Below are 72089 nucleotides of genomic sequence, written 5' to 3' on the forward strand. Positions count from 1 at the left end.
GCCTCAGGCTCCAGAATGCTGGGATAATAGGTATACACCATCATGTTTAATTAATATTTATACACTATTAAAAATAAAGGGTAAATATTTCATGACATGTGGAAAGTATGTGAAAATAAGATTTGTATGCATGAATAGAGTTTTCTTGAAATACAGCGACCAATGGAGTCACAATAAGATGATATTTGGAGGAGATGGGGGGAATTACAGGGTGTCGATTGGGTATATGGAAGAAGTAGGTCACCGGTGACTTACCCTGGAAAGGCATACCTTGTTCTTAGCCTTCCTGGTTCTCTGCTTCTTAGATGCAATGAGGCCGTTTCCTTCAATCTATCGCATGCTCTGGTACCAGGGTCTTCTGCCCTATTTCATACACAGAACAATCTTATTACATCTTATTACAGTCTGAATTCTCTGAAATCATGGTGCTAAGTAACATTTTCTCCTGTATGTTGCTTTGCTCTTTCTTTTGGTAACCTAAAACTGACCAACACTCCCATAAGCTGCCTCTCCTCACTGATGGGCCCTGCAGCATATGTGATTCACAGTACCTGTGGGTCTTTGGGCTGATGTACAGTTATCAATCTTGTACTCTTGAACTATCTTGATTAGGTTTATACACCATGAAACTAATATGTTGCTTAAATTAAAATTTTCTTGTTGAGTACATATACAAGTATGATTTTTATATGACAAAGTAAACTGCTTTCATCCAATGTAAATTTCAAAAATGCTCTAATTTACTGATACAACCATCCAATTACAAAAGGTTTTATTTTTCTCTCTCAAAATGGTAATGGTTTTGTTCCTTAATCTGCTGGTTAATAGAATATTAGCGGACCACTTGCATTAGCATCTGATGTTTCTGGTAACAGTTATGTGACCGATTAGACTTTATTCATTTGAAAAATGTTAATGTTTCATTTCCAGTGAGGCTGTTAAGTTCTTATTTTTATTTTCTATTTTATTTTCTATTTATCCTTGTTATTATGAAATATACTGGGGAATAGTTTACTTGTGTATTTGTCTCTTCATGAGCTAAAATAAACAACTTTCCTTTTGCTTTCGGTTGACATTTTTATCTGCATTTCTTAGCATACTAGCTACAGTTTTAAAAATGTTTTTTTTTTTAAAGTATTCGTGTGGGTCATGTGATTTCCTCATTGCTGTGACAAAATGCCTGACAAGAAACAACTTGAGACCGAAGGACATAGTTTTAGAAGATCCAAACTCTTATGGTGGGAAAGGTATGCCAATGAGAACACTAGGTGGCTGGCCACACTGTGCAGTGGAGAAGAAGAGAGATGGATGCTGGTGCTCAGCCCACTTTCTCCTCTTTTGTTCAGTCCATGGTCATGGACTGGTGCTGCCCACATTCAGTATGGGTCTTTTCTTCCCAGTTGCACATTTCTGAAAGCAGACACATTCAGAGGTGGCTATCATTAGGGTGGTGCCCTAGGGGTTCTTAATCTATTCAAAATGAATATTGCAATTAACTAACTAACCATAGAATAAACGCTGCCCAAAGAAAAGCTGCCAGAAATTCATATTGTTTCTTTTCAGATAATACGGAGATGATGTTGGTATGGAGGAAGGGATAATTAGCGTCATTACAATTTAGGGGATGTGTTCTGGGGCAGAACCTGCTTTGAAAAGTATATCTTTATGTACAAATGGGAAGGTGCTCCTGAAAGCCCTCTTCAGGAATTTAAATTTTTTTACACTGTGTGTGTATGAGGTAGATACCAGCTCTATTATGGACAGCTTAGAAATATGGAATGCATTTTGGATTCTGAGATAACTCAGTCACTTTGGGCATTTGAATGCCGGGTCAGAGGTAATAAAGATTTCGTGGTAAATGGAAAAGCCTTGAGAAAGAAAGAATTGTGCAGAAAAAGTCTGAAGTGTCACAATGAGAGACACCATGAGTAGTGGGCCACTGGGTATTCTGCCTTTGGGATTCTTCTGCTGTATAGCCTCTTGATGGGGTAGGTACATGGTGTCCTTGCCTCAGATGGCTAACTGAGCATCTAACCTTGGCTGAAGGTAAATCTTTCTGTGTCTTTGCTTCACAAATAGCTGGAATTGCCTCTTTCCATCTTTCTGACTTACAAGGTTGGCCTACTATTCTTTCTTTAATGATCAGTAGCTGTGCCGCTGTCTAAGCTGGCATGCATTTTTGTCCTTTTCCTTATTCACCTCAGCAAGTTCATCCATTAGATCCATTTGCTGCCAATCAAAGCTATGGACCATGGGCATCATTCTCTGTCACAGATTGGTCATGGCATATATAAAATAGGTGACTTCTTATGCCTTAGAGCCCAGGGACCTTGACAGCAGGTAGATTAAAGAAGCCTTTTAGCAGGACAAGGTCTTTAGCATAATAGTTTAACATTTGCTCAGTGTACCTGGGGGGGAAGGAGCTTCAGTCATGGTAAGGCAAAGAGCTGAAGATTAACGCCAACTAATCTGAGCTCATCTCTGTTGCACTTTCATTAGCTTCAGAGGCTGTATTGACTCAAATCCAATTTGAAAACTCTCCATTTCATCTCAAAATATGTGCTTTATATGTTAAATTCTGCTACTGGCTTGTTTCAAATGCTCTTTAGAGACAGATTTTAACTGAAAGATGCTGTTTCAGGGGATATTAATTATTTAAGCATAAATGCATATAATTCTCTATGTAGTGTTGGCCTTAATTTTTCTTCTTTTTTGTTTATTTTATTGGGTTTTTATATCTCTACCTCCCTTCCAACATTTATTACACCCTGATCCCTCCCCCACCCCAATACTAGGCAGGAGAGAAAGATGATTAAAGGCAAAGGGGACATAGATCACTTCTGACTTCTTCCTGCTTATTAGGGTGTCCAGTTTCTTGGGGGTAAGTCCAGCCTTTGTTGTCAAGGTACCTCCAACTTCTTCTTGTCACTTTGCTCACAAACACTTGACAAACCACAACAATAGCGACTGATAGCAGCCTCCTCTTCTGGGCTCTGGCATCTATTCCTTCTCCAGAGTCCCCAGAATTAAACTATCTGCAGCTGGCAAAAATTATGCCCCTCCTAGAGTAGGAGACAATCATAGTTAATGGCTGTGGACAAACTGAAGCAGCCTCATCCCCCACACCTGGGATTAAAACAAAAGCACATTCATGTAACATAATTGGGTTTAAAAAAAGAAACCAAAAGTCTCATTACATAACCTGGGGATCAGAGGGGAACAAAGAGTGCAAGCTGCCCTTGTGTGGCTTCACCCTTAGACAGAAGCTACCAGTTCTCTCTGCCTTTCTGTTTGTTTCAGATCTGGGACTCTAGGCATTGAGGGCCTTCTCTACCTCTAATCATTAGTGCCCTTAAATCTTTCTCATCCACTAAATTTTCTCAAAAATTTAGCGGACTTTCTTTCTCCATCTAAATGGCTCACTCAGGACTTGCATATCACCTTGCATAATGGATTGGCAAGTAACAACACTTGCTGATCACTTTATCCCTGAAGACCTGAGTGTGCTCTTCAGAGCCCATTGTGAGAGAAGAGAACTGAGAACCAAGCACTTCTGAGCTCCACATGCCCACCACAGTACATGTGAACATGCACTCAATGACATCACACACACACACACACACACACACACACGGGACAGCTACTTTGGATTGGATGAGTTACCCATCCGATGGAGAAAACCATATCCTTAAGCAGCCTTTGAACGTTTGCTTTCCATTTAGGGATGAGTCCTCGTGAGATGTATGTCCCATTCACATTAACACATCGACTGACGTTGTCATTACATGTAGGAATGTTTCAAAGCATGTTACTGTTAAAATAATAGTTTAACTATACTGGTGGTAACATCCTATCACTTGGAATTGAGTCCTGGGTCTACGCTTTGGTAGGTATATATTTGAATAATTACTGAATCCCCCTACCTCCTGATTTTTTAATCCATAAAACAGGAATGCCTACCAGTACTTTGGAGTGAAAATGAAGCATGGATCATTCCTATGAATGCAAAAATATTTAGATGAATATTTTAAAAATTACACCTCCTTAGATAAACTGTTTTCTTGTACTCTTCTAGGCTCTTTGGCTATTTTATGAATTAAGTTGACAAAAGACTTTTTTCAAACATATTCCAATCATTTTTTTAATCAATAAATTATTTAAATTTAAGTTATTCTTTGAGACTGTCATTACATCTTTTATTTTCATCTGAATGGGTGTTTGGATGGATTATATATCTATGCACCAAGTATTTTGGATGCCCTCAGAGGCCAGAAAAGGGCATTGGATATCTCTGGAACCGGAGTGACAAGAAGTTATGGGCAGCCATGTAGGTGCTGGGAGTCAAGCCTGTGTTCTCTGAAAGAACAGCCTTTTAACAACTGAGCTATCTATCAAAACCTATATAATGCTTCTTAATTAAAATTCAAAAGCCCCTCCTTCTGCAATGGATTCATTTTCTGGTTTTTGTTTGATATTAATAACCTCCTGGTCTAATTAGTGTTTGGGTGTGGGGTCATTTATTGGGCATCCAAAAGTCTGCCAGTGGCCATCCACCAACAACTTCAGCTGCGGACAGCTCAGCTAGGGGTGACAGAAGCTTCTCTTTACTCCATTCTGATTTTTTAAAAATTAAATAAGGCATAATCTTGTGCAGATATTACGCAGGTGCCCGCAGTTGTTATGAATTCATGTATATAACAGCTATGACAAAGGCTTAAGGAGAGGAAAATCATTAATTGCACACATAGAGAAATCTTACAAAAATGTGCAACTCAAAGAACAGAGCAGCTGCTCAAGTCTTATATAATCCTAGATAGCATTTAGCTGTTAGCTTGATACAGCCTAGAGTCGCCTGCAAAAATAGTCTCAACTGAGTAATTGTCTTTATCAAGTTGGTCTCTGGGCATGTCTGTGAGGGATTTCTTGATTGCCTTAATTGATATGGAAGGACCCTGAAGATCCAGAGGTAACATTTCCTGGGCAGAGTGTTCTGAGTTGTGCAAGAAAACTAGCTAAGCACCAGTCTGCGAATGAGCCAGTAAACTGCTTTCCTACATGGTTTCTGCTTCAAGTTTCTGCTTGAGTTGTGTCTTAGTCAGGGTTTCTATTCCTGTATAAACATCATGACCAATAAACAAGTTGGGAAGGAAAGGATTTATTCAGCTTACATTTCCACATTGCTGTTCATCACTAAAGCAAGTCAGGACTGGAACTCAAATAGGTCAGGAAACAGGAGCTCATGCAGAGGCCACGGAGGGATGTTCTTTACTGGCTTGCTTCCCCTGTTTGCTCAGCCTGCTCTCTTATAGAACCCAAGACTACCAGCCCAGGGATGGCATTGGCCACAATGGGCCCTCCCTCCTTGATCACCAATTAAGGAAACGCCCCACAGCTGAATCTCATGGAGGCACTTCCCCAAATGAAGCTCCTTTCTCTGTGATAACTACAGTCTTTGTCAAGTTGACACACAAAACCAGCCAGTACAAATTCCTTCCTTGATTTCCCTCAACCTGGAAGTGTAAGCCAAATAAACCATCTCCTCCTACATGTTTCTTTTGATAAGAATGTTTCCTGGCAGTAACAGAAAGGAAACTCAGACTCATATCATTATGAGCTCTAGGAATAGCTAAGGGAATACAGGCTTGGTAGACTGAGTGGGAGGTGGGGGTGATGGATTATGGAAAGTGAAAGTGCAGGAAATGTCCACTATGTCAAGGTCTGTAGGTAAAATTGTTGTTCTGTAGATAACATCTGCCAGGTAATAAAAGATGTCTCAGAGAATCTTTTCCTGGTATGGATATTGGGTAACCAAAGAAATTTACCTTTATAAATGTGATTTCTTTTACAAAAGGGAAATTTATGCCTTATTTTTATGTAGTTAAGAGACAGATGTAAGGAATAATTCATGTGTTGTAAGTGTTGAAAGTGTCTTTCTTTTAGTTTTAAAAAAAATCAGTATCCATAAGCAGAATATGGTTTGCAACTCTTCAGAGCATGGTGAGAATGCCTAGAATGAAGGGAGTTTTACTGATCAATTAAATATTAGACAGGGAATCAGGAAGACTAACTATATAACTTTACCATTCCCTCAGCTCCTCAGAATCCCCCAGTTTCATCCCTAGAGCTATAGCAGTCCACCTGCTGAGGCTACTGCCTCTCCACCCTCCAGTGAGCTCCCATCTCCAATGCATCGCACAGATCTCCCCCTCCTAACTTTCCTCTTTCCACTCATTGTTTTATCTCATACCCTAACTCCAGCAGCAGGCACTCCCTGGGATCCCACAGGTCACTCTAACCAGGGAAACAGCACTTAGAGTCTTAGCTAGCAATAAAACAACTCAAGGGGATCAAGGGCGTACAGATTGGGAAGGAAGAAGTCAAAGTATCTTTATTTGCAAATGGTATATGCTAGTAAACACAGGCCACCCTAAAAGTTCCACTGGGACATTCCTACAGGTGATAATGGAAACAGGTGGGCATATCAGAGTCTTGGCAGGTCATCTCAAGAGAGCAGGCATGGTATCACGAAGACACCAGGACACATTACTAGAGGGTTAATGGCTAGAAACCACAGTTGGAAGTCAGTATTTGACAAATGAAAGGAAAGTTTGCTAAAATCTTGTATAAAGGTAAAGATACTTTGGCTTCTTTTCTAATTTTTTAAAAAAATATTTATTTGCTATATATGAGTACACTGTAGTACACACCAGAAGAGGGCATCAGATCCCATTACAGATGGTTGTGAGCCACTGTGTGGTTACTAGGAATTGAACTCAGGACCTCTAGAAGAGCAGTCAGTGCTCTTAACTGCTGAGCTGTCTCACCAGCCCCCTCCCCCACTTTTCTGATTTCCTTTATTTGTCTTAGTGCCCCAGGTAAGACTTTTGGCTTGTTTGGTGGATTACATTTATCAACTTATGTATGTTGAAGAGTATAGATAAGTGAACCTAAAAATTCTGTCAAAAAAAAAAATCTTCCTCTTATACCTGATAAACACTTTCAGAATACTAGCTGAATACAAAATTAACTCACAAAAATCAGTAGCCCTCCTATATACAAATGACAAATGGACTGAGAAAGAAATCAGGGAAGCAACATATTTTATAATAGCCTTAAATAGTGTAAAATATCTTGGAGTAACTCTAACCAAGCAAGTGAAAGAGTTGTGATAAAAAACTTCAAGTCATTGAAGAAAGAAATTGAAGAAGATATCAGAAGATGGGAAAATCATTCATGCTCATGAATCAGTAGGATTAATATAGTAAAATGGCCACCCTACCAAAAGCAATGTACAGATTAAATGCAATCCTCATAAAAATTCCAACACAATTCTCCATAGATCTTGAGAGGACAATTTTAAGCTTCATTTGGAAATAAAAAAAAAGTCCAGGATAGCTAAAACAATCTTAAAGAATAAAAGAACTGCAGGAGGTTTCATTATCCCAGATTTCAAGTTACAAGGCTATGGTAAAAAACACAGAGTGGTTTCTAATAAATTATAATCAAGAAGTCTGTTCTTTGCTAATAGATAGTAAGGTAGTAGATATGAGTGGGAAGGGATGTGGGATGGGCTGAAAGAAGTACAGGATGGAAGAACAATAATCAGGATATATTATGTGATAATATAATCCATTTTCAATTAAAGGGAGAAAACCCAGCATGGTATTGGCAAACAAAAGAAAACAACAAAAAACAAACAAACAAACACATTGATCAATGGAAATATATATATATATATATATATATATATGTATATATATATAAATGGTGCTGGTCCACTGGATGGCTGCATGTAGAAGAATTCAAATAAATCCATACTTATCACCTCATACAAAACTCAGCTCCAAATTGATAAAAAAAGAAACAAACAAACAAATAACTGAATAACAACAACAAAACAACAGATATTCTGAACCTGATAGAAGCTAAAATGGGGAATATTTTTGAACTCATGAGTACAGGGAATGACTTTGTAAATAGAACACCATTAGCACAGGCACTAAGATCAACAATTAATCAATGAGATCTTATGACACTGAGAGGCTTCTGAACGGCAAAGGACACTGTGATTCAAACAAAGCTGCAGTCTACAGAATGGGAAAATATTTTGGCCAACTTTACATCTGATAGAGGGCTAATGTCCAAAACATATAAAGAAATAAAAACTAGATACCAAGAAAACAAATTACTCACTTTAAAAAGTGGGGTAAAGATCTAAACAGAGAATTCTCAAAAGAGGAAACGCAAAAGGCTGAGAAATGCTTTTTAAAAAATGTTTAACATCCTTAGTCATTGGGGAAATGCAAATCAAAACTACTTTGAGATTTCATCTTACACTCATCAGAATGCTAAGATCAATAAAGCAAGTGACAGCTTACGCTGGTGAGGATGTGGAGTAAGGTAATTCTAATCCATTGCTGGTAGGAGCACAAACTTATAAAACCACTATGGAAATCAATGTGGTGGTTCCTCAGGAAGATGGGAATCGATCTATCTCAAGATCCAGTCATGCCACTCTTGGGCATACTCAGAAGATGCTTCATCTTATGACAAAGACACTTGCTCAACCTTGTCTATGGCTGCTCTATTCATCACAGCCATAAATTAGAAACAACTAAATGTTCCTTAACAGAAGGATGGATAAAGAAAGTGTGGCACCTACACAGTGGAGTATTACTCAGCTTAAAAAATGAAATTTGCAGGTAAATGGATTGAACTAGAGAGATCATCTCAAGTTATCCCAACTACAGAAAAAAATACAGTATGTATTTGATATTATATATACAAGTGGATATTAGCTGTTAAGTCAATAACATAGAAACACAGTGGTTATATATAAAGAACCAGGGAGGAACAAATAGATTTCATTAGGAAGCAGTAATAGAATAGATACTATAAATGGATGGGGGTTTCTGTAACAGGAGGACAATTGGTGAGGGGGTTAGAGAGGAGATAGGAGAGGAATATTGGGAGAGACAGTCTTTTGAGTGGTAGAATAGAAACCGAATACAGTAGAAGCTTATACATATATGAACACAATCTAAATAAAATTGCCAAATAATGAGGAAAGACAGAGTCCTAACAATCTATCTCTTATCACCAAATGAAGTAAACACCTAGTTCCAGGATTGTGTCACATGTAACTGAACTTTTGGCCAAAGAGATGACATGGGAATCCACAAATCACACAGGTTATTTCCAAGACTATAGATTGTTGACAAACTGACAGCAAGGCCCATTGCTGAAGACAACACCTACACAATTCATTGAACATGAGGAGTTGAGATGGTGCCTACATAGAGCCTTCATCCCTATGTCGTAACATCTTTTGTACAGGAAGGTACTCTGCATGCTAACAAAAGAGAAATGTAAACACCAACTCAGCCACAAAACCATTCATCTACAGGTGATGCCTGCAAGAACTGCTAGTGCAATGGTAGCACAAAGGTTGTGGGAGTGACCTCCCACTATCTGATTTGGTTTAGGGTCCACTCCATGAGATGGAGCCCATATACAACACTGCTCTTGTGACCAAGAACCTGAGATATATGGCTCAGGAATCTAGGGGAAAATCAAATACTACTGTCACCCTGCCAAAAAAAAAGTAGGAATAGAATGACTCCTAATGACATTCTGATATACTCATAGATTAGTGCCTTGCTCAGCTGACATCAAAGAAGCTTCCTCCTACAACAGATGGGAACAAACATAGAGACACACAGCCAGACATTCTGCAGAGAGTGATAAATAAACCTTGAAACACTCAGTCCTAAGAGGAATGTCTCCATCAAATCCCTCCTCTCAGTGCCCAGGGAACCCCCTAGAAGAAGACACAGAAAGAATGTAAGAGGAAGATGGAACAGAGGAAACTATGAAAATGAGGCCATCTAAATTAACATGAGCAAACTCAGATGAACTCACTCACAGAGACTCAAACAGCAAGCACAGCGTCTGCACCAGTTGGAACCATGTCCTCAGCCTATATAATATGGCTTCCAGTTTAGTGTTTTTATGGAGTCCCTGAGTGTGTGAACAAGCTGATCTCTGTTTCTTTTACTTTCTCTTGGGTTTATTTCCTTCTGTTTGTTTCGACCACTTCTGATGTGTTAGGTTTTGTTTTATCTTATTATAATTTATTCTATTTTTTATCATATCATTATCCCTAAGAAACCTGTTTGAGTGGATTGGAATGAAGGGAAGGTAGCAAGGAACTGGGAGGAGTAGAGGGAGGGGAAACCATAATCAGGATATAAAATCTATTTTGAACAAAAGGGAAAAAATGCCCATGTGCACTGAAAAAGTGAGGAAAGAGAACCCAGAACGGTAAGAACTGAGCAGCAGGGCTGCCCAATCCTCTTGAATGATTCTGCTGTGCTGATGCTTTCATGCAAATTGTTTGGCTCAACATTCCTGCTCTTCCCACTCTGTCCAGACAGAGGAATGATGGCGAGGAGATTGAAAAAGAGAGAGTTATGTTCATATCATGAGCTGTTTGCCTGCAAGTACCAACTGTTTTATTTCAACCATTCCTCCATCTATCTATCTAATCAACAGTGACTGCGCATCTACAAGTGTTAAGTATCATTAGCAGTAATAACTACCATTTTTTAGACATTGACTATGTGCCAGCCACTGTACCAGGAGCTCGTGTGTGCTCTCTGTCAACTCTTTCTGCAAACCTTGGAAACTATTGATGTTTTTTCCCCATTCAATGAAACAGGATTATGTGCATTCCCTTGTATAAGACTTCACTAAAAGGCATGGTAGAACCAGCATTTAACCTGGTGTCTTTCTTCAGAGCTCACTATGGTAAGTACATCAATCATTCCATTTCCATTGACTTCACAGATCTTACATCATGTGTATCCAGGGGTACTACATGAAAAAACACAACAGTTAACAAACGGGATAACAAAAAAAGTCCTTTCTTGATTAGAAGGATCAAAGTTACTTGTTAGTTCAATTTGTGCTACTAACTTTCTAATGAGTTGAAAGACTTGGTTCAGGAGGGATTTGCACTATACAGCAGAGACATGAGCAGTGCAGAATTCAGAGTAGAACTTGACATTGAGAAGGTTGTACAATAAAGAGCCCCTGTGGAAGCCCCAAGCTGATCTGATCTTAGCATGTTTCAAAAAGAGCATGTTGTGTTGATTTAAAGCAAATCACATCTATGTTTAAAGTGGAACCTGGTTTATATTTTGACTTTGAGTGTGTCTGACATTGGCTATGTACAACGGTAGAGTACATTCTATGACACTTTAATGTTAAGGTTGTTGATGTAAGCACAATTAACTGGGATGGTTCTTAAATATCATGTTATTTCCAACTTCTCAACAAGTGGGGTCATTTTTCCTCTGTTATGGTTAAGATGCTTTCCCAGTGTCTCATGGAAAGGTTCTGTTTAATCTCAGGGTCCTATGCAGTGTAAGGGCCTGGCTCCGTTTTCTAAGTAGAAACAAGAGGTAACTGATTGGAGATTTCTTAAATGTCTAGTGATGACTAGATTTGCTTTCAGAATTCTGCAGTATCAAACTAAGCTCTCTCTGTGGGAAGCTACTTATATGGATAAAGTTGTCTTTCCATAATAGTTCATTCAAAACTTTTACCAGTCATGATAAAATGGAGGAGGATGCAGTTATTATGAAAACCTTTAGTGTAGATGTAGGCCATACATCAAAATCCTACAGGGAGCAGATTCTAGACTGCTTTAAACACACAATTAACTGATTGGAGGCTGCAGCATGAATGGCTTAAGTCAATATGTAGGTTCCATAATCACAAAGGCTTTAAGTTTTAAACCCTTGTTTTTTTTTTTTTTATGAGCCAGAAGACTTGCCACTAAAGTTGTTTTGATGCCTCAAAAGAACAAGGAGCAGAATACTCCATTGATAATCCGTTTTTAAAAATAAATACTAAGGGGTGGATAAAAAATGGGTTAATATGTAGTAAATAAAAACTCTATTATTAATTACTATTCATGGACTACAATAGCCCAGTTACTAAAAACAAACTAATTATACAGCTCACTTGGAAACCAATTACATTAAAGATTAATTTGTAAATTAGAGTAGAAATGCAAATCTTAAAGCTTCTATACGGTAACTATTCATGGCTAATGATTTATAAGGTAACATTTTGTTTTCTATTTAAATGTCACTTTCATGGGAGAGAAGATAATATTGAAATATTTGATCTGGGCATGTAGTGTAGTTGTAGAACTCTTAAAAAAATGCTGTCTATAATCCTCAGCACACAGAAAATGCACACGTATGATATTTATGAAGACACAGTCACTACTGTTGGATGGTCTGTTAATGTCAGATATAATACAATTAATGAGACTTTGGAATATGCTAACTATTGTGCAGAAAAGTAACCCTATAGCATTGACTATTAGATGTCTTCCTCATATTTGTTGTAACTTTATTCGCATGGAAGCAAATTCTTTGTTAAAATAAGTAAAACTGCAGTTATCTTCACTATGAGATCAAGCCCAGCAGCAGCAACCTGAGTCCTGACTTGGGTGTGTTTAAAGGATCAATCATTCAAGCTGAAGAGGTATGATACTGGATAGAATGCCACTGAGCAGGGTGGGTATTTGATTCAAGCAGAGTGTTACAGCAGGCAGGAGGTGGGATAAGTAAATAGAGACTTCTTAAAGAATTTCTTGTAAATGTGCACTTTCTAGAGTTAGATTGACTTTTTTTGCATATATAAATGAGTTTTTTCATCAAGTCTAGATAGTCTTTCTTGTTGGCCATTCTATGCATTATTACAGTGTGCCCTGAGTGGGTGTGATATTTATACTTAGATAAAGATCTGATAACTAAGGGTTTAGATGACTTTATGTTATACAATTAGTTCTGTTGGCAGGTAATCTCAATAGCAGTTTTAATGTGTAATTCACTTGAACCTATTAAAAAAAAAAGGCCTTGGTAGGTGTTTGAAACAGTCTGAATTAGCCTCAGAAGGTGCTAGGTGTTGTTATTTTTAATGAAGCTTTGATTTGGGGATCCGGTTTGGTGAGACCCAAGTGCTTTGTCACTTTGGGAAATACAATCTTTTTAATAAAGTTGAGAGGAATTTCATATACACTCATCACTTCTGGCTCCCTAACCGTGCCCACTGCTGCCTAACCTGTGTCTGTTCCAGAAGCTATTATTTCTAGTTGAAGATAATGCTGTCCTGACTCCTGTGTAGGGGATCCCTCTGTTTAAATCTCTGTTTTCTTCACCCAGTAAAACTGCCAACACTGAAGCCAAGCTCTTTTTCACAGGACACATTCCCTTCCTCACTCTTGCTGCTTTGGGGGCCAGGACAACACCCTACGCACATTTCCCACCTCTGTGACTAAGCCTTTGTTTTGATACTTGATTTGGACTGTTTTACAATTTTGGTTTGGAAATTATCAATATTATTGGTCTCCTCTGTGTTACTGCTTTGAGAACTCAGGTATGTTTTTCCATACCCTTGGGTTCAGCTTTCAAAATCCCAGTGGAGTGAACTTTGAAAAATCCAGGGAAATTCCTCTGATGGGGGCCAGAGGAAGGTTTCTAGGTAACTCCTGGGCTTGGGTGGCTTGTTTCTACAACTGCCCCTTTCATTTTGATTTATATAAAAGGTACTTTTAAACAAGACATGGATTTTTACTGTAGTAGGGTCTTCTTAGGATTATTACATTTTTTTTCTTCTCAGCAGTGGTATGAATTTCAAACTATCTGTTCATTGATGGTTGTGTATCATTCTGTTTACTAGTGGAACCCTCATTATATATGAGGGCTATAGGGAACTACTATATATAGACCATATGATATATATATATATATATATATATATATATGTACACACACACACATACATACACACATACATAATACATATATATTAAACAATATATATAGTCAATAATATATATATATATATATATATATACATATATATATATTTTTTTCTTTTTAATATCTGCTTAATTGTGGCCCTGAATTTTCTTGTATAAAATGAAAACAGAAAACAGAACTATGGCCCAGGCCATTAAAAAGACAGTCATTTCCCAGGAGAACATATCCATTATGTCTTATCTGAAAAAAGTTCATATTTGAGTGTTTTAAAACTTTGTTTGATTTTGGTTTTCAATCTTTTTGGGGGGAGAGAATATTTATATATACTTATTCGTGTGTCTTTAATTTAAAAAAATCTAAAATCCCAGATATTCTAAAATCTAAAACAGTTTGAGTTTTGACCAACATGGCTTTTATAAAAGCATTTACATTTCTGATTTTGGATTAGGGATGTTCAAACGACCATTCTTTTTTAAGAATAGTCATAATAAGTGATAATTTAGATTGCTTTTATTGAATCATATGTCATAGAAGTTTATGTTAATGCCACTCCAATAAAAGGATTTTTTTTAAACCCTTGTGGATTGGGCCAATGATTTTTCCATCTGGAATTGGGGAATGCTTTAATATGTTGATGTGAAGAAGTCAGAGCAGAACTCTAGGATGTAGAGATAAAAGTCCTATAATCATATTTGCTTTTTGAAAGCGAGTTAAGGCTTTTATTTCTAAGTGTCCTACTGGTATCTAAATCTCTTAGCTTACTGCTGTTCCACGTAGCAAAGCATTAATACCTTAGTAAGGACTTACCAAACTGTTTCCCAACTTAAGGTCTAACTGAGATGGAAGAGAACCATAACAGGCAAATTCTGAGAAAAGTATGAGAGAAAAGGTTGACTGGTAGTTCCATTCTTTAATCTTTTTTTTTCCTGGTTTATTGATGTGGTAAAAATGTATTTTTAAATATTTAGAATTTACTTTAGAAAGCTGAAAATACTTTCATGACAGCAGCCAGAAGACACTCCATGATTATGTTCTTGTGTAGAAAGATTCAGAAATCATCAGTTTGGCTAGGGTCAATTTTAATTTTAGTAATTAATAACTTGTTGTAATTATTTATTCATGTATATTTCTCTTTTATATAATGTAGGCCTCTCTAAGGCCCTGGCTGACAGAAGTTACGATGCCTCCAGCTAAGTATTTAGCCATAGTTGCTCTCTAATATCTTTTTCCATACAAATTTATAAAGGATTTTGCTGTCTTGTGTTGTGTTGTGGACTGGGTCTAATGCTACTTATGTTAATATGGCTCCAAAACTTACACAGGAACCTGCACATCTGCCTGTAAGATGCTTAGGTCCCTACCCCCAGTTGGTGTTGATTGGTAAATAAATTTGTCAGTGGCCAATGGCTGGGCAGGGAGACAGAGGCAGGACTTTTAGCATTTCTGGGGAAGGTACACAGAGGAAGAAGAACTGCCATGCCTGAGAAGGAGAAGGTCCAGGCCTGAGAAATATAGGATAGAGGGACAGAGAGGCAAAGAGACTGCCAACATGCAAGAGTAGGGGATCGAGACCCAGGGGGCTGCAGGCCTGGGTCCAGGGTAGCCAGTTTAGGAAGTAATAGTTCAGGTATATCAGATGGGGAGAATGTGCTAGTAATGTGGAGGATTGAAGTGGCCCAACCATTGAGCTAACTAAGGCATATTTAAATATAAGGAAGTGTGTGTGTGTGTGTGTGTGTGTGTGTGTGTGTGTGTGTGTGTGAATGTGTGTGTCTGTGTGTTTCTTTTGAGAACTCAGAACATTGGGGCTGGTAGCGAGGAATTTGTGCCACTGCTGTTGAGTGATTTGAGAGGACTTAATCACCTAATGCTACAGTCTTGGGTCAAAATAATTATGGTATTGAGTTTCTTTTCCACAGAAAAGGTCCTTAGGTCCTCTGTGCAAGTAGATTCCCTGCTTCTAAAACATTCTCATTCAAAATGTCTTTCCAGAGAAAGTTATCCCCATCTCTCAGTTGGTTGCTTGGTCATTCTTCAAGCAAACAGCTTTATGATATCATATAAATATAGTCAGAGCTTGATTGTTCAGCTTTTCAAGATGTGATGGATTGTCTCCTTCCTTGAGAGGTGACTATATCACTGCCACATAAATCTTAGTAATCTGCTTTGCTCTTTGTCTTAAGATTTCAATGAATAGCTCATAGGGAGGTACATTCAGTCAGGGTGTCAGGAGAGAAGTGCAGAAAAATGAATAATTACACTAAGAAAATACCTTCCTTCCCATGAGTGTCTGCCAGCATTTGATGAGCTAAGCCTGTGTTGGTCTGTGCTAAACTTTGTATCATATGTGTATGTGTACCTGTTGTAAGAATTTTCCATAAATTTTATGGATTAGAAATATTGGCATCTCAACCCTGGTTTTCTATTTTATAAGGCTTTTGGGCAGGAATTTAGCTGAGCTGGAGGCTAGTCTATGACAAAAATGATTTTTTATTAATCTTTCAAAAAGTTCTTTTTGACTTATATCTTGAAGTTATGTGGGAAACTTCTGTTGACAAGACAATTTTAACTACTAACTTCATACATAAACTGAGATGTAACATAGCATTGTTCCCTTAACAGCTTTAGAAAAGTGTAATTGACAAATGAAAAATTTTTGTATTTAGGATCTACAATGTATTGACATAGAACTATATAGTAGAGTCATTAAAGCAAATCAATTAATATATCCAATACCTTACATACTTATTTTTTTAACATATAAGTATACTATAAAGTACTACCTGACATTAAAAATATCTGTTTTACTATAAGGTGAAAATGTATCTTTAAAAGAAAATCTACTATTCTGGTTTTCTGGGAATACTGACTCAGGAAATGTATCATCTGCTAGAGTAATCACATTAGCTATAACCTTTAAGCATTACTTTTAATGAAAGGTTGCTATTTTTAATCAAGAAATAACTATTTCAAAGAAGGAGACCTCATTCCTAAGCTTTAAATCACCTTTCAAATATAATTTACACATTTGAATTTATTACAAATCTACTTTCTAAATTATAACTTAATATTAGTATTTTAAAGAATATGAGTATTTAGTAGAAATTAGACTTTTAAAACTTAAACTTTGGCATTTCTGCTTCTTCAACTTAAGATCTTGAAAGAATGTAGATAAGAGAGGTTGGCTAGTTGTTTGGTGAGTTAGTTGTTTACTCTCTCCATCTCTGCCAATCCTACAGTCTCAGATCATTATGTGCACTGTTAGAAGCATCTTTGTATTATTATTAATTATTATTATTGTTAAATATATTGCATCCCATATACAGTTTCCCCTTTTTCCACTCCTCCCAGTCCCTCCCCCCACCTTCCCTCTCACCTAGATCAATTCCTCTTCTGTTTCCCTTCAAAACAAACAAAAGAAAGAAAGAAGAGAAAGAAAGGGGGGGACAGAGGAAGAAGGAAGGAAGGAAGGAAGGAAGGAAGGAAGGAAGGAAGGAAGGAAGGAAGGAAGGAAGGAAGAGTTTTCCAGCAATATTAATGGAATATGGCCTAACAAGATACAAGAAGACTAGGTATAAACCCTCATATCACAGCTGGATGAGACTTCCCAGAAGGAGAAAAAGGGTCCCAAGGACAGGCAAGAGGCAGAGACATAACCCTACTCCCATTGTTGGGAGTTCCACAACAACACCAAGCTACACAAATAGAAGGTATATACAGGGAACCTAGCTCAGACCCATACAGGGTCCAAATTTGTTGCTTCAGTTTCTGTGAGCTCCTATGAGTCCTGCTTAGTTGACTCAGTAGCCCATGTTCTTGTGTTGTCTTCAACCTCTCTGACTCCTGCAATATTTCCTTGTCCTCTTCTGCAGAATCCTGCTGGTTCTGTCTAGTTCTTGGCTGTGCGTCTCTGCATCTGCTCCTATCAGTTGCTGAATGACACCCCTGAGATGACAATTGGGCTAGACAGTGATATGTAAGTACAGTTGAATATCATTGGGAATCATTTCACTGGCTAGCTCTTTCTTTTTCTTCCTTCCTTCCTCCCTTCCCTTTCCTTCCTTCCTTCCTTCCTTCCTTCCTTCCTTCCTTCCTTCCTTCCTTCTTTCTTTCTTTCTTTCTTTCTTTCTTTCTTTCTTTCTTTCTTTCTTTCCTTCCTTCCTTTCTTTCTTTCTCTCTCTCTCTCTCTCTCTTTCTTTCTTTCTTTCTTTCTTTCTTTCTTTCTTTCTCTCTCTCTCTCCCTTCCTTCCTTCCTTCCTTCCTTCCTTCCTTCCTTCCTTCCTTCCTTCCTTCCTTTCTTTCTTTTCTCTTTTTCTCTTTCTTTCTTTCTTTCTTTCTTTCTTTCTTTCTTTCTTTCTTTCTTTCCTTTCTTTCTCTCTCTTTTTCTTTCTTTCTCTTTCTTTCTTTCTTTCTTTCTTTCTTTCTTTCTTTCTCAGTAGTGCTAGGTTTTTATCTTGGGTCTTTGGGGTATCCAACCTCTGGTTCCAGGCCATCTAAAGAGTGCCAGGCATGGGATCTTTTTGTGGTATGGACCACAAGTTGGACAAGTCATGGGTTGGCCACTCTCACAAGTTCCTTACCACTACTGTCCCAGCACTTCTTGCAGGCAAGACAGAGTATAGGTTGAAGGTTTTGTGGCTGATTTGCTGACCCAGGCCCACATCTTGTCTGGCTATAGAAGATGGCCAATTTGGGTTCTGTATCACAGTTACTAGGAGATATCTTCACTAGATTCACTCACATAGATTCTAGCAAGTTTCAACTGCCCTAGATTTCCATATCACCCCACTCCCAAATACCCTACGCCCCCCCCCCAGTTCTACTCATCTCCCCCAGTACCCTCTCCCATATCCATCCCACCTGGCCCCATTCAGTCTCCCAGATTTATCCTGATTACCTTTCCCAGGAAGATACATACATCTTCCCTCCAGCTCTTCTTGTTACTTAGCCTCTCTGGGTCTGTGGATTGTAATGTGATTGTTCATTACTTAACAGCTAACATCCACTTATAAGTGCATACATACTATTTTTGTCTTTCTGGGTCTGGGTTACCTCACTTTGGATGATCTTTTCTAATTCCATCTATTTGCCTGTAAATTTCATAATGTCACTGCTTTTAACAGCCAACTAACAACTCTATTATGTAAATGTACCAGTTTTTCTTTATTCATTCTTCAGTAGAGGGACAACTAAGTTCTTTCCAATTTCTGACTAGTATAAATAAAATCAGCAATGAACATAGTTGAATAAGTGTCCTTGTGGGGTGATAGAACATTCTTTGGATATATGCCCAAGAGTAGTATAGCAGGGTCTAGAGGTAGATTGATTCCCAATTTTCTGAGGAATCACCATATTGATTTCCATAATGGCCATACTAGTTTGTCACTAGCAATGAACGAATGTTTCCCTTACTCTGCATCCTCACCAGCATGAGCTGTCACTTGTGTTTTTGACCTTAGGCATTCTGACATCTGTAAAATAGAATCTCAAAGTAGTTTTGTTTTGTATTTCCCTGATGGCTAAGGATGTTGGTGCTCAGATATAAATCGGAGGTCTATATCCTGCTCCTTTCCTGAAAGGCTCGGGGATCCCTGAAATGAGGGCAGAAAGATTCTAAGAACCAGAGGTAGTAGCTGTCCACAGCAAAACGGTAGTTGCGGACCTGACAGGACCATTACATGCATTATACACATTGCACACAAACTCACAGCAGCTGCAACTGCAAGTACAAGGCCAACACACAACCAAAATTAAGCCAGAGTAAATCCCACCATGGACAGAGGAGAGGTTCATGAAGTCCCACCTTTGGATGAGGAGCTATTGGCAAATAATGACTGATGGGGGAGAGGAAGCTGGTTTTCTTTAGGAATGTGGCCCCCCTGGGAGGTCAGCCATGCTCTAGTAGATGATCCAGCACTCAGTGGACTCAGTGAGTGAGCACAGGGGGGAAAAAGCTATGCATGAAATTGGAATGGAAAGGAAAAGGAATTGGGGGACAGGAGAGAGGAGATCGGAGTTGGATTTAATCAAAATGCATTGAATACATGCATGAAGTTCTGAAATAATAAAAACAGTTTTTATTAGCAAAAAAAAAAAAGAGAGAGAGAGAACATTTCTTTCATTGTTTCTCATCCATTTGAGACTTCTCTGTTGAGAATTCTGTTCAGATCTACATCCCATTTTTTCCAATTTTTATTAGGTATTTACTTCATTTACATTTCAAATGCTACCCCCAAAGTCCCCTATACCCCCCCCACGGTTCCTTTACCCACCCACTCCCACTTCTTGGCCCTGGTGTTCTCCAGTACTGGGGCATATAAAGTTTGCAAAACCAAGGGGGTCTCTCTTCCCAATGATGGACGACTAGGCCATCTTCTATATATGCAGCTAGAGACATGAGCTCTGGGGGTACTGGTAGTTCATATTGCTGTTCCATCTATAGGGTTGTAGACCCCTTCATATCCTTCAGTACTTTCTCTAGCTCCTTCATTGGGGGCCCTGTGTTCCATCCAATAGCTGACTGTGAATATCCACTTCTGTATTTGCCAGGCACTGGCATAGCCTCATATGAGACAGCTATACCAGCAAAATCTTCAGCAAAATCTTGCTGGCATATGAAATAGTGTCTGCATTTGGTGGCTGATTATGGGATGGATCCCCAGGTAAGGCAGTCTCTAGATGGTTCACTCTTTCATCTCAGCTCCAAACTTTGTCTCTGTAACTTCTTCTGTGGGTGTTTTGTTCCCAATTCTAAGAAGTGTCCACACTTTGGTCTTTGTTTTTCTTGAGTTTCATGTGTTTTGCAAATTGTATCTTGAGTATTCTAAGTTTCTGGGCTAATATCCACTTATCAGTGAGTGCATATCATGTGAGTTCTTTTGTGATTGGGTTACCTCACTCAGGATGATACCCTCCAGATCCATCCATTTGCCTAGGAATTTCATAAATTCATTGTTTTTAATAGCTGAGTAGTACTCCATTGTGTTTGTCTTTTTCCCTGAAATGGGTTTCCTGTAAGCAGCAAAATGTTGGGTCCTGTTTGTGTAGCCAGTCTGTTAGTCTATGTCTTTTTATTGGAGAATTGAGCCCATTGATATTAAGAGATATTAAGGAAAAGTAATTGTTGCTTCCTGTTATTTTTGTTGTTAGTGTTGGTATTCTGTTCTTGTGGCTGTCTTCTTTTAGGTTTGTTGAAGTATTACTTTCTTGCTTTTTGTAGGGTGCAATTTCCATCCTTGTATTGGTGGTTTCCCATTATTATCCTTTGAAGGGCTGGATTCGTGGAAAGATATTGTGTGAATTTGGTTTTGTCATGTAATACTTTGGTTTCTCCATCTACAGTAATTGAGAGTTTGACTGGGTGTAGTAGCCTGGGCTGGCATTTGTGTTCTCTTAGTGTCTGTATAACATCTGTCCAGGATCTTCTGGCTTTCATAGTCTCTGGTGAGAAGTCTGGAGTAATTCTAATAGGCCTGCCTTTATATGTTACTTGACCTTTTTCCCTTACTGCTTTTAATATTCTATCTTTATTTAGTGCATTTGTTGTTCTGATTATTATGTGTCGGGAGGAATTTCTTTTCTGGTCCAGTCTATTTGGAGTTCTGTAGGCTTCTTGTATGTTCATGGGCATCTCTTTCTTTAGGTATGGGAAGTTTTCTTCTATAATTTTGTTGAAGATATTTGCTGGTCCTTTAAGTTGAAAATCTTCATTCTCATCTACTCCTATTATCCGTAGGTTTGGTCTTCTCATTGTGTCTTGGATTTCCTGGATGTTTTGAGTCAGGATCTTTTTCCATTTTGCATTTTCTTTGATTGTTGCGTCCATGTCCCTATGGAATCTTCTGCATCTGAGATTCTCTCTTCCATCTCTTGTATTCTGTTGCTGATGCTCGCATCTATGGTTTCTGATTTCTTTCCTAGGGTTTCTATCTCCAGAGTTGTCTCCCTTTGGGTTTTCTGTATTGTTTCTACTTCCATTTTTATATTCTGGATGGTTTTGTTCAATTCCATCACCTGTTTGGTAGTGTTTTCCTATAACTCTCTAAGGGATTTTTGTGTTTCCTCTTTAAAGGCTTCTAGCTGTTTACCTGTGTTTTCCTGTATTTCCTTCTTAAAGTCCTCCATCATCATCATGATAAGTGACTTTAGATCCACGTCTTGCTTTCCTGGTGTGATGGTGTATCCAGAACTTGCAATGGTGGGAGAGTTTGTTTCTGATGATGCAAGTAACCTTGGTTTCTGTTGCTCTGTTCTTACGCTTGCCTCCTGCCATCTGATTATCTCAAGTGCTTGCTGCCCTCAATATGTCTGATTGGAGCCTGTCCTTCCTATAATCCCAGTTGATTCAGTACTCCTCAGAGTCCAGCTTTCTCTGTGATCCTTTGATTGTGGGCTCCTGAGAACCTGAGATTCTGGGTGTGTCAGAGTTCTTGGCAGTCAAACTCCTCTGAGACCCTGAAATATTGGTGTGACCCAGTTCCTGTTATCCTGGGATCCTGTTTTCCTAAGATTCTGGGTGTGTTATAATGCCTGGAAATGGTGTCTCCTTTGAGGACCGTGGAGCTGTCTGGTCTGTTCGAAACCAAGGTAAACCGGAATTGACCAAAAGGAACATGAGCCTCTGGTCAGGAAGGGCTCTGGTGTCCTTGTTCTTGCTGTCACAGGCCTGTCACAATTGCATTGGAACCAATGTTGTGTTCCACTCACCAGTGATCCTAAGATCATGTGGAGAGTCCTCTAGGGACCGTAGGGGTGTCGAACGACTTCGTGCCCTAGATGAACCGGTGGTGGTGCCGACTGGAAAGGACTTGTGCCCTTGGTCAGGCCTGTTTTCTGCTTTCTTACTGCTATCTCAGGTCCCGCACGATTGGATTTGAACTGATGTTGTGTTCCATTCATCAGTGATCCTAAGACTGCTTGGAGAGTCCTCTGGGGACCGTTGGGGTGTCCACTGATTCCATGCCCAAGGCGACCCGGTAGTGGTGCTGACTGGAAGCCTCGTTTTTTTTTTTAATTGGACTATTTGTTTTGTTAGTGTCTAGTTTCCTGAGTTCTTTATATATTTTGAATATTAGCCCTTTGTGGGATGTGTGATTTGTGAAGATCTTTCTCCATTCTAAAGGCTGTCCTTTTGCCCTATTGATGGTGTCATTTGACTCACAGAAGCTTTTCAGTTTCATGAGGCCCCATTTATTAATTGTTGTTCTTATTGCCTCTGGTATAAGTGTTATGTTTAGGAAGTTGTCGCCTGAGTTCAAGGTTATCACCCACTCTCTCTTCTATTAGTTCAGTGTATTTGGTGTTATGTTGAGGTCTTTCGTCCAGGTGAACTTGAGTTTTATTTAGGGTGATGGGTATGGGTCAATTTGCATTCTTCTACATGCAGACAACCAGTTAGACCAGAACAATTTGTTGAGGATGCTTTCTATTTTTCCATTGTGTATTTCTGGCTTATTTATAAAAAAAGTCAGGTGATAATAGGTGTTTGGATTTATGTCTGAGCCTTCCATTCAATTCCATGGGTCAATCTGCTTTTATGCCAATACCATGTAGTTTTTATTATTATAGCTTTATTGTACAGCTTGAAATTAGGGTTGGTGATACTTCCAGAAGTTCTTTTATTGTGCAGGATTGTTTTAGCTATCCTGCATCTCTTGTTTTTCCATATGAAGTTGAGTATTGTTCTTTCAAAGTCTGTAAAATATTGTGCTGGAATTTTGATTGGGATTTCATTGAATCTGTATATTACTTTTGGTAGGATGGACATTTTTACTGTGTTTAATCAAAATACTTTATTTGAGTATATTTATAAATATAAGCATATATTCATTAAAATGTATGTATAAATTCATTTTGGGGACTGATAAATATATTCAATATGTATAGTAATTATACAGTTCATATAGAGGCCTGAATTCTTTTTTTGTTTGTTTTTGTTTTGTTTTGTTTTGTTTTTTCGAGACAGGGTTTTTCTGTGTAGCCCTGGCTGTCCTGGAACTCACTCTGTATACTAGGCTGTCCTTGAACTGAGAAATTCGCCTGCCTCTGCCTTCCAAGTGCTGGGATTAAAGGTGTGCGCCTCCACACTTGACCTGAGGCCTGAATTCTTGTAGTGTGTTTGTTCTTGGAATGACTCAAAGTTCAATTTGATTAAAATACCCTCAAAGCAGATGCCATGGAGATGATCATGTTCCATTCTATGAGAAAGTAACATTTTCAACTCATGTAAGTGCATTTTCACTATGTTAATCCTACCAATCCATGAACATGGGAGATCTTTCCATCTTCTATTCTTTTTTTAAAATTTTGTTCTTCAAAGACTTGAAGTTTTTGTCATATAAGTATTTTATTTGCTTGTTTAGAGTTATCCCAAACTATTTTTATATTATTTGTAGTTATTGTGAAGGGTGTTGTTTCCCTGATTTCCTGTCAGAAGCATCTTAAAGTTGACAAATTTATTGCCTGAAGATAGTCATTCAGTTCTTAATGTTATTGTGATGAACTTTCATCTATTGAAAAACAGAGACCACTTTGAATGAAAGTTAGATATGATCTCCCATGGATGACAGGAGTATCACATCGGGCAAGACACAGGTAAGTGCTTGTTGCTCACTAATTGCTGTGTGCTTTCCTACATTTCCCAGACCCCTTTGATGTGGCACAATGGACTTTGAGAAACAAGAAAGTGACTCACTTCCTCAACACAGCATAAGAACATGGATCTCTTTCACATCTCTATTCTCCTGTTGTAGAACTTTAGAAGATGAGACTTAGATGAACTCACTAAAGCAAAGCAAACCAAACCAAACCTCCCAATATTACAAATATTTATCTCCATAAATAAGACCTGATGTTGATGAGAAATATTTATATAGTCATTAAAAAAAACTGTCCCCTGAAAATGAACTTTGTTGAAGCCATGCAGTGTTCATGTAAGGAGAGAGAGAGAGAGAGAGAGAGAGAGAGAGAGAGAGAGAGAGAGAGAGAGAAGAAGAAGAAGAAGAAGAAGAAGAAGAAGAAGAAGAAGAAGAAGACAGTGTCCATACTTTCTGCCATAGAATTGCATGTAAACAGTAGTCCAACAATCAAAATTCTTTCCAAAGGAATTTCTATGTTTTGTTTGGGTCTTAAGGAGACTCTAGGAGGATATGAAGTGTGTGTGGCAGAATATCTAGGAGGAGCTGGGGAAAAGGTATGAATTGATAAGAATATATCCTATGAAATTCTCAGGGAATGAAATAATAATAAAAAAGATTTCCAGGAAACTTAAATTATATCTAATTGTTATCAAAGACTCCTTTTTCATCTTCTAATTTTTTTTGCACCTTACATCAGGGGGCTAAGGTGGTATCATCCACAATGCCTTTTTAATATTATAGGTGGGAACAGTTTAAATGGTCAGTTCTCCCCATTGAAAATTACTGAGTTATTGATCCTCATGGACATGCATAATCTGATATATATGTATCACAATGAGATCATAATAATACCAATGCTTAGAACATGGAAATAACTAACCGCCAAAACATGCACGGCTCTTCACAGGTAGTAAAATATATTAAAGATTAAACATGCTTGGAATCCTTTATCCAATTTTAGTCAATGCAGGAAAAACGCATAAGACCAGGGTAGCTTCATAGCACATATTTGTTTGGAGGGAGAATTTGTGGTCTTGAAAGTCAAGTCTTCCAGAAGCACGCAAGAAGACTGCAGGCAGCGTGGATGAGGAGGTACAGTTCTTACTCCTTCCTGCCTTACATCATAGAATACAGATGTGGATCCCATGGGGACAAGCTTGCCTAAATCCTCAGAGGCAATGCCAGCAGCATATATCTTTCCATTTTTTTCTTCAGAGATTAAAGTATATTGCTCTTATCCATCTTTACATGTATCATATTGTGGGAAATGCAACTATACATTTTCTTTAAGATCTAAACAAATTCCACTTACTTAGGCAATGATCTGGCTTTCTTTATGAACAAACTAATTTAGGGCAGTGATGGGCCATGAATGACCCTTAAAGGCATTGTGATATGTGAAATAAGGCAGGCCAGGCACAGGTATGGTGTGATTCCATGTATAGTCAGTACATTGATTAGTCAAATCCATAGAAAAAGAATGTGGATGGTGATTATTATTGGGGTGAGATAGAGAGATGAGAGCTTAATGTTTAACAGGTTGAGAGTTCAGCTTGGGAAGATAAAAGGTTCTTGAGTTATATGGTAGTGAAGGTTGCCAACATTGTGAAGGTGTTTATTTTACCCCATACACAAAAGACAGTGAAGTTCAGACATAGCCAAATTTGACCTAGCAAGAGTACTTCGTAGTATTTTTGCCACTCAGTACTCAGATCTATTGATGGGATTGCAGGTAAATAGTACTGCATGACTGATAAATGTGGGTCCCTACATCCTATTAGAGAGGGAACAAACAAAAAAATTCAACATGGAAGGATCATTTTATTTTGTTTATTTCAAATCTAAATAATTTAGGAGACTAAATGAGATGAGAATTATCTCATTGATAAGACTACTAATTATTACCTAATAGACACCATAAAAGGAGTTCACCAAAACTCCTTCATGTTTTATTAATCCTATCTTTTGTGATGACTTCTTTAATATGAAAAATAATATGATAATAATATTTATCATCTGGTGGCTGTTTGCTGTGCTGCACAAAGCACGGCTGCAGTGAGTTAGTACCTCCAGGATAGTTTCCTGGCTTGTGTTACGAGTGATCTTGATGTGACTGTCCTTATCTTGGGGTTGATATCTGCACATTATCTGTGGAGCAATTTTTCTTTTTTTTTTTCCCATTTTTTATTAGGTATTTAGCTCATTTACATTTCCAATGCTATACCAAAAGTCCCCCTTACCCACCCACCCCCACTCCCCTACCCACCCACTCCCCCCCTTTGGCCCTGGCGTTCCCCTGTACCGGGGCACACAAAGTCTGCGTGTCCAATGGGCCTCTCTTTCCAGTGATGGCCGACTAGGCCATCTTTTGATACATATGCAGCTAGAGTCAAGAGCTCAGGGGTACTGGTTAGTTCATAATGTTGTTCCACCTATAGGGTTGAAGATCCCTTTAGCTCCTTGGGTACTTTCTCTAGCTCCTCCATTGGGAGCCCTGTGATCCATCCATTAGCTGACTGTGAGCATCCACTTCTGTGTTTGCTAGGCCCCGGCATAGTCTCACAAGAGACAGCTACATCTGGGTCCTTTCGATAAAATCTTGCTAGTATATGCAATGGTGTCAGCGTTTGGATGCTGATTATGGGGTGGATCCCTGGATATGGCAGTCTCTACATGGTCCATCCTTTCATCTCAGCTCCAAACTTTGTTTCTGTAACTCCTTCCATGGGTGTTTTGTTCCCACTTCTAAGGAGGGGCATAGTGTCCACACTTCAGTCTTCATTTTTCTTGAGTTTCATGTGTTTAGGAAATTGTATCTTATATCGTGGGTATCCTAGGTTTTGGGCTAGTATCCACTTATCAGTGAGTACATATTGTGTGAGTTCCTTTGTGATTGTGTTACCTCACTCAGGATGATGCTCTCCAGGTCCATCCATTTGGCTAGGAATTTCATAAATTCATTCTTTTTAATAGCTGAGTAGTACTCCATTGTGTAGATGTACCACATTTTCTGTATCCATTCCTCTGTTGAGGGGCATCTGGGTTCTTTCCAGTTTCTGGCTATTATAAATAAGGCTGCTATGAACATAGTGGAGCATGTGTCCTTCTTACCTGTTGGGGCTTCTTCTGGATATATGCCCAGGAGAGGTATTGCTGGATCCTCCGGTAGTACTATGTCCAATTTTCTGAGGAACCGCCAGACTGATTTCCAGAGTGGTTGTACAAGCCTGCAATTCCACCAACAAGTGTCAGAGAGTTACAAATCAGAAGTTGAGGCAGTAAAACTCAATGTTATCTTCTCTTGAGACATTTATTGGTTCTAGGAAGCAGAAGTTTGTCACAATAAAATATAACTGGAACTAGTTTCTTCAGCTCATTGACAATCATCTCCTCCTTGGTCCTTTGACCCCCCTGCATCTGAAATGGTTCCCATCTTCTGCTCACCTGTTAGGATCTCCCATCTTCCATCATTCAAAGACTGTTGGAAATTCGGCCAGCTTCCTGGTCATCCTCATTAGCCCTAACTGTCTATGCTATGCTTTCTGAGTCACTCATAATTAACAGTGGAGCTGTATGCTTGTTTTCTGTAAGGGAAAACCCCCACCTCCTGGTTGTCACAAACCTTTCACCCCTGAAGGTTGATCTGTGGAACAGAGCAGTGTGACAAAGGAATGGTTTAAATAGAATGTTCTAATATTTGTTTATAAAAAGACTATATCTCCCAGTCTCTCTCTCTCTCTCTCTCTCTCTCTCTCTCTCTCTCCATTTCTCCTTTCCTTCCTCTCTCTTCCCCCTTTTCTCCTCCCCTGTTCTCTTATTATTTTCCTTGAAGGAAGTAAACTGTCATGTCATAACATGACTCAACTTGTCTATGGATAGAGCTAAGTGGTATGGAACAGCTGTCCCCTAAATAGCCAGGATTAACTGAGGCCTGGTGGTGGTTGTGTAATTGAGGCTGGAAGCAGCTTTTCCTGTAGTTGAGCCTTTTAAAGGGACCACAGCCCCAGCTAGCCCCAGCACTGTAAGCTTCTTAGATATCTTGAGTTAATTCCCAGCCGGTTAAGCAGTTCTCAGAATTGGGGCCTGCAGAAAACAATAAAAGTTGGTTATCTTGAACATCTCAGTTTGAGTTGTTATGTGACCTTACACATATAGTATGCGGTAGGGTGGTAGACTCTGAAAGGAGGCCTGGTAAGATCAAGCTAAGCCAGAAGCCCCGGGAACCCTGACGGGATGGGAGGTAGGAGCTTAACCTGCTCCCAGCACCAGGCCCCTGTCACATGGCCACACCCACCCAGAGAGAGAATTGTGGCCATCAGTCACATAGGGACAGGGCCCCGAAGACCTTCCACATGTAGATGAGGCATTCGTAACATCTCAGACCAAGCCAATAGGAAGCATCTGCTGTCAGACCCCAACCCAGCCCAAAACTGTGTATGAGATCCTACCTAGAAGGAAAAAAGGGGTGTGAGAATTACTCCATCATCTGAGAGCATCTGTCACAAGAGCTGTAACACTTCCTGGGAAGAGAATGCTCTCCTGAAGTTTTCACCACTCCACTGCACTCTGCTCACTTGCTAGCCAACCCCCAACCCCCACCCTGTCCTGTGGCTCAGCCTGGATCTTCTGGACTCAGTGTAGCCAGTGCAGTGTCTCACCAAAGTAGCAGCAGCAGCAGCGGTGGTGGTGGTGGTGGAGGCAATTACCCTTCCCTGTTCATGCCCTTTCCCCTTCTCTTGAACTCTACTGCCCAGTCAGGCCAGAGCTCTCCAACAACAGCCTCCAGTACTGACAACATGATACCTTATATCTCCAGCTAGGCCATAATACTTGAAGAAAAATTTCTAGTTGGGATCAAATGTCTATGAGATCACAAGCCTTTGTTGGGGACATGGGCTTGGGGTAGTGGTTCATCATTCAAACTACTGAAACAACTTTAAAACGGAAACTTTTTGGTCACTGGGACCTGAGGTATAGCTCTATACTCTAACTTTTTTCTAGAGAGGAATTGAACACTTTTTATAAGTTTAAGTAAACTTGTGAGGACAAACAACTTGTACTACTGAGGACGAAGAAAAGAAGACTGGATTAGAGGGGAGAAGGAAGAGAAGAGAGAGGGAGAGAGAGAAGGAGAGAAAGAACTAAAGAGAATGTAGGTATTTCTGCAAGCACTGCAGTGGGCCTTGCCCCGCCTCACCATCTCAGAAGTCAAGTCTCTGCCTGGTTGAGATAAAACGAGTCAGGTTGGAAGAAGAGTATTTAAATGTCACAGGGGGGTCAAAGAGGGTTTATATAGTTCTCACTGGCACCTTTTTTTTTTTCTTTTTCTTCAGTTGAAAAGTTCTTAGATTTAAAATTTCTTTCCACTTTGAAATTATCAAAGAATACCAAAGGACTGCCTCTGAGTTCATCTTTATGTTCGGATGGCTGGTGAGGAACCTACCTGAAGTGATTACCAATGGAAATGAAGCTGTATTCTGCTAGCGTTCAGAGGCCTACGTTGTCAGAACCACCAACAGGGCAAGTAAATCGCCCCTAGGGATGAAGACAGAGAATGATATCTTAAGTATGGTCACATTTCCATGGGGAAAAAGTTCCAGAACCCACCAGAGATCCCAAATCTTTAGATGCTAAAGTGCCTTATACACAACAGCATGCTATCTGCATCACCTTCCTGTGTGCTTTACATCATTTTTCAGTCACTTCTACCACCCAGCATAAAGTGAACAGCTGACATGCTGTGCTGCTTAAGGAATAATGATGAGGAGAGAGTGTGTACTGCCACAAAAGCCACAGAATCCAAGGGTATAGAACCCAGGGTCACAAGGGGATGCCTGTATGTTGAAAAATAATTTTAGTCGTCCTCTCAAAAACTTCTTCATGTACAAAATTTACTGCTGAAGATACAGTTGTTAGTATAGTCTGTCTTAATACTTTGCTTCTCTGGAAAAAAAAAACTGAAGCAGCTTGATAGATGGGAGGTTTTATAAATGTTCAGACTAAGGCCATTCAAAACAAAACAAAGCAAAACAACAACAACAACAACAAAAATGCATGGGGTTTAAAATCTAGCTTCCCCCAGTCTTCTGTGAGTTACAGTGTAAGAAGCCCTTGAAATGATTTCTAGTGGATCAAAGTTGTTGTCTTTATTCATGCCAATATGATATGGACAGGGTGACTGTTACATAGATTCAGATAGTCTATCTATTCATACACAAATCACTTTGTCTACTTAGCTATATTGTATTGATGATCTTTTATAATTCGACAGTTCCAAGATTCTTTCATTCTAACTGCATTTAGCAGCTGATGGTTTCTTTTTTTTTTTCCATTTTTTATTAGGTATTTAGCTCATTTACATTTCCAATGCTATACCAAAAGTCCCCCATACCCACCCACCCCCACTCCCCTACCCGCCCACTCCCCCTTTTTGGCCCTGGCGTTCCCCTGTACTGGGGCATATAAAGTTTGCGTGTCCAATGGGCCTCTCTTTCCAGTGATGGCCGACTAGGCCATCTTTTGATACATATGCAGCTAGAGTCAAGAGCTCCGGGGTACTGGTTAGTTCATAATGTTGATCCACCTATAGGGTTGCAGATCCCTTTAGCTCCTTGGGTACTTTCTCTAGCTCCTCCATTGGGAGCCCTGTGATCCATCCATTAGCTGACTGTGAGCATCCACTTCTGTGTTTGCTAGGCCCCGGCATAGTCTCACAAGAGACAGCTGATGGTTTCTATGCTAAACGTTCATCTAAGAACATGGAGACTGCTGCTGGTTAGTTTTGCCATTTCATACAAACTGGAGTCACCTGGGAAGAAGAAATATAAGCTGAGGAACTGCCTCCATCTAATTAACTGGTGAGCATTTCTGTGGAGCATTGTCTTGAATAATGATTGATGTGGGATCCCAACTCAGTGTGGATGCTTTCCCTGGGTAGGTGGTCCAGGGCTGTAACAGAAAGTGAGCTGAGCAAGCCATGGGGAGCAAGCCAGTAAGCAATGTTTTTCCATGATCTCTGCTTCAGTTTCTGCCTCCAAGTTCCTGCATAGCATACCAAGGACTTCTGGGACTGTTTGGGACCTTGCACTGTGGGAGGTGGTCTGTGAAATTAGCACATTGAGAGGTTACCCATTTCATACTCTACAGTTAGTGGAGTAAAGAGTTGTAAGAGGCATAAGGATGTGTGCCATCATTCTCAGAACTAACAGGCCCCATGTTTATGTACTGCACAGTATAAAATGTTTTATTTTCTGATTACTATTCTCAATAAACATACAATATGAAGTTCTTTGGGAGTGTAAGTAACTTTCAAAAATATACAAAGACATCATTTGAAGATCATTAACTCAGAAAGGTGGGACCACATTATTGGAGGATTTACCAACTTTTGTCTAGAGGTATTTGAAGCCAAAAATAGCCTAAAATATTAGATTACTTACCCAAATCTTTGCCATCTGTAATGGTTAGTTCTCATGTCAGCTTGGCACCACTTAAGGTCATTTGGGCAAACAGACCTACAGTTGTGAAAATCCCCTTACAAGATTGCCCTGCGGTGCATTTTCTGGATGATGATTGATGGGAGAGATCTAAGACCCCTGTGGGTGGTGCCAAAACCAGGACCCAGGCAGTCCTGATACTGTAAGGAATAAGCTGAGCAAGTGATGAAGGAGCATGCCTGTAAGAAGTGTTCCTCCATGGCCTCTGTTTGAGTTCTTGCCTTCTGGTTCATGCTCTGAGTTCCTGCCCTCACTTGTCTGAGTGATGGACTACAAGCTCTAAGGTGAGATAAACTCTTAGACCTCTAAGGTGCTTTTGATCTTGGTACTTCATCACAGCAATAGAAACCCCAACTGAAACACCATCTTTTTTCCAAACTACTATCCAGCCCCTTCTAACCTAACGGACACATTTTCTTCCCAAGGAATGTAGGAAAATTAGGACACTACAGTGTCCTTCGAACTGGATAACTTTTATGCCATTCTGAGAAAACACTTTAGTCAGTATGGTTCACTTGTCAGCACCATCTGATATTCTGAGCAAAGCCCGCTTCTCTGATCACCACCTTTACAACTCACCTCTCATGGTGGGCCATGTGGTTTCTATTTTTCACATAAGGTGCCAGATTGCATCCTTTTCTGCTTCAGTCTTTTCAGCTTTTAGGTCATTTTCATAAAGGCCCACCATGGTATTGATTGTGCCAAGTTCATAAATAGTGGAGGACTCAGAAGATAAGCAAAGACAGACTTTGTGAAAATTGTTTCCAATGAAATGTGCTGTTTGTTCTTTCCTATCCCAAATTGTCATAATTATAAAAGTCTGGGAGAATTATTCCCACACATGAGCTGACATCTGGAAAACAAAGCCCTGTTACTATTCATTCAAAGTGCATATGAGAAGCTATTAAAATGAGTAATTTGAAGAACTTGGAAATATTTTAATACTGCACAGGGCAATCAAGCAGATCAGAAGAAGCCAAGAGGTCCTGGGTCATACCTGAGAAGGCGTAACAAGTGAGAATTTCAATAAATCTTAAGAAGTCGTATCTAAATATTTGTATTTCTTGACCTCAGAAGCTTACTTTTGTTCAATACTTCATTTCACTTAATTAGTGAATTAGGAAGAGCAGTGAAAACTAAGCAGGGCAGGTGGACCAGTCGGCAGCTTGAAGATGCCAGAGCAATGGTACTGCTTCATGGTACTTTTGTGGGGTGGGTACCTCCCATTGCACATTTGTCCAGACTGAACACAAAAGTCACAGAATGAACACAAATGAAATGAACTAGAATGTCAGACTTGGGCTTTGATTAGGATGTGTAAGTTGATCATTTGTAACAAGTGTATCTCCTTAGAGAGGGACATAGACAGTATGGGAGACTAAAGGAAGCTCCTTTTTAGTTTTGGCATTTTTGAACAGACTGAGAATTCTCAAAAAAACAGAAAGGTCTTTCTTCCTACTATTTTGGTAAAACAAGCAAGCAAGCAAGCAAGCAAGCAAGCAAGCACGCAAGCAAGCAAGCAAGTAAACAAGAATTTCTAAGTGCCTTGTGTCCAGCATCAAAGGGATAGTTAGCAGAAGTGATTTGTGTATTTGCTAAGAGGGATCTTCAATTTATGTCTTAGGTACCTTCAATGATCAACTTGACACACCTGAGAAGAGGAAACTGTGGCTGAGAAAATGTTTTCATCAGATTGGCCTGTGGAAATGTCTGAGGTTCATTTTCTTGATTGATGATTGTTGATTGACATGGGAGGGCCCAGACCACTGTGGGCGTTGGTACCCCTAGGCAGTAAGCAGAGTTCCTCAGCTGCTTCTTCTTCTGCCTTGCATTCCTGTTGTGACTTTCCTGAACCTGTAATGAAATAATCTCTTTCCTCCACAAAACTAGTTTGGGTCAGTGTTTTTATCACAGTAACAAAAAGCAAATGGAAACACTATGTTTACTACAAAAATTGATAAGGGCATAGATATGTTGACTAGTTTGATTTAGTAATTTCACAATAAGAATTGATTGAAATACTAGATACCTAAACTTTTAAGTATGTACAAATTTAATGTGTCAATTATAACTTAATGAAGTTGGGGGGGGGCATCTTTCTGTGGCTATCTCTCTACTCCCATTATGCTATAAGCAGCACACTGAATCTGAGCAGTGCCTTCTACATTGTTTTAACTCTCCTTAGGCCATTCCTGGTCCATTTTCCACTTTCTACACATATTCAGGACAAAGTGCTGCTAAGCTTCCTGATACAAGTTTCCCTTGCTTCCATCTCTCCACACCTCCCTTAGGCCTTCCTCATTTTACCCTCTGCAGTAGGATACTGGATTCTCTGGAAAGTTTGCTCACATATTTAAGGTCTCATGAATACTCTTCCCCAAACTTTCCAGCCTTTGCCCACTGTCTTTTCTAAATCCTCTGAGTACTTTTAGTTATTTGTTACTCTAGCTCTCATTTGCAGCTACCAAAGTACCAAAATATATAGCCACCGCTACGCAAAAATGATTGCAGGCCTTAGTAGCTGAAGTTAAGAAGCACCTATCTGTTCACCATTTTTGTGGGTCACAAATTGAGACTAACTAGGCTGAGTAGTTTTGGCTTGAAATCACACTGGCTAAAACAAAAATTTGGGATGAAGTCAACTAAAGATTTGACTAATGGCTTCCAAGATGGCTCACTTACAAGAGTATTGGCAGGAAGCCTCAATTTGTCACTGGCTTCTGGCTGGAGTCCTCAGTTCCTCACCATGGGTCTTACTGGCAAGGCTGCTTTTGAGGTTCGTGGCAGCTGACTTCTCACCAAGCAAGTGATTCAAAACAGGAGAAAATTGTAGCTTCAGTTTATCTTCTGACCTAGCCTGAAGCCCTACATTGTCAATTGCACAGTCCCACCCTGGACCACCCTTGTTCAGGATGGGAGGCAACTGCATCAGGGCATGCAGTTCAGAAGGTTCAAAGGTGGCTGTCTTAGCAGCTCACTACTGCCAAGCTCACATTCATTGCAGATGTCTTATTACTAGGGCTTTCCTGATTGGTCAGAGTCATCAGTATGTCCTTGGTGCTCAGTGCTGAGGCTGATATTGTTGCTGTATAGGTATTGTATGCATAAAACACAACACATTGTCTAAGATGAAAAAGCACAGTGCTTCTTGTCATTTTTATTTTATAGAAGACTTTTATGGAACAAATACAGGAAATATAATTTGCCGTCACCATACCTGTTGTCATGATAGCTAAAAGTCACCCAGACTTTGGTAGCAAGCCTTTGGCTAAGTCCCTGGAGTGCTGGACATGTAGACTACAGGTAAAATGCCTTCTTACTAAATGACTGTCTTCTTAGCCTTGCATCATTTCTCTGCCTCTCCTACCTCGTCTTCATTCTCCCAAATATTGTTAGCATCCTTTGTTTCTTGATCTTCTTAAATCATAATGCAAAGAGTATCTAGGGCCCTGTCCTAACTCTAGTTTTATTAAAACATGGCAGAGTAATTTTTGTGCTTAATCTAGAACATCTCCAGAAGCGGGGAACTGAGGTCAATGCTAAGTTTAGGAGCAAAAACTCTTAAATTACTGAACAAGTCATGAATGTTCTCAACCAATAAGGATATCACAATTTTCTCATCTATAACTCTCCTCTGAAGTATCATAATCAACCATAAAATGTGAACAAGACCACTACTGAACATTTTATTTTATTTTATTCCCTCGGTTTTCTTTTTTTTCTTAGATATTCTCTTCATTTACATTTCAAATGCTATCCCGAAAGTCCCCTATACCTTCCCCCCCCCACCCCCGCCCCACTCCCCAACCCACAACCCACCCACTTCTGCTTCCTGGCCCTGGCATTCATCTGTACTGAGGCATATGATTTTTGCAAGGCCAAGGGCCTCTCCTCCCATTGATGGCTGGCTAGGCCATCCTCTGCTACATATGCAACCAGAGACACAAGCTCTGGGGGGTACTGGCTAGTTCATATTGTTGATCCTCCTAAAGGGTTGCTGACCCTTTTAGCTCCTTGGGTATTTTCTCTAGTTCCTTCTTTTGGGGCCATGTGTTCCATCCAATAGATGACTGTGAGCATCCACTTCTGTATTTGCCAGGCACTGGCATAGCCTCACAAGAGACAGCTATATCAGGGTCCTGTCAGCAAAATCTTGCTGGCATATGCAATAGGGTCTGGGTTTGGTGGTTGTATATGGGCTGGATCCCCAGGTGAGGCAGACTCTGGATGGTTCTTTCTTCCATCTCAGCTCCGAATTTTGTCTCTGTAACTCCTTCCATGGGTATTTTGTTCCCCATTCTAAGAAGGAGTGAAGTATCCACACTTGGGTCTTCCTTCTTCTTGAGTTTCACATGTTTTGCAACTTGTATCTTGGGTATTCTAAGTTTCTGGGTTAATATCCACTTTTCAGTGCATACATATCATGTGTGTTCTTTTGTGATTGGGTTACCTCACATTTTAAAATCATTTTTAATCATGTTTCTTTGATGCAAAGGACACTGCATTGAAAGTATCCACATTCAGGATCTACTATCTCCTTCTTCACCTCATGAACATTAAATACAACACAATAGATTCGTGTGGATGAAAGTTGGAAGGAGGGCCAGAAATGTGTAGTATTGCTTGGATCCCTTACTGTCTGCCATTTAAAACACAATAGCTCAATGAAGGTGAAGATGTTGCTATGGGGTTACAAGTTGGGAAACATGAGTTGTTTTCAATTGTCTGGTCACACCTGATCCATCTCTGAGTCTTTGAATGGATACAGATTCCCATATTCATGCACCATAGAGTCTCTAAACTGAGGCCATACCACAGAAAATAGACACCCTATGGCAGTTTTAAACTAGCCATAACAACTGCATAGACTATAGGTTTCAAACACAAATCTTATTATTTTTTTAAGTGTTCAGATTTTAAATTACATCTCAGATACAAACTACATAGTTTAGAATGGGGTAATTCAAAAGCCACATAATTGTTAGGAATAAAATTGACAACGAGGGAGACTGTGACTTAAGATTTGGCCACCTTTATTTTGGGTTGTCTTTGAAACATTTAAATCAGAGGGTTACCAGGTTTTCAGTCTTCCTGAGAGACATCATGCGGGTGAACTGGGGTAGCATCATGAATGGATCCACAGATCTTGTGGAAGCATATAGGTTGTAGATGTATGGGAAAGAAAAAAAATCCAGGGAGGAAACTCAGGCCTCAGAGGGAGGCAGACTTAGACCTGTCATGAAGCTGGAAGAGACAGGAAAGAAAATCTGGAGAACACTCGACATATAGGTGAAACCAGAGACAGCTAGAAACGGTGACAGGTGATTGCTCTCTTCAGCTTGCTCTCTTCCACTCATATCTATACCTAAGCATACTTAATAAACATATTTTTGGGACAGCTACTCCATGCCAGAGATTATCCAGATTTTAAAGAACTCAGTTGGCTGTTTTAGGCTTCAGATTTTAGCTCTGCTCTGGCTAACATTTATCAAGTCTAGGTCAAGACATTTCCTGTTCATAGAATCAATACTTTAAATTCTAAATACAACACTGGATAGCAATCTCTGAACAGGCAAATGTATATGTATACTTTTAACCTGCACATCACAGTAGTGGGAGCTTCAGATCTGATCCTTTAAAGCCAGCCCTTAGGTAAGGCAGCCTATTTTGTATCTCAATGTCACGATGATGTACAAAGTCAAACATATAGAGAATAGGCATCCAAGAACATTACCAGGGGCTACTTTAAACTAGCTACATAAGGGGAAGCAATGCTGATCTTGGCTCACAAGAAGTCAGAGCTGATGGTACCTCTGAAATGATGTTCTCTGTGGATGCAGTTGAGGGTTCTGCAGAAGGCAGGTGGCTCCCTGTAATCTTCTCGTTTTCTCCCCTTCTGCTTAGCACTCCTCCTACACAGGCTCTTCCACCTTGGTGATGGTGTTTCTCTTCTGTGGGTCAGCCTTTGCAGAAGACAATTTTATTAGAGGTCACATACAAAGGCAATGAGGGATAGAGCCAATCTAACCATTTTACATAGATAGCCCTTGGTCTTAAGAAGCCATTAATCCTGCTTAGATTCTTTCCAAAAGTGAAAGGGGGTGGGAATAGTTCAAGCCACCCAGGCTTGTTCTAGGACGCTGTGATGCAGCCCCCTAAATTTGTCTCTGCAGCTAGCAGCAGCAGCCCGCAGGCCTCAGGCCTTCACAGGGCTGGATTCCCAACCCAGCCCCTGCACAGCTGCCAAAAACTGACAGCATGGAAATGAGCAGAAGCAACTGCAAAGTGGTTGCAGCTATATTCTTTGGGCTTGTGCTACAATGTCGAAGTGTACAGAAAAAAGTTTCCTGCCTGGAGTCTTAAGTTTTGTTTGAAAAAATTTCCATTAATTGACATGTTAATCATTCACAAGCCTTGAAGGGCTGTCTGGGATGGGAAGAGCACAGCTTGTAACTACTCTGCAATTCTGATTATCTAACCACCCACGCCTGCTAACTTTATTCTTATTTGATCAGACTCTGAATTTTCAGAAAGGTGGTTGATTTGAACTCAAACAGCCAAAAGTGGCTTCGTTTTCTTTTTAGGAAAAAAAAAAAAAAAAAAAAAAAAAAAAGGGGGCTCCTTTTTTTTTTTTTTTTTTTGCTTTCTAATTACTCTGTTGAATATTATGGAGGTCAGCGCATCAAAAATGCTGCCTGTCTTTACACGAGAAGCGTACTTATGTAAACCTGAGAGGATTCAGCAGTTGTAGGTCAGCGCTGTGCATTTAATTATATTTTATGTTAACAAGTTAAATAAACTATGACAGTTTCTATGACACTTTCACATTAATTATTTGCTAAGGTCAGAGTGAGACTTGACCCATCTGAGCTTTTGAGTCAAATGTCTGTCCAGCGTGATTATGTTAAGAAGGAGGGAAAACTTAGCATTTTTGTGTACAAAGCTTGAAGAACTCGGCAATCATTTCATTTTGTTTTTTTCTTTTTTGTTTTGTTTTGGTTTTTGTTTTTGCCAGACAGAAATTTACCTTAGGCAAAGATAATTTGTTTTTGATATATATATATATATATATATTTTTGCATTGGTTTTCTATGATTAAGTGTTACTCTCCAGATATTTCAGCTAATTATCGTTGTCTCCCCAAAGGCTGATGGAACAAGGAAGCTGAGCAGAATCAGGCTAATTTCACTGCACGGCTTATTAGGCATCCACATGCATGTGTAATGTAAGTACTGTAGCAGGCAAGCTAAACAGCTATCATCCCGCCTTCCCCCCAACCGCTCCCCAGTATTCCCAGCTGTTTGTGCTCACACAGGCAGGCGAAATAGCTGTCTAGCAACCCTCACCCCCGTGTACTTGGAGAGGAGAAAGGAAGGGGATGCTAAAACGTGGGTTCATCCCTTTAAGTTACCTCAACTCTATGTGGAAATAAGAGCCCAAACACTGAACTTTTGGAAGGCTAACCGCCCGGGGAACCTACTTAGGAAAATTGGCATTTTTCCATCTCCATTGGTTGAAGACCATCTGCACTGTAAGCCTGTGGTTTTTCCAGTTGCTTTCTGAGACCTTCTACTTACTGAGTTCACGGGGGACCTCCGTTGTTTTCTGTGAAATAAGGAAAGATGAAAAGGATGGCCGGGACACATGACTGCTGTTTGTCTTCCAATTGTGCTTGGCTTGTGATAAGTCATCTGGAGCATGCAGGCATAGAACATGAAAGGGTGAATAGAAGCTGTAGATTGTGTAACCATTCACTGAAGAATCTGGGCCAATAAATTTGCTTGTCTTCTTTTCCTCCCTGCCCACGCCTCCCCCCGCCCCCAGAAAAGGTTTCATGGACATGAAACTTCACAAATGGAAATTTCAACAAATACCTAAACAAAAACAGAACAACGAAAAGAAAAGGAGACCTACCAGTCTGCTGCAGGACCAGTGGGGCTTTCCCAAAGAGTATCAGACTAAAAACATATTTGCCTTCAGTTTGTGTAGATGAGTGTTTGTCTGCACGTATGTACATGTGCACCATATGTATGCAGTGCCACAGAGGGCGGAAGAGGGCGTTGGGTCCATGTGAAAGTTACAGATGGTTTTGAGTTTCTTTGTGGAAACCAAACTCAGGTCTTCTGTGCCATGGCCCCAGCCCTGGGAGATTGCAATTCACTTGATTTGGCATGGGGCCCAGGCAAGACGAAATTGTGAAAGTTTAGTTCTGATGAAGTACAACACTGTAAAGAGACTTTCTGCATAAGCTTTCAGGGCAGAGAGTTGGAACTGACGAATGCATTTTCTGTTACATTGATTAGAAGGAAAAGCAAGAGATAAACTTGACTAATTAGATATAAAAAATAATCAAAATGCTGTATAACAAACCATGCTTGGTACTATATTGGTTCACTGAGCTGTTATTGATTTTATTTTCTGACACTAAAAGGTTGTAGTAAAATTAATGAAATTCAAAATAAAGCAAAATAGTCCAATGTCTAGAGAGGTAGATATGTCTAATTGATTTGAGCCTTGCACAATGGACACGTGTCAAGCATCACACTTATAGGTGTGATGCTTACTAATATCTGTATTGTTTACATAATTCAGTTTTCAAAAAAATTGATGCTCAAATTTGCAACTGTAAGCTATTGGGAAGACTGCTCATTCTGATCACATCTTTGTTGAAAATCTAATTTATGGAAAGACAGGAGAGGGAGAGTACATGCCTGCCACCCTGTCCAACACTGCCAGGAGTCTGCCTTTGTTATTATTATGTCTTCTTTTCTCATCAAAGATTCACTAATTTTGATTTTTTGAAATAGCACTCCCATATTTAGCCTAAGTATTCCTTTTACAGTTAAGTTTGTTTTCAGGTATGATCTGAGATAAGGGTGAAGGGTCCATGTCATTTGAATGGTTTATAGCTGTTACAGCGCATTTTTTAAATATTTTTTTATTAGGTATTTCCTCATTTACATTTCCAATGCTATCCCAAAAGTCCCCCATACCCTCCCCCTGACTCCCCTACACACCCACTCCCACTTTTTGGCCCTGGCGTTCCCCTGTACTGGGACATATAAAGTTTGCAAGTCCAATGGGCCTCTCTTTCCAGTGATGGCTGACTAGGCCATCTTTTGATACATACGCAGCTAGAGTCAAGAGCTCCGGAGTACTGGTTAGTTCATAATGTTGTTCCACGTATAGGGTTGCAGATCCCTTTAGCTCCTTGGGTACTTTCTCTAGCATTTTTTAAAAAGATCATTCTTTCTCTATTGAATTTCTTGGATTTCCTTCTCAACCAATCACAAGTGTGAACCTATTTCTGCCCCCACCCTCCCATTATCTCCATTTTTATATGCTGACCAGTGTCATATAATATCTTTTTTGACAATTTTTATTGTTTTCAATGACTTTTTCAGGTGTCCAAGATAGTTTCTTAGTAAACCTCCTTAGAAAGGAAGTTTTGCTTTTCTAAGGGCGTGCTTTCAGAAATAACCTGTAAGAAATGAGAGGGAACAGGAAAGGACAGCACAATGACCTAGATATAATTTTATGTTGGGAGGAATTTGGCCTGAGTATAATTCCACAGTGGACTCTGGAGTATGAATCATATTACAGAGAGTGTTGCACCTAAAGGGAAGGAGGTTGAGCCTAAGTGAATTAGTATTGGTTAATGGTCGCCCCACATGAAAGATTGGAGTGCTATTACCTCCCAACAGTCTCTATAAATGGATTTCTCCTCCCTCCACCATGGTCAGCCCCTGGAGTTGGATGAGAGGTGAGCCAGCAACCCAGCTGAGGGATGGGCAGGAGTACCAGGGAGGTACATCTAAGTAGAAACTAACAGAGGTTACTATCTTCAACAATGGTCTCTGGTATTTCCAAACAATCTTTCTGATGTAATTGGACTGTTTTATTATTTAATAGGTTAATATTTGGCTTTATATTTAAATTTTTAGTTTATTATTGTATATGTATGGGGTTTTGGTAGCCTGTGTACCACATTCATGCAGTGCCTGTGCAGGCCAGAAGAGAGTGGTGGATCCCCTAGAACTACAGTTACAGATGGTTGTGAGCCACCATGTGGGTGCTGGGAGTCAAATCTGCAGCAAAAACAGCCAATGCTCTTCATCTCTGTTCCATCTCTCCAGCTAGTAGTGTTTGCCTTATTAATGTGATCAATGGGTGAACATGTGCTATGATCAGTGGTAAGTGTTGCTAATGGAATCTCACTCACGAGTTGAGAATCCAGTGATTCTGAGATCAAGATGCCCTCAGTAGGTCTTCAGAAACCAAAAACCTAAATGAGGAGGTTTCAGATTTCCAAGGCCTGTTGTACTTGAAGCTGTGCTAGATATTTCTGGAGTCATTAGCTTCCTACTTGCTGTGGAACTTGACCTTGCTGCTTTCATCATGAACTCAACTTTCGAGTGGACAACGGGAAGCACTTGTGATTGCTCACGTCTTGCTGAATTTCTGTGCTTGTTTTGAATGGGACCAAAAATAGAATTCTGTGTTGCTGTGAATAAATAAGGCAAGTATAATGCTCTAGGGTTCGGCAGCAGCATCTGCCTGTTAAGAGGAGCCTGACATGTGCAGGACAGTCCACCACTGCTCCAGCAACTCTATTCTTAACTAGACTAGTTAGCTTTTAATCCCCATACAGATTTCATGTTGTCTATAATGGAAGACCTCTCCTCATAATTTACTTGTTTTAAACATCCAAAGTTACACCTAAATTTGCTTATACTGTAAAGCATGGGAGATTACTCTGTGTCTATCAAATCTTAAGTGCTATTAATAACATTACCTGAAATTAATTAACAGCCATTAATGATGGTTGAAGAGAAATCACACCTGTTTTAGTTGGTAAATGAAACAATTTAAGTTCTTGGAAGTAAGGTATTTGGTATAATAAATTTCAGAGTAGGATTTACCAAGATTTTTTTTGAGAACTATCTATTTATTATGGTGATTAATAAACTCCATAGAAGAACTTGAACATAGTCCTAACTAATATTTGGTCTACCTGAGAGTAGTCATGAAAAGTTGCTCAGTAATAAAGGCTCCAAACTATGAAGTACCTCAGTGAATCAAGGGGTGAAATATGTGGAAACTTCTTTAGATGAATAAGCTCCACATTTTTGTTTTCAAATTTCATGGGAGTTTGGTAATTCTCAATTGTTATAGACTTAACACTACTGCTTTATTATTGGGTAAGGAGGAGAAAGGTCAAGGTTATTGTGACTGGTAGGCAGGGTCTGAGCCAGGTGTTATCAAGTTCTTGGCTTCTTATGTAAAGAATTCAAACAGATTTGAATTCAAACACAGATTTGAAAATAAAGCCTCATGTAGATTGAAGAGAGACACACTGTCAAGACTGATGTCACGCCACGCAAGTGAAGATTCTCAAAGTTCCTGATTAGTTTTACGTTTCTTTTATGAGGTCATCCAAAAGGGGGACCTGGTTACTCAGGGGTACAGTTTTTTCCTATCTTGATTGATAAATCAAGTTATATATTTAGTTTTTTATTGCACATGGCTTTTCCCATAATGTGTTTGTTTTTAATCACATGCACATGAAATCATACATAGGCATAGGTGACATATAGAGGGTCTTCCTTAGGTTACTAGAGGACACTGCTTTGCCATGCTGTGTATGCACCTGAAACGAACTCAGGCTGGATGGGATATCTTTTATTCCCCCATTTGTTGGGGATACACTTGCATAGATTCTACCTAGGTTTGATCATTATAGAAAAGGGAAACTTGTATTCTTGTTCCAAAGTAGGAAAGTCTAGTCCAGTGCAGGTATGTGTGTGGGAGGGTGTTGAGGGACTCTGAGGTTTCGAGTTGCATTGTTTAGAGAGGAGTGTGTATGCATAGAGTATAAGGTTGAAGGAACTAGGCTGCCAAGTGTATAACCACAAACGAAATGGGGGCCTTAGGATAGGAAACTATCTCCTTTGCTTGCCCACCTCACTATCAAACACATTTTTGTCATCTTTCCTGTTTTCTTACTAGAAGAATTATGACTAATAATCACACATTTATTTTTGTCTCCTTAAGCCAGCACTTAGATTCTAGTATCTTCTCAACCTCCTACTTGAAGATATTCTTTGCTACAGTCAGAATATCTTTTTACTTCTCTTCCCCCAAACTCAAACATCACAATTACCCACAAGTCCATGCATGTCAGGAAGTGGAGCCTTCAGGCAGGCAAGTAAGTCACAGTAGAGGGAATCCTTGTACATGGTATTAGAACCCATATAGAAGATGCCCAATAGCTCACCTTCTCTTACTATAGAGGGACACAGTAAAAAGACACCATCTGTAAAACAGGAACAGGCTGTCACCACACAAATAATTTCTGGAGCCTTTATGTTAGGTTTCCTCTCCCACAGAAGTACGCTGAGTATTTAGAAGCCTTCCAATTTATGATATTTCCAAAGATACCATTGACTCTATGTCCTGTTGGTTGTCTTCTGCTGGGCATGGGACTTACCTTTAAGAGTATTTTGTTTCCCCAAGGAGACTCCCTTGTGTGTGTGTGTGTGTGTGTGTGTGTGTGTGTGGGAGGGGGGGCAACAAATTTTTCATCTGAAAGTAGCTATTGATTGGAAATAACTTTTGGCGTAGGGATAGGGTCACCTGCTCACTTCTTTGAGCAGACCTGCCCAAGACCTCGTGTATACTGCCAGTCTCTGTGTGTTCATTTGTATGCTAGACCTGTTGTATCCAGAAGGCCTCGATCCCTTGGTTTCTTCCATCTCCTTTGACTCTTAGACATTTTCCATGTCCTCTTCTGCAGGGTTTCCTGAGCCATGAGGGAAGGGATTTTGAGAAATGCCCCTTAGTTTTAGCTATCCATTCCCAAGTTCCCTATCTCTCCTTGTTTGATCCTCCCATCCTGATCCCCCACTTTGTCCATCTATAGCTATTATTACAACTCCCTTACTCCCCACCCAGTACTTTAATTTTTACCTAAACTCTGTGGATTGTAGCTTGCTTATTGATGACTTAACAACTAACACCCACATAAAAGTGAGTACATACCATATAGGTCTATATGTAGCCATATGATTACCTCATTCTGGATAATTTCTTTTTTCTTTTTTCCAGTTCCTTCCATTTACCTGCAAATTTCGTGATTTCATTATTTTTAAATGGCTGAGTAATATTCTATTGTTTAAATGTACTGCATTTTCTTTATCCATCGATCTATCCATTGGCATCTAGGTTGTTTCCAATTTCTGTCTCTTATGAATACAGCAGCAATGATCATGTATCTCTTTGGTAGGATGAAGCACCTTTTCAGTATATGTCCAAGAGTGGTGTAGTTGGGTCTTAAAGTAGATCATTTCCCATCTTTCTGATGCATTGACACTCTGATGTGATAGCAGCTATACAAGTTTGCACCCCACCAGCAGTGGATGAGTGTTTCCCTTCTCTGCATCCACGCCAGCAGGGGCTGTCAATTGTTTTTTGTTTGTTTGTTTGTTTGTTTGTTTTGATCTTGGCCATTCTGACTGGTCTAAGATGAAATCTTAAAGTAATTTTGACTTGTATTTCTCCACTGACTAATAATGTGTTGTAAATTTCTTTAAGTGTTCCTCAACCACTTGAGTTGTTTTATTTTTGTTTGTTTGTTTTTGTTTTTTGAGAAATCTCTGTTTAGACATGTATCCATTTCTAAAATCTTGGGTTATTTGGGTTTTTGGGGGGGGTTCAAGACAGGGTTTCTCTGTATAGCCCTGGCTGTCCTGGCACTCACTTTTAGACCAGGCTGGCCTTGAACTCAGAAATCCACCTGCCTCTGCCTCCCGAGTGCTGGAATTAAAGGCGAGCGCCACCACGCCCGGCTTATTTGGGTTTTTTTTTTTAATCTCCATTTTTTTTGAGTTCTTTACATATTTTAGATATTAGCTCTCTCTAGGATGTGTAGTTGGTAAGAATCTTTTCCCATTCTGTAGCCTGCCTTGTAGTGTATACATTTAATCCTGTACTCTAGTGGCAGAGGCCAGCCGGGTCTATAAACAGGGTTCCAGGACAGCAAGGGTGACATAGAGAGACATTGTCTCTATAAGCAAGCAAACAAACAAATCATAAAACCCAACTAAACCAACAAAAAGCTTAGAATACAATAAAACACAGTCTTAATGCTCATTTAGAAATTGAAAAAAACATATGTGTCACTCATGTATTATAGCTCTGGATAACCTGTTGCCCCTCCTCCCATGCAGGGGTGGCCTGGTCTTCTCAGGCTAGCTTCCTGTATGGGCCCCCTGGCACTGAGTGGCAGTCATCTTTGTCTTGCTCTTTTAAGGGAATGTTAGACTACTAATCACTCAGATGTTCACAGGTAAGGACACTGGGCCTAGACTTAGCCTTTCTACTCTGTGCCACCTACTGATGAACATATAACACAGCAGCCACGTGTACAATGCCCTTGGGGCAGTACAGTTTTGATTTTTCTTTTATAATTTAATGGTGTGGATTTATTTAAAAAACAAAAACAAAATACAAGTCTTTCGAGTATATGCTGTATGTTGGGCATATCACCCATAACCATTATCTTCACTGTTCTTGCCTGTCCCTTCCTATCAGTCTCCTTTGTTCCTGTAGACAATTTCTTTTCTATTTTCATGTTATATATACATACTTAATTTTATGTGTATATATAAAACCTAGGAGCCACAAATGACAGAAAATGTCTGAAATCTGTTAATTTGAAACTGACTCAATATGCTTAATATGATCATCTCCAGTTACATGATTGGAAAACTTTCACATGCAAACACACAAAGAATATTCTCCTTGTGTATTTCCTTGGTTGTTGTACTCTTAGGTTTATTCCATAAATTAGCTGGTACTGCCACAATACACATTCATGTGAAAGTGTGTCTGTGATAACATGGAGTCCCCCAAGTCAATATCCCAAAATGAAGTAATTGGATTGTGAAATAAATTTATGTTCAATTCTCTCTCTCTCTCTCTCCCTCCCTCCCTCTCTCTCTCTCTCTCTCTCTCTCTCTCTCTCTCTCTCTCTCTCCCTCTCCCTCTCTCTCTGCCTCCCTCGCTCCTTCCTTAATTTCTTTTTTTAAAATTTATTTATTTATTCTCTTGACAACCCATTATCAGCCCCTTCTCTCCTCTCAGTACCCCCTTATGCAAGACCTCCCTCCATTTCGCCGTTTTGAGAAGAGGAGAACCCTCTGAGTGCTACCATTCACCTGCTGTAGTTTTGTTCCTACTTCACAAGATCTAGGAGACATTTGGTTCCTGCAGTTCCCAGATCTTCTGATACAGTTTGAACCTAAACTATCCTTCACAGATTCATGCTTTGAATCCTTAGGGTCCAGCTTATCTCACTATTTTAAAAGCTGTGCATTGTTTACAAGGCAGAACCTGCCTGGTCACCATGCCCATCACTATGGTGGATGTTTGGAGGGTATCCTGCCCCTGTTTCTGGTCCCATTGTTTAATGGTTTTTCATCATGTGAACAGCATCTAAAACACACTTCAACTGCCATAGTCTGAGATATATCATGGACTGAGAGCCTCAGAAACTCTAAGTTGAAATAAAGATTTCCCTACTTAAGTTGTGTCTGTCATTTATTCTGTTCACAATGACTAAGGTGTCCTCTGTTTTGATTTCCCCAGCTCCAGTATTAACTCTGATAGTAACTATTTATATGGCTCTTTGAGATGTTGCTGAAAGGATGTAGATCACAGCTTTCTTCTGTGCAATATAACAACATTGATGGTAAGATTACATCACTGAATTCTTGGGTGCTAATAGTTAAGTGTTTTATCTCCTTGATCCTGTTAGGCACTACAGAAGGCACCATCAATTATTATCCTTAGGACAGCATGTGAGTTGTAGATACTTAGGCCTGAATCATATGGCTTGCAAATGGTAAAGAATAAGAGAAAAATAGCAAAAATTGAAGCTAGAATTGGAATAATGTCGTATAGCCCACACCAGTGTCTTTACCATTCAGCTTTTCCAACACTGCTTGGTAAATGGCAGGTAGTCCTGTGGAACACCTGTGCCCCTACCCTGATGGCCACATTTACATTTTCCTTTAGGCATATGTTCCTCTCAAACTACTACATAAGATACTCTGCTCCTTTCATCTAAAAAAATATTTCTAGACATAAGATTTTTTAATGTATTTGGAAAGATGTTTTATGGTCCCAGCTATGGTAAAAAATATATCTTCTTGCTTAAGTGTACTCTTTGGATATAATTCTAGCAAGTCTCTTAAGTGTGCCTATTTATAGTTGAGATAATACATCATGTGTGTGAAAAGCTCTCTTGCATTCTGCCTTTTCCAAGATAAATGCCCTTCACAGTTCCCTTCCCTAGCCTCAGAAATTTGCCTTTTCACATAGTTTTATTGCTTTCTTAGCCCTCTGTCTAATTTCTACTCATACTCTGAATCTGCTTTAGGATTACCAGCATGGACAATTCCTCCAAAAATTTTATAAGCTAGTCATTGAGGTAGATAAATAGTGGTTAATGTATGAATTCTGATAGTTTAATATGTTATATATACATGTAGGCATAAATTTTTCCCAACCTACTTTAATAAGGGTTCAACCTCTCCTCTAGCCCATCACCCACCAGAGGTAGCAGAAGAGAAAAGTTATTAGGATACAAGGGAAGTAGCCCTATTTAGAAATAGTTATTTGGGGGTGAGTCCAATCTTTGTTGTCAGGATATCAGCAGTACAGCCCAGTAGCAAACACCAAATATGAATTAGCAGTTGCAGTCGAGGCCTCTCAGTGGACACCACACATGAAACAGCAACTGCAGTTTGGTCCACTTGGCAGTCACCACACATGAACCAGCAAGGACAGTTCAATCCAGAAATAAAAAACACAAGGCTTATCAACTGGCCTTAGTATGGAAAGCCTTCTGGGGTACTGTTTGGCAGGAGTCTGACATTGGCCAAGGACAAAGAAATAGGCTTCAGACAGGAATCTGACATTAGGGCATAATAAGGAAGTAAGTTTCAGAAAGAATCTAACTTTAGGCTGTAATAGAGAAGTAGGGTAAGGCAGGAATTTGAGTCTTAGGGTGGAACAGAAGAACTAGGCTTCAGGCAAGATTTTGGGCTTGGATGAGGAAGTGGGTTCAAGTATTTTGGTCATTATGACAAGCCCTTTTAAACAACTGTCATGGGGATAATTTCAGGACTTCAATTTCTGCTTTGTTAGCTCCTTGTGGTACTGCTTGCCCGAAATACTTGCTTGTAATTAAAATGGTATAAAAAGTAGGTTGGAAAATAAAAAATTGCCTTCATTCTCAGAATTGACTGGGGTCATGCTGCAGCAGTGTCTAATTGTCTCTTTCTTTTCAATCCTCACTCCTGTGCTGGAGAACCCATTGACTGACTGAGTGGGCTTGGCCACCTTAGGCCATGGAAGAGGAAAGAAGTCACAGGAATGTCACGAGATGTTCTTTGGCTAGTTTCTCTCTATGGTGGCCACCACAGATGGAGCTCAGCAAATGCAATATAAGGCAAACAAGTGCATTCATGTCACTAGCGAAGACTAGCAAAGCAGAGCAAAGCAAACCAATGCTCAAGCTCCCACTCTCTGTGGAGTCATATTTATATATATTTCAATTATTAAAGAATCAGAAGGGAATTCCCAATTAGAGGGGTTCTTGGAGTGAGTCCTGAAGGCTGTTCAGACTTTACATGGAAATGAGCAGACAGGCAACTCAGAGCAGAAGGAACACCATGCGTAAGCCTCCAAGGAACAACAGAAGAACAGAAGAACACGAAAAGCTGCATAATGCTTCCTAACAAGAACAGTTTCTGAGAAATGCATCTTCCTGTGATGTTTGGCCAGTTGTGAACATTACATGGAATGCACTCACATAACCTAAGTTGGCTACAGTGTAATCTGATGGAACCATGGTGGTGCATACTGTCACTGACTAAAATGTTTGTATGTACTTGTAAATGGCTTCAATGAAAAGTTCACATCAAGAATAACTAAGAAAGCTAGTATAATCGATGGTTTATCTTAAATGAAGAAGTTTAATTTTGACTTGTGACTTTTTTTGTTTTGTTTTTTGTTTTGTTTTGTTTTGTTTTTTTTTTTTTTTGTTTTTTTTGTTTTTTTTTTTTTTTTGAGATAGGGTTTCTCTGTATAGCCCTGGCTGTCCTAGAACTCACAAAATGTGTTTGGATTTTTTTTTCTTTTCTTTTGTGACTCATGACATTTTGAAGAATGTAAAAAGGATTTTTCAAGAACAGGACAGACTGGATGAAACAGCATTTTACAGTATTCTTCCTTGGGAAAGAAAGTACCAGAGCACATAAAATAATAATGGTTGAGATTTTCATTTTTATTTTAACAGCTTATGAAGGCCAGTGTATCAGAAGGAAAAGACAGTTATGTTAAACTCTCTAAATAGAAGTAATTATGTCCCAGAATTGATCACCTTTTTTCAAGACCAGTAGATGAAGAAGAAGATGATGGGAATAAGGAAGTCACCCTGGGACATAGGAGTATATGACCAATGGACTGTGTTTGCAGAATCAGTTTTTTCTTAAGAGAAACCTGGTTGGGTATACTTAGCTCATGCTCCAAGAGAATGCGATCTGTGCTTTAAGAGCTGCATAGGAATCCTCCTGGAAGATATCACATGGTTGTATTGGTGGCCATGATTCTTTGCTTTCAAATGTGAATATGGCTTCAGAGTTACATAGGGTGCTTTGGTAGAGCACAGGGTAGCCTCTAGGGAGATACAGACATGTAGTCAGGATCAGGGTATAGGAACTTGGCTTGGAGACAAAAATCAAGATATGCTAAACCATATAGATCTGGCCATGAAGACTGGTTTTGAATGAGAAAATTTCCCCATAAGCTCATGTGTTTGAACACTTGGTTCTCATTTGGTAGTGTTTGGGTAGGTGGGATATAGCCTTGTTGGAGAAGGAACATACTGAGGATGGGCTTTAGGAGTTTATTGCCTTACACCATTTCCAGTTTTTTCTCTCTGCTTCATAATTGAAGTTGAAGATGTAATCACTCAGCTTCTTGCTCTGGCCATTCACTGCCATGCCTCCCTTACCATTACAGACTATTCCTCTGAAACCATAACACTAAATAACTTTTTCTTCTGTAAGTTGTGTTGGTCATAGTGCTTTATCACAGGAACAAAAAATAGCTAGCAAAACGACCAACATGTTGGATTATGATTGATGGGAGAGACTGTCAGAAACCATTCTTGAACTCAAAAATTCAGATCTTGGCTTAGGTCTGCAGGAGTGGCTTCAGCCCTCACCCAGATGAGTCTTAGGTTGTCACACCTGGTTATTCCTATCTCAGGAGCCAGCTTATTACAAAGGTCTTCAATACCTGCTTCTGATTAGGCTGGGGAAACTGGGTTTATTAGTAGAACCATCAGTGTAAGTGTCCTTCAGGTCTAGCAGGGTGAATTAATCCCAATTAACCCCAATGTGGAGTTTTGTTTTTTTTTTTTTAAGACCATTGAAGGAATGATTACTTCCAGAAGAGTGGGTAAGGTTAAGCACATCTCTCTGGAACAGAGGCACTTAGGCGCTGGCAGAGCAGAAAGCTAATTTTTTTTGCTCTTTCTAAGGGCAAAGGGAACTTCTGTCACTGGGCTCTGCTGTGAAGTATGTCTGCAACAAGATAGGAGCCATCTGTGCAAGGTGTGAACACAGGTTGCATCCAACCCTGTGCCATACCCAGCCAGGACCTTCAGATATCAACCCAAAGTGACACCAGGTCCAGTTGTCAGGGCTGCTGAAGTGATTGACAGAAGCCCCCAAAAGGTAAGCAGGGCAGGAAAGGATGAACAATTAGTTGGTTTGGAAAGAAAACAGAATTATTAGTGTCATTAAAATTAGTTAAAATATATTTTTATCAAATACCTAGATTATAAGGTGGGAGCAGCTTTATAATTGGGGCAGCTTGTTACACTGAGATTCTTTTCCCCCCACATTTTTATTAGATATTTTCTTCATTTACATTTCAAATGCTATCCCAAAAGTCCCCTATACCCTCTCCCCACCCTGCTCCCCTATCCACTCACTCCCACTTCTTGGCCTTGGCATTCCCCTGTACTGGGGCATATAAACTTTGCTAGACCCAGGGGCCTCTCTTCCCAATGATGGCCGACTAGGCCATCTTCTGATACATATGCAGCTAGAGACACGAGCTCTGGGGGTACTGATTAGTTCATATTGTTGTTCCACCTATAGGGTTGCAGACCCCTTCAGCTCTTGGGTACTTTTTCTAGCTCTTCCATTGGGGGCCCTGTGTTCCATCCTATAGATGAATGTGAACATCCACTTCTGTATTTGTCAGGCACTGGCAAAGCCTCACAGGAGACAGCTATATCAGGGTCCCTTCAGCAAAATCTTGCTGGCATGTGCAATAGTGTCTGCATTTGGTGGCTGATTATGGGATGGACCCCCAGGTGGGGCAGTCTCTGGATGGTCCATTCTTTCATCTTAGCTCCAAACTTTGTCTCTGCACCTCCTTCCATGGATATTTTATTCCGTATTCTAGGGAGGAATGAAGTATCCATGCGTTGGTCTTCCTTCTTGATTTTCTTGTGTTTTGGAAGTTGTATCTTGGGTATTCTAGGTTTCCGGGATAATATCCACTTATCAGTGAGTGCATATCAAGTGCCTTTTTTTTTTTGTGATGGGTTACCTCACTCAGGATGATATCCTCCAGATACATCCATTTGCTCAAGAATTTCATAAATTTATTGTTTTTAATAGCTGAGTAGTACTCCATTGTGTAAATGTACCATATTTTCTGTATCCATTCCTCTGTTGAGGGACATCTGGGTTCTTTCCAGCTTCTGACTATTATAAATAAGGCTGCTATGAACATAGTGGAACATGTGTCCTTATTACCAGTTGTAACATCTTCTGGGTATATGCCCAGGAGAGGTATTGTTGGATATAGTGGTAGTCCTATGTCCAGTTTTCTGAGATTCTTGTAGTTCAATGAAGGTGACTTGTTCCTAAGTACTTTAATGGACTTCAAAGACCCATGGTTTTAAGTGATGTGGTAGCAACACCTTTTCCAATGCAAATAAAGGAATTATCTGTACATGGTGTGTATAATGAATATGTACTTAAATGTGCCAACACTGTTTTTAAATCTCCTATGATAATTATTTGTAATGACACACGGTAATTGTACATATTTATGTGGAACAGAGTGGCATTGCAATGCATATATACAACATATAATGATCATTCACATAATTAGCACACCCATCATTGCAGATGCTTACTATTTATTTTTCGGCTGAAAACATTTGAAACCCTTTTTATTAGCTATTCAAAATGTTCAGTTAACTTTGACAACTGTGGTGGTTTGGGTAAGAAATCTCTCCCTCCCTAATAGCCTCTGGTGTTTTGAATCCTTGGTCCCCTGTTGGTGGTGCTGCCTGAGAATGCTTAGAGGGTGGAGCCCTGTTGGAGGGAGTGTGTCACTGGGGCCAAGTCTATTAGTTTGGTTTCTATTGTTGGGATAAAGGTCGTGACCAAAAGAAAGGAGTGATTCCATGTTATTGCTTATAGTTCATCCTTAAGAAAGCCAATGCAGGATGCTCAAGCAGGGCAGGAGCCTGAAGCAGGAACAGAAACAGAGGTCATGGAGAGAAGCTGCACACTGGCTTGGTCTCCAGGGTTTGTTCAGCCTGTTTCATTGTACCACTGGGACTACCAGCCCAGAGTGGGTACCTTCTAAGTGGGATGGGTCCACATCAATGGCCAATCAAGAAAGTGCTCTACAAACTCTATGGGACAGAGGTATTTCCTCAATTGAGGATTCTGCCCAGATGACTCTAGTTTGTGTCAAATCAACAACAACAACAAGAAGAACAACAACACAGCACAATAGTCTGTGAGATGTAAAAGACCTTGTGCCACTTTCAGCTTATCCTGTATGCTCTGTTCTTGTGGTTCAGCTCCTTCTTCCTGCCATCTTGCCTGCCATGACACCCCAGCATGAAGGGCATTTATCTCTCTGGAACTATAAGCCCAAATAAACCCTTCTCCAAGTTGTCTTGGTCATAGGGTTTTATCCCAGCAACAGAAAAGTAATTAATGCATCAATCATTGTTTCCTTACCGTTCTGTAGAACATTTGAAGTTATTTTCCTACCTAGCTGTGTGTCTACACTAATTAACCATTTTCTTATATTTCCTCTCCTCTCTCAGAATCATGACTCAATCGTCTATTTCTTTGAGATGAACCTTTTCATTTCTGAATATATACACTTGACAACATGCAGAATTTATCCTTCTGTGTCTGGCTTATTGAACTTAACATAATGCCTTCCGCTTCCATTCACATTGCTTGAAATGATAGCATTTCATTCTTTCTATGGCCGAATAATTCTCAATTGTGTATAAATACCACCATTTCTTGTCCATGCATTTATCAGTGGACAGCTGGTTAATTATGTATCTTAGTTAATATGAAAATCAAATAATTATTCTTTAGTAAATTTATTTAGTTATGAGATTGCTGGATCTTATGGTAGTGCTTTTTTTCTTGTTTGGCAAGGGGTATCAATACTATTTTCCTTAAGATAGTACTTGCTTCTAGTTCCATCAACAGTGTGTGAGATATTCCCTTTTCCTACATCCTTGCTAGCATTCACTTTCTGTCCTTTTGATAATAGCCATTTGAAAACTGATATCTCTTTGTGCTTTTTGAGCTGCATTTTTCTGATGATTAATGACATTTGACATTTTCCTTATGCTCTACTTGGCTACTTTTGAAGTCTCTTTTGGGAAATGTCTATGAAGGTCAGTCACCCATGTTTCCATCAGCCTTTTGTCCTGACTTTTTTATATAGTTACACTGTGCAGCAACAATTCAGGGACTGTAGCTCAGTGGCAATTTATAATTTCTCAGAACTTCTTCCAGGGTTGATTATAGAAACATCTTGCATTTTAGATATCTTTCTATGAAGTAAGAAAGTTAAAATCACTTCAGAATAATGTAATGTATAATAATTTTCAACTAAACTGTGCCTGTCACATCTAGTATAACATCTAGAAGTAAGAAGGGAGTCATAGGATTCCTTTAGAATTTAATTATCCCAGGTGTGTGTAATTGCAGAAAGCTAAAATAGTTGCATAAATGATCATGTCTTTTATATCATGATAGTATTTATGTTGTGTTTTATTGCTCTTGTGATCCTATAGTCTTATCCAGATTTATCTACTTTCACTAATATCTATTATATGTGTCTCACAGCTCCTGGAAAAATGTCTGGGACCTAGTCAAAGCAGAAATGCTTTGGCCACTTGAATTAAATATGCAAATTGCCCATCATAAAATTTCATATTTCTTGAAATCATATAAATGGGAAGAGGAATGATTTGAAAAGTATAATTTTCGAATTGCAATAAAGAAGTGTACTCTTTCATCTAAAATGGAACTTAGAACACCAGCTCTTTCCCATGGCTATACATGTCTGTCCTGTGACAAAGCTTATTTTGACAATTAAATATCTTAATGAACTCTAAAGAATTTTTCTTGGTTTTCAGATTTTTGTGAAATATGATTATCATTTATCCAAACAAGCCAGTTTCCTGTGATTCTGTTATGCATCATCTACAAACCAACATTACACAAAAAAGTGCTTTGTGGAGTTCAGACAGTTTGGCAGTGATACTGGAATCTTGTGAAAATAAAATAGAATATTTCTAATACTTTAGGACAGTAGACATGTCTGTAGTCACATGCCAAACAAAATGGAACCTGGCCTGTGCAGTTGCAGGCTTCTTTGAGCATGTGAAAAACCCTAGACTCCCTTTAGAGAAACACACAAATCTCTATTATGTAAATCAGGTGACCCCATGAGTCTTTGTCTCAGGTGATTCTGGACAGTTTTTTTTTTCTCTCTCTCTGTCACTGATCATCACCTATATTCCTGTACAATTAAGGATCTTTACACTTTACTGAGGGTGTGTAGCCTCCCCTAGTAGCCACTCATGATAAAGAGAGACACTTTTGACAGCCACTATGGTACTTGAGTGCATCAGGTAGCCACTAAAGCCACCTTCACCTAAGGACTCTGAGCACAAAGACAGAGTGCTAGCTAGGGCCAGCTGCCACCCTTCTACACTTGCACCTTCTGCAGCTCTGCCATTCCTGTTTCATCCTGGAATCTCCAGGCCAGGGAGCTCACACAGTCTTTTGGAAGGTTTTTTGTATAGGCAGAGTGTGGCGAGTCACAATACAAATGCAAATGTCTATTTTTCTATTTCCTATAAATTTTTTTCGACTTTTTTTTTCCCATTTCAATAGAGTAAGTAAGAAATACTGGCAGTTTGGAAAGTATTTAGAAAATGGAAATCAGGATGACAAAGGAAAGAGTAAGCTTAAATTCATAAAGGAGAAAAATAGAAAGGAAAATATGCATGAAATCCAGTAAATAAGGGAGAATGGAGATGGTTATCATTTTAAAAGGATTGAGCCCACTTTTCCATTACCAAGGCAACAGTCGCACAATTGCAAAACAATGAAAAGTAAACCGCAATCATAAGAAGACCAAAATTCTATAAACAAGGACAGTTTGTGTACAGATGTGAATTTAATAAACAAGATGGAAAGCTGCTTTGCTCAAACTAACTTTTTCTGTAGAAGAAAGGAAGTTTGTTTTAAAAGAAAATGTAATATCGTCCCTCTTCTACCTTTGGAAATATCAGAGAACACACACAAGCTGTTCAAGTTACAAATTGCATCTCGCTGGATTTATAACTAGGTAACTAGGAAAAGGGGGCCTTCTCAGCCCTTTTCTCAAAGCTGTGAGTGGCTTATAGATTGTGATATTTGATGTTTATTTAAAAGTCTCAATGTGAAGAGTCTTTGGTTAAGATAGTCATTGTAGAAGTTTGAGTTTTAACTAAAACATGTGGAAAAATGAAATTGCCTTTGTTCCATTCCCCCTCCCCCTCTTTGTTATGTATGAAGAAGGTATTTTATCAAAGGGATTAGTGCTTAGTATTCCAGGTTAATAAGGCATGAGAAAGTTGACTGGGCCAATTTATAAGGAGTATAGGACAAATCTAATGGGTGATTGAGATAATGCTGTATCTTACTGCAAGCTAAGCAGAACTTGAGTACACATATTTATGTAAATCTTACACTAGGCTGGGTAGAAATGTTTTTTTTTTTCTAGTTATAATTTAACACCCTTAACTTCTATCTCTTCCTGTTTATTTCACTTTTGGTCCTCAACTCTGGCATATAAATTTGAGGAAGGGATGATAGAGAGAATATTTATTAATGCAAAAGCCTTTGAGCATCTCTTGGGCAGTTTTGAGAATGATTATGTAATTTTGTATTATAGAACCTTTGTCAGGGAGCACCCAACATCTTTATCCCTTTTTAATGGCAGCCCCCTGATGTCTGAAGAGGTTTTAGGTAGCATTCTGACTCGCATCCCCTACAGTTCCATGTGATTGCATGGAGGGTAACTGGGAAAAGGCAGCTGGCCCATAATCACAAATTATGCATGGCACAATACCTCAGCATGCCCACAGTCAGGCAGAGCATGAAGGATTAAGGAGGTGCATGGGAAGCCGTTGTTTCGTCGACTGAACTGGGGAAATCCAGCTGAGGTGGCTGAATATTACCAGAAAAACTTGTCAGTGCCCCTACGCCTGCCCTCTCTGGCTTTTTATCTATGCCAACCGATACTTTCATTTTCCTGCCCATCTCTCTTAGACATCCAGAAACTCTGTCCTGACAGCTTGACCTAAGAACCATTTCTATTAAAACCCGTTCTTGATCCCATCTTGTCCTACAAAAATGATTGGTGCAGAAGTTACTCTGTCCTGACATAGAAAAAGACCCCTTCTCATTTGAAATGTCCCCAAACTGCTAGCTTGTCCCCTTATAGCCTATAAAGAATTAACATATCTATTTTAATGCCAGTGACAATGTCTATTTCCAGGAATCTCCCCATTCAAAGCTTCCTACACAGTACTTCTTTCCATAAACTTCCTAACAGACTTGAACACCCTATTGAAACTAAACTGAAAGTGGACAGGGTACCTCCTTGCTATGCATTTGTGAACAAATGGCCATTGTTAATTTTGTCTTGAACTGCTTTGCCTTTGACAATTTCAAGTTGGTGTTTGTCATTCTGTCTTGTTGGGTTGTGTTTCTGTGACCAAATATCTGATAATAAACAAAACCAAGAGCTACTGTTTTTGGTTCCATGGAATGGTAGGATATTACGGAGGCAGGAACATGTGCAGGAAGAATCTACTCTGAAAATGGACAAGAAACAAGAAATGCAGAAGAGATTGGGTAACCCTTAAAGACACACTACTTCCTCCATCTAAGCCTGCCCCGAATCTTCCAAAATAGTACCACTGGGCTACGCCTTGACCAGGGGGATCTGTGGAGTCCATTCCATACCCAAATGATTACACATTCTATTTTAGCTTTGTGCAGATTTCTCCATGGAATGACCTTCCTGTGTGTACTTGGATGCATATGGGAAGACTCTTGTCTTTTCCTTTGAACACGGCTTGTGGATATCAGTGCCACTATTGTTTGCAGTCATGATAGAGGCAGAAGCATCATGAGTCAGGTCTGCATTCACTGGCCTGGCAAGGATCTGGAGGTTGAGGTACCGTGGACCTAGAGATTTTTTTCTTTTTGCTCTTTGCTGCTATTTTCATGATAGATCCTTCATAGTTAAGAAGGGGACTCCTTTTCCCTTTGTGCTTACTCCAGGCCTGGTTTTCTGATCTTCCTGGCCCTGTGAGCTCGGTTGTGTGCTTTGATTAAATCTCTTCTGCTTATGTTAGCTTGTGTTGGGTAGTTTCACTTGCCAGAAACCTCTGCACAGATACAAAGCTTTACTGTCATGAAATGAAAAAGAACTTAATGTGTTCTTCTTTCGGCTCACTGCCTAAGCTGTTTCCTCAAAGTGCCAACCTCATTCCTTCGGGAACAGATAAGCATGTATTTATGTGATGGGACCCCAGGAGAATGAGAACAGAATATAATCAAGGTGAGAAGAGGGCACAGAAGGGACATGCAAGGGCTCCAGAGACAGCCCTTAAGGCCTGTCCTGCTTCCAAGAAAGACAGCAGGAGGGAGCAGAAAGGAAGGAGGGTGTGCCCTCAAGACCACATTAGGTGACCTTCCATATGTGATTTTTAGATTGGAAACAAGTCTATCTGAATGCTGTGTTGATGTCCCTTTTCTAGGCCAGCCCAAATCCTAGTGAGGAAATTCACCACGGAGGATGAGTCTAGATCATTGCATTGCCTCCTGCAGCCATTTTCTGAGGCTTATTTGGAATTCTGAAAATTCTCAGGTACAAAAAGTGGCTTCTGAGTCACTGTCGAGCAGACGCTCCTCTGGCCCCCTGGGAATCAGAATTAATGCCATTCCTTTAGACTAAGAACCAGATACCTGAGGCTGGATTGGCCTTCAATTCACTGTATATCATTACCATGGTGACACTGCTGTAAAGCCAGGCAATGATTTTTGAACTAAATCTTGTGTGTGGCTGCTTTGCTCTCTGTGAGGTTTAGAATGCAGAAGGGAGCACAAAGAGGAAGGACACCACTTAAGTATTCCATATTTGTAGCCAGTTTAATTGCCCACTCCCACACATGTTTAACTATGTTTATGATGGCAGTTGTTTGGTAGCCATTCTCAGGATTTCTTTTGGAGTGAATCTTGAGTTGAGTTATCAGCTAATCAGGGGATTAGTCCTCTAAGAAAGCAATCACGGGGGGCCGGGGGTGAGGGGCAGAGGGAGAGAAGGACTTGGGTGGGAGAAGGGACGGGGGGGGGGGGGGGGACATGATCAGGTATTGAAAACAGGACTGAAGCCCTGAGAACCAGCAGAAAGAATTGAAACAGGCAACCTCAGGAGGTAGGAGTTGGGGGGACCTTCTAGAATGTACCAGAGACTTGGGAGGTGAAAGACTCTCAGGACTCAAAGGGAGAAAGAGAGACCTTGGATGAAGTGCTCTACAGTGGGGAGGGGGAACTTGCAGAGTCCATCTCCAATGGAAGGACAGGACATCAAGTGGATGGATGAGGGTTGCCATCCCACAGTCAAAAGCTCTGACCCAGAATTGTTCTTGCCTGAAGGAACTACAGGGACACAAATGGAGAAGAGCATGAGAGAAAGGAGGTCCAATGACAGGCCCAAATTGGGATCCAGCTCAAGGAGAGGCCCTGGGGCCTGACGCTGTTACTGATGCTGTGGTATGCTTGCAGACAGGAGCCTAGCATGGCTGCCCTCCAAGAGGCCCAACAAGCAGCTGAAAGAGTCAGATGCAAATACCAGCACCCAACCAATGGAGAGAAGCTGGGGACTCCTGTGGTTGAATTGGGGAAAAGCTGGAACAAGATGAGGAGGGCAACCCCATGGGACTAGCAATCTCAACTGACCTGGACCTCAGAGATCTCTCAGACACTGAGCCACCAACCAGGCAGCATACACCAGCTAATGTATGAGGCCCCCAACACATATACAGCAGAGGACTGCTTGGTCTGGCCACAGTGGGAGAAAATGCACCTAACCCTTGAAAGACTTGAGGCCCCAGGAAGTGGGGAGGTCTGAAGAGGTGGGGGTGGGGTGGGAACATCCTCTTGGAGATGGTGGGGGTGGGGGAGGAAATATGGGATGGGGAACAGTTGGGGGCTGACAGGGGAAGGGGCCAAACTGAAAGAGGGATGAAGACTGTAGTATAAAAAAGGATTAAAGAATATTTAAAAAGTAAAAGAAAAGAAAAAAAAAAGCAACAGAAAAAAAAAAAAGAACAGGAAGTTTTTTTAACTCTGTTAAGCCTGAAGAGATGCCAGCTGACTGTGAATCTTGGGAAGAAATTCAAGTTCTATGCCTCAAAGCCAAGCATATTTCAACCTCTGGACAAGTGCACCCTGCTCTTAGAAAGGCAGCACTAATTACTGATGGCCATACTACCAGATACTCTTGCTTTGATTTGTTTAGCCTAGTTAGCTAAAAAAACCTAAGCTGATCAGACAGTAACATCAGGAAAACATTTTTTAAAAGGAAGATGACAACGATGACAGACAGACAGACAGACAGACACCAGATGTCATTGCTTACGTAAATAGTAATGTTTTAATTTAACTGTGACTCTCTGAAAGCTATCTGTCAAATATACTTCATTGATTTTAGGCAAAATATGATTATTACTAAGTGTAAAATGTAAATTTTTATTGGCTTTGCCTCTTATGAATCTCTTCTGGGTCCTTTCATTTGAAAACATACTTTCTGGTTTCTTCTAATTTATCTCTTAGTTTTCATCTGTCCTAATCTGTTCAGTCTTTATTTACATTTATTTTATGTATATGTATATTTTCCTGCATGTGTGTAAGCACCCAGGGGTCCAGGAAAGAGCATTGAATCCTGCAGAACTGAAGTTCCTGGTAGTTGTGAGCCACTATGTGGATGCTGGGAATTAAACTCAGGTCTTCTGGAAAAGCAACAAGTTCACTTAGCTGCTGATTCATCTCTGCAGCCCTTTCTCTTGATGTTTTCAAATTTAAAACTCGGGTTCCTCATGTTCCCTTCTCCCTTGTTTTTACCATGCTAATTCTTTACTCCTCAGCCCTCTAAAGAGCCAGAGTCTGTCACCTAGCTTAGACTTAAAAGTACTTGTGAAGACATCCCTTATATCTAGTTTTGTTCCCAGAACTCTATTGTACATCTATATTGTTTTCCCCTTGTCCCTGTCTTTCCATCCACACTTTCATATCAATCTATCTATCTATCTATCTATCTATCTATCTATCTATCTATCTATTACAGTACTCATTTCCTCTGAACTTTCTTCCTACCTGAACTTTCTTTTTCTAGTAGCTTCTTTCTGGGTTCTGTTTTATGTAGTAAAACATTATAAAGCAAAGATGTGATCATAGACTTTCCCACCCTTAATTGTTCCCTGATTCTTATATATCCCAAAACAAATACAGTAGTGCCCAGATTTACACATTCTGCCCTTATCTCTCATCTCCGTCTTGTCACCATCATTGAAATTTTCCTGAGACCTACCACATGGTTCTCCAAAGTAGATCTCTTATTACTGCATGCCTTCCTTGCTCCATGTTGCTCCCAGGAGCAACTGTTCACAAAGTGAGTGCACAGAAGGGAATTGCATAAATCATGTATAAATTAGAACCTGTGCTCCACAAAGTTCCATCAATCAGCACAGGAAAACAACCCATTACTTGTAGTAACCAGACTGGATGCCAGTTTTCTACCTAATAAGTCAGATTGGTGAGAAATCACTCAGCTATATCTCTACCAACAACCTGAGAAGCCAGCAGCAACTCCTGTCATAAACAGCCTCAAGTGGCCAGGACTTGACTCATAACTGACATCTTCTCCTAATTTTTCTTCCTGTTCCCAACTTTGGATTAATCAGAAAGAGTTAAGTATACCTCCCAATTAACCTATAAGATGCCCCATTTCTAGTTGGTCCACCTGCAGCCACTCCATGCCAGCAGCCTCACCAGGACACACCTGAACCTTTCATTTTTCTACTCTAAATATTTTCCCTCTGTAATGCCTGCCTACGAGTCTCTGCCAAAGTATAGACAATAGCAGCCAGTTCCCTGCTACAGCAATCTCTGAACAAACAGGCGTTGCTTGTTTGTATTTTGGGGTCTGTTTATATCCATGGTGGCTATTTAAATTTAAATTAATGAAAACATTCTTCAGTTGTGTTAGCCACATTTCAAATGATCACTGTAGCCCCCATGGCTGCCATGTTGGACAGCATAAATGTAGGATGTTGTGAGGAGCGGGTGTGGCGGCAGTCCCAAAGGCACCAGGGACTGCAGCTAAGTCGTATGACTTGCACCTGACTTCCGCATATAAGCCACAAACATCTTGAGAGCTGCGCAGGTGTACCAGGATACCGGCGAATCCATTTTGATGGAGATATGCCCCTGCTGCCCTGATTAGCTGAAGCTGCGTGCCTGGTGAGGTGGTGTGGCCTGCTGTGCGTGGATGGGAACTGAGAGTATTTAAGAGTGAGAGGCCCAGGGTTTGGGGGAGATATAAACAAGGGAGATATAAACAAGAAGAAACAGGACTGAATACACGTGTGCAGAAGGATCCTGTTGCAGCGTCGTTCTTCCTGGCCTGTTGGGCGCGCGCAAGAGGATGTTTCTATCATCCCCAAGTTTTCATGAATAAGTCTGACATACTCAGGTCTTTCCCACCTTGTGGTGGTTTGAATGAGAAATGTTTCAGTTATTCAATACTTAGTGGCTATTGCTGATGTAGGGACAATCTTTTCCTTATGCTGGTCACCAAAAACCCTAGGAGAGCTTTCAGTGCTCTACATTCTTCCCTGTGAGCAGCAGATCCTGTGAGCAGCAGATCCTGTGAGCAGCAGATCCTGTGAGTTGAGGGTATCTGTGTGTTGGCAGAGGCAAAGGAGGCATCCAGGATTGGGGTTTATAAAAGCAGCGTCCAGGTGTGGGCTGGACTCCACGAAGGAAGAAGTGACACATCTTTGGAGCCATCTGCATTCAGCTTTCTGGAATGTCACCAGCTTCCTGAGAAATTGGATATATGGAGTCTGTTTGCTCAGATTGCATATTGCATCTGGATTCTTCATCTGTAGATGGATTTCTTAAAGCTTGTGTGTTCCTGAGTGTCTGGGGGCTTTTAGCTTATTGGTTCTTGTGGCTGAAAGTAAGGTCTTAAAATCACTCCTATTACAAATGGAGTCATTATGTCATTGAGATGAGAACTTAGGATGCAAAGGACATATCACATTCAGTTAGAAGTGACATTTAAATATGATTAATAGTGGCTCTTTGTGAAAACATGCATTTTGAGGAAAGAAGAGAGGTGATAGAAGGCACTGGCAACATAAACACAGAGAATCTTAAACAGATGATGCCCGCTTTTTGCTGACAAAGAATCTGACCTGTAGCCAACTCTCACTGGGAGAAAGAACTTGACTACAACATTGCTGAAGGCATCCACCTGTCTCTGGGCTCTGGCTGTGTCATTGTGGCTGCCTTGGTCTTTGAGTTTTAGCTTTGTCATTTATGAAATGATAGCCATAATGATTGCACGCATTGAGATAAAATGTGTGCCGGTGTGCTGGAAAACTCAGAAAAAAAAATCTCTTCATGATTTCCAAACCCAGGTAAACAAAAGAGGGTCAAGTGAGTGAGGGGGGTTAGTTCCCATGATAGTCCTTGTCACCTTTTTGTCTCTCAAATGAATGATGTGATTCTTCACATACTCTATGATCTATCATGAGGCAACTTCTTCCAAGATGAAGCCTTCCATTGTGGAAAGAAGCTCCTTAAGACAAAAGGTGTTCAAGGGAGGGGGTACACTCAGTCCTGCAGTGAAACTTGTAAATCTCATGAAGGAAACAACTCACACCCTCCAGGAAGTCCTGGAAACTAACCAGATTTACTAGTTCCCTCCTTTCTCAAGCTCATAGAAGCCAAGAAACACTTTCAGATGAACTGAACTTCCTAGAAGACTAAATTAGTTATGTCTAAGCCGGGGCGGGGGGGGGGGTGGTCAACTGAGATGCCTGGAAGAGACAATGTTGTCATGAGCTGTCCCACATGTCTGGGTGTTATGAGCTGTCCAACATATCTGGGTGGGCTTTTGGTAATTCAGCTTTCTTTGAGTTCTTTCTACTCCCACAAGTAATCCCTTACATACATTCTTGTAAGTAACCCTAATAAAACTCATTGGTCTACCAAGCTGGACTTTGGTGATATCTTTACTTTGCTTTGCCATCAGTTTCCAATCTGGAGTAAGTAGATATCGTGCACAAAACATGAATTCAGTCTATAGCATGTAGAGATAGGGCTGTCATGAAGACCTAATTTCCCATTATATTTTATCCTCTTTTCAAACACTGCCATGTGTTTCTTCACACATCAGTCTATTATAGGCAATATTTTCTCCTACCTTTCTCTGCTAAATTTGGGTGTGTTGTGAGATAAGCTTTAATAAAGATTTCCTGAGGGAGAGATATACGTTTTTCTTATAGCGGATAATGGACTCGTGCAGTACAAATATAAAAACACTCTGTCGTTTTGGACTGTAAAAAGGAGAGAACAATGAGGTGTCTGTTCAAATCTACACTTGGTAAAACATGAATCAGGATGAGTGGTCAGATGTGAATTCTTTCATCTGAAAACACCACAGCCATTTTAGAAAAATATGGGCCGACATCTTTGTCTTATACGCTTGAGGATAGGAATATTAAAGCACTGATACTGGGGTCATAACGAGTTTTAGTTTTCTCTTATCCCACAGTTGTTGGTTTTTCTCACATTGATTTCTTCAGCTGTGCTTGGCTTTACTCCACAGAAGTGGGATATAGTTTCATAAATTTTAGATGGAGAGAGTGTGTGTAGATTTCATTTCATTTCTCTTATCACGAGGAGCTTCTGGCAGGTCTCAGCCTTGTGAAACATTCCCCAGAGCCCTTTGTGTCAGGAGAAGCAAGAGAGATTTACAAACATGTCCACTGGTTTGTTTGCTTATGTATACAGTCCTCACCTTGTCCATGAAGTGTTGCAGAAGGGCTGCAAATCCTTATTTCCGTGGAGAAGGCTGAGGGTGGAGCTGTGTGCCCATTCTGCGGCCCTTCTTGTTAACTTCAGTAATGCTCTGAATAAGTCTCGGATGTTGGAAACCAGGATTTTGGAAAATGGGCCTTACATGATGTGATTAGGTCCTGAGGGGCTCCTCTCATGAACAGATTAACACTGCGCCATGGGTAGTAGCTACTGTGGGCATAGGCATGGTAGAAAAGCGAGTTTCATCTCCTGTTCTCTGTGCTCATATGCTCTTCTTTTGCCCTGTTAAAATGTGGTAGAAAGACCATCAAGGCAGGTTATTCTTTATGGCTTCCTAACCTCCAGAAATTTTAACCAAACAAACCTGTTGCTCATTGTAAATTACTCAGCCTTTGTAGAACAAAAGTGATAATTTAGGCCAGGAATCTTCACACAAAGAAACTCACCCTAACTGTAAGAGCCAAAGTTAACCTGTAAGCCTCCACAAGGAAACTTCCTGGAATGCTGGGAGTCATAGTTCTTGGGAAATATCAAGGTACTTGTTTTTATTTCCCTAAACAGATTTTTTTTGAACCAACTACATCACATGTGCTTGATCACACAAAGGCAGGAAGTATGTCCAGGTGTATATTTGCCCCTGATTGGACATAGTAGGAAGTGCAATGTATTGTGGGTTTTGCCCTTTTAAGCTCCTGTAAAACGTGTTTTGTGCTCATATCTTGGGAACCTAGAGGTGGACCTGGTCAGAGACTCTTTTGCTGACCAGTATTTACTTAAAGCTTGCTTCGAATTTGGCTCAGAATTGTGCAACTGGTTTCTCTCTCTTGAATCTCAGGATTAAAAAGTATGGACAAATACTTCTTCCAAATACTTGCCACCCATTGTCTTACCGAGACACATAGTCAGATTGTGGCTTAGCTCATCACCATCTTGCTCTTTGTTTCCTATTCTTATCTAGGGAGAATTGGGTTTATTCACTGCCCTCTAACCCCTTCCCCACTACTGTGATAGCTATTCCACCCAGCCCTTAGAGTCTTGGATATTATAGTATAGAAGTAGAGAACAAATGAAAACTGTTCTTCAATCTTATATCTTCAACTCCTCTTGTTTATAAAGTGTCCAGGGGCTAACTCATTGTAGAGTATAAAGTAACTCTTGTAGCTTGAGGTGGAAGCACGTGGAGCCTGCAACCTTCATTTTCTGTCTCACCCCATGAGGACAGTTATATCTGGATTGCTGTGTTTGTCTGTGATCCAAAATTAATCATAGACTGGAACCTTTTCTCCCTTTACTGCTTTTGCCTCTAAAACCTGCTGATACTTAGAATTGAGAATTTCCTGGAGAGTGTTCACCTCTCACCTTGGAATCGCAAGTACATTAGGGAAGCTCTCCTTGTAAACACAGAGACTCAGGGGAACAATCTTTTGGAAAGACATCCCTTCCCCGCATAATGCTTTGAAATCAGAAAGCTGAACAACAACTGTCAGGAGAGGGGCAAGCAGCCTCACTTGTGATGGGCTTTGGTGTCTGCCTAAGCAACATGAAATCAGAGAGAGCAGCCTTCAGAGCTGTCATAGCTCTGATGGTTTAGCATCTGCTAAAGCAGGAACATGGGGTTTCAGAATTCCTGGGCATTCGTGTCTTCCGTGGAGGTCAATAAACTTCACCTTTCCAGGTTTCTTAATTACAGGTTCAGGAGAGGAGCAAGCTCACTAATTGGCTCTTTTATAGGCCTATTCATATGTATATATATATATATATATATATATATATATATATATGTATTAGGTGACGGTAGTTCATTGAAGTTTGTCCATGTTTTTAAAGTAACCCTGCATCCCAGTATGGTGGATGTTTTAGTCACTTTCTTCAATAGAGCTGTGTGGATGCATCCAAGGCTCCATCACCTTGCTGTCTTGTGATCAGTGAAATGCTAGGGGACATATCTAATCCATGACCTCCCCTCCATTAGCAGCCTGACCCATCCCATCACTGTAGAGCCTGCCTTTGATTCTGGGAGCAGAACGCTGGTTATGACAGGAAAGAGGCCTCCTTGGTGTGACTATAAGATGAAGGTGATTGGCTTTGAAGTTCCTTCTCTGTGCAGTATAGCAACCTTGGATGTCTTGAAAGAGTCTTTCTGTCTGTCTCTCTCTTTAATTAGAAGAACAAACTGCTCAGGTCCCCTGCTCTATAAGGGGAAAATCAGCAGTTTTGCAACCTTGATTTCCTTTTGTTCTAAAATGTGTTAAATGTCCATTAAAAATGTAGTGAAACATAGTCTCTTTAGGATTTTAGTCTTAATCATTTATTTGAAATAATCCTAGACCTAAAAAATACTACAAAACATTCCAATACACCTTTACCCAACTTCCCCTATTGCTACAATCCTACATTAGTCTTCATTATTTTATATCGAAATTGGGAAATTATATGTTACAATACCTGACTTACAGGCTTCCTCTTCTTCTAACCATCTCTCTCATGTGCGTTCTCCACCCCATAGGAATACTTTGCATTTCATTTTTCTAATATCCCAGTCTCTACAGCTTTAGAAGAGTGTCCATCTTTGTGTATTTTTTCATGGCTTTGGAACTTTTGAAAAGAGCTCACCTGTCATTTTGTGAAATTTCCCTCGGTTTGTGTCTGTCTGCATTTTGTTCACGGCCAAAATCAAGCCATGTGTTTTGGCAGGAATATCTCAATACGCTCCTGGTGAGATTCACCTTGATAGCTCTGGCAGCCATGTCTTCCATTGTGAAGGCACTAGCTCTCTCTTTGGACCGGACCAGTACTAGACAGAAGGATGTAATCCTACCAGTTCTCATTGTTACTTTCTCATGCCTTGGGTTTGTACAAACTAAAAAGTCTAAATAGGAATGTGCTAATTTTAAAGACCTGGCATGTGATCACACACATGTACACACACACACACACACACACACACACACACACACACACACACGTGTAAATGCTTGTATTTGGTTTATATAATTCCTTCAAATCTCTGGTTTCTCATGATTTTGAAAAGGGCTGAGGGCATTTCTTCTTGTTTTTTCAGACTTTGTTTAATTCTGAAATGTTGATAGTCAGAAAATATACAAGTGTATTATTTCCCCGTAAGTGAAGGGGTCAATTTATCCAGTGTGGATTCTTCAATTTATCCAGGGCTGACTTGATTCAGTTACCCTGCTGACTGACACACAGCACTGTCTCCATCAGGAAAACACAACTCTGTGAATCTATAAATAAAGGGATAAATAAAAACATTGTTTTTATTCTAGTTTCCCAGATTTCTGTTGTCAACACAAGAAAATGGATACTGAAGTTTATCATTCACTCTATTCTATGAGCTCATGCCTATCCAGTCATGTCTTAGGACCATAAAGTGCATTCTCAACGATTTCAGCACACCCTGTGTTTTATCTGGATTTAGTCACTTGTTTTGTCTGTTTTTATTAGGAGACTGAATAACCTTGCATTGGAGATCAATAGAAACAATGGGGCTCAGGTAAGTGGCTCACAGCACAGTCACAGCCTCAGCTTTGGAAGAAGACTGACTTCAGGGCGCCTAATCAGCACCCACACTCTTCTCTGAAAGGGCCTCCTGAGTTCTCTTCCGAAGGAAGCCAGCTCTGGGCAGCTCGCTTGCAGCTGAGAGGATTAACAGCTACCTGGTGGGGAAAGTCTTCCTCTCCACCCTACTGTCACTGTGCTGTGGAGAACCTTGTGTGAAAGACACTGACATGCCAGTCAACATAGATTGCTGGATTATCTGCTGAGTTGCTGGCTAGACACTTGCATCGTTAGTGTTTAGAAATCTGATATTTCCCCCCAGTGTTCATTAAACATTATTAAATCTGCACACTGAGCTGTCTTGTTTGACACAAAGAGCAAAAGGCTCTTCATAACATGTTTAATACAAACCAACATTTATAGAAATATTAGGTGAAATTCAACCCCATTAGTAGAACGGCATGTTATAACAAATAAAGGACATCCATGTGACACACCTTTCCTCCCCACCCCATCCCTTTCCATCTTCTTTTCATCTTAATGTCCTCTGTCACTCAAAACATATGAATAATTAGCTTTATCCAAAAAAAGAAAAAGAAGAAGAAGGAGAAGGAGAAGGAGAAGAAGAGGAAGAAGAAGAAGAAGAAGAAGAAGAAGAAGAAGAAGAAGAAGAAGAAGAAGAAGAAGAAGAAGAGGAAGAAGAAGTAAAAAAGAAAAAAGAAAAATGAAAAAAAAAACTGTTACATGTCCCCAGTATACTTCATCCAGAAACAGTTGGCTGTGGGGGTACCAGCCCCCTTAATCTAAAACTTCTCTGCAAACCATTGGCACTTTCCCATGTCCAATTATACAAGCTAAGTGCTTGCATTTTGCAGCCTGGTCATCTCATCAGCTAAACTAGGAAGCAGTAGCCCACATGGAAATGCAGATGTATTCATCAAAACACAAATAACAATAAGAGCCCTACTCTAGCTTCACACCTTTAGTCTGTGAGCCAGGACATCTGTGCAAAAGAACAAAGGAATCAGGGGCAGGGGAGGGGGGGAGCTAGGTTTTGGTGGCAGCAATGATCTTTCCTCAGGACTGTATGAGAACTCAGTTCCTTGGGTATGAGCTTATCTTGAAGGCTGCCTGTGGTGTCTGCAGCAGCTGGCTGAAGAGGCAGGCCAGCAACCTACCCTCCTGAAATAAAGGTGGACAGCCTTCATAGAGTCTCATAGCCAATGGCAGACAGTGGCCTTGACCTCTGGACAGGGGGCCCTTCAGAAGCTATGTCTCTCTGTATATTGTATTAACACATAACAGGCCTTTAACCGTTCAGGACAGGGTATGATTGTTGTTATTTGTAGACGTTCACTAGATACTGTAATGACCTTCCATTTAATCTGTGAATTGAACTTGATAAGAACCTGGGAAGACAGACCAGCAAGCCTCTAGCACAGTCTTGGTGAGTATACAGGTGGCTGAGTGAAAGTGGCGATTGTAAAGTGTGGTCCCATGTAGGGCCTTGTTTGGTTGAAATCATTACAACATTTTTATTAAATGTGCAAGGTGGGGAAAAAAATCAAATTGTACATAGACTATAACCAAAGCTCAGAAGAAAGCCACAAAACTGTACATATGTCTAAAGCAATAGCATATTAAAAATGTTATTTTTGCATGGTTGGAACATAGATACATTTTGCCTTCCCTTTCTATTTCCTATGTTTCCTATAATAAGCTCAAAATTTTTTGTTATGAAACTAATTACTAAAACTTAGAAATACCCACATACATAATATATACATTCTGAAATATCTTCTAAAAAGTGTCTTAATCCACTAAAGTCCTAACTACATGAAGCCTGAAATTCTCATTTTAATCTCATTTGTGGTTGAAAATCTTGCCTTCTGGAAAAATCTCATTTCAACATATGAAATTCTCCATAATATAGGGAATGTTAATCCACAAACACCTCAGTGTGAAAGGGTACTTGATTCCCTAGCCTCGCAGACTGCAAAGGGTTTGAATCCAAGGGTATGAGGGCACAGGTAGGTTTTGCCTTTGTATGACCCATTTCTTAGAGTTCTACATACCTTAGAGGATGCAGTGACATGAAAGACATTTTTATGATGGAGAAAGATGGGATGTAGTAGTTTATAGGGTGTGTGTGTGTGTCAAAAATTGTATTGCCTTTTTGTCCTTTTATTTATTTTTATTTTGTATGTTTGGCTATTTTGTCTGTCTTTGTGTCTATGTGTCATATGATATACAGTGCCCATGATGGCCAGAAAAGGGCATCAGATTCTCTGAACCTGGATGGTTGCTATCTACCATGTAGGTGCTGGGAACTGAACCTAGGTCCTCTGGAAGAGTAACCAGGGCTCTTAACCACTGAGCCACTTCTCGCCAGCTCCTCAAATCACTTTGTCTCCTGAGTAAATCTGATATTGTAACAAACTGTAGGTGATACATCTTGGCACAAATGCCTGGTAGTATCTTCAGGATAGATCCTGGACTTGAAAATTGTGTATCAAAGGTTACGGATACCTAAGGATGATTTATTATATTATTTTAATAATGGGGATCAGACCCAGCTAAAGAAATGTTTTACCATTGAGCTAAATCAATGTTTTATGTGATTTTTTTTAAAAATTGTTTTGCTTTGTGATGTATTTTGACCAAATAATTGCAGATTGGCCTCTTACATATGATAGCCTTGCCTCTGCCTTTTTAGCAACAGACCAAGGGAAGGTGCCACTATATTGAACACTCCTGACTTATATTTGATAGCCTATGTCAGACATCATCTATGTGAAAAGCAGGACTAAATGTTAGGTGGGGTCCACCAAGACATGAATAATTATCAGGTAATAGCCAACAAAGGAAAAGCCACTGAGTGCCCAAGATCGCCTTGCTGGTACCTCTGGCATTTTTTAAAGGTGTGGCTGAGTCCTTTGTGGAGTGTCAAGGGATCCTAGAGGACTCACACTCTTACACAGGAAGTCACTTATTTATAGAAGC

The 72089-nt window shown here is 39.9% G+C and overlaps 1 long non-coding RNA gene and 1 other non-coding gene across 2 annotated transcripts; both read right to left on the minus strand.

Moving 5' to 3' along the window:
* Positions 1-37006: 37006 nt before the first annotated feature.
* Gm32177 lies at positions 37007-39713 on the minus strand. The gene is made up of 3 exons (XR_375684.2): positions 39552-39713; positions 37786-37937; positions 37007-37218 (listed from the first exon to the last, which is right to left on the minus strand). It is a non-coding gene; the product is annotated as a predicted gene, 32177 (long non-coding RNA).
* Positions 39714-46287: 6574 nt separating this feature from the next.
* Gm25727 lies at positions 46288-46418 on the minus strand. Its single transcript, XR_003954805.1, has one exon. It is a non-coding gene; the product is annotated as a small nucleolar RNA SNORA17 (small nucleolar RNA).
* Positions 46419-72089: the final 25671 nt, after the last annotated feature.

The sequence above is a fragment of the Mus musculus genome, chromosome 3 (genome assembly GCF_000001635.26).
Source record: "Mus musculus strain C57BL/6J chromosome 3, GRCm38.p6 C57BL/6J".
Taxonomy (NCBI): Eukaryota; Metazoa; Chordata; class Mammalia; order Rodentia; family Muridae; genus Mus; species Mus musculus.